At 32.1% G+C, this 72,089-nt stretch overlaps 1 protein-coding gene and 1 long non-coding RNA gene across 3 annotated transcripts in view; both read right to left on the bottom strand.

Moving 5' to 3' along the window:
• The window catches only part of LOC143059588 (uncharacterized), a 1,953-nt gene extending 438 nt beyond the window's left edge, over positions 1-1,515 (bottom strand). Inside the window, exon 1 of the long non-coding RNA XR_012973526.1 lies at positions 1,298-1,515. This is a non-coding gene — a long non-coding RNA (uncharacterized LOC143059588). The remainder of the gene's footprint in view (positions 1-1,297) is intronic.
• A 16,386-nt stretch (positions 1,516-17,901) lies between these two features.
• Positions 17,902-64,202, bottom strand: LOC143059122 (N-acetylneuraminate (7)9-O-acetyltransferase-like). 2 transcript variants are annotated; one of them, XM_076232611.1, is made up of 22 exons: positions 64,070-64,202; positions 60,186-60,282; positions 58,838-59,024; positions 55,994-56,104; positions 53,843-53,894; positions 52,690-52,767; positions 52,009-52,099; positions 47,580-47,697; positions 46,731-46,855; positions 43,239-43,309; positions 38,963-39,074; positions 37,684-37,792; positions 37,211-37,300; positions 36,129-36,248; positions 34,560-34,616; positions 31,821-31,977; positions 30,845-30,924; positions 29,860-29,964; positions 29,468-29,608; positions 28,786-28,863; positions 23,536-23,628; positions 17,902-23,115 (listed from the first exon to the last, which is right to left on the bottom strand). In XM_076232611.1, the coding sequence occupies exons 1-22, from the start codon at positions 64,200-64,202 to the stop codon at positions 22,858-22,860; spliced, it is 2,463 nt and encodes an 820-aa protein (XP_076088726.1). In that variant the 3' UTR covers positions 17,902-22,857. The 2 variants fall into 2 exon arrangements, with proteins under 2 accessions (XP_076088726.1, XP_076088727.1); XM_076232612.1 differs by lacking the exon at positions 34,560-34,616.
• Positions 64,203-72,089: the final 7,887 nt, after the last annotated feature.

Below are 72,089 nucleotides of genomic sequence, written 5' to 3'. Positions count from 1 at the left end.
AATATTTAAAATAAATATAATAAAAATGTATGTATAGTATACACATACACAAACGCCTAAATAGTTCCTCCGAATAAAAAAAAGGTCCTACTGAATCTGTATGACACTTTATCCTGCGGTCAGTTTTCTACTAGGTCCACTGTAAAAAAAAAATCCGAATTCTTGATTTTTGACTGCTGTGTTTTGTTCGTACAAAAGCATATATTGTATTGGATGCAAGTCTAGTTAGTCGCTTCTGTCAATCGATTCCAATTGATGTCAATGTAAATCTTTATAATACAAATTTAAATATATCTGTCGCGGTTTTTGTCTTAGATATAAGAATAAAAGTTAATACTAGTATTCTTGACTTTTTTTATAAATGCATAGTAAAACTTTATACATAAAATTCTGACAAGAAATTGTAACTTACATAAAAGACGTTTTATTCCAGTTGGAATCTGTTATTAATAATATATTTTTATTTTTGTTATAGTTCAAAACAACTCTTTTTAAGGTTGTTTTAGTAATTTGAAAGTAACATCTTAAACTTTAAATTTAAAATTAACATTATCATTATATTAGTATATCCATCTGGCGGTACTACAGTGAAACATGTTTAAATCGAACCTCTTCGGGACTTAAAATTTTGTTCGGTTTTGACCGATGTTCGGTTTTATCAAGTGAACAACGCATACTATTTGATATGACGGTGCTTAAGAACTTGTTTGGTTTATTCAAGTTTTCGGTTTATGCAGGATTTCACTGTATATTTATTGATTGGTTATACTGACATTTATTATTTTCGTTATAGTTAATTAGATAAAAAAAAAAAAAACTACTATTTCTAGTGTCGTTTCAGTAATTTGAATTAAAAGATGTAAAGTAACATTTTAAGTCAACACAATTATGTAATCATTATATAAGTAAATCCGTCATGTGGTACTATATTTATTGATTGGTTATACTGACATATACACTACAGTTTGAGAATATGGTCTTTGTTTGAATATACAATTTACGTTAATTTTTCATTTGTCAATAATATTATGTAACACATAAACAAACAACAACCACTGAATTACAGGCTCCTGACGTTGGACATACACAATGTGGCGGAGTGAAACGTGTTAGCGGGATTCCAACCCTCCCCTTACCTTGGATATTGATATAACAGTATTAACAACATTCTGCTTTTTAAGGTCATATTAATGTGATTTTTAGTCAGATTTATCATCATAATTTTCTTGAAACACCATCAGCTATCAATACATACATATTTTGGTAGCTTAAAATCGTTATTAAGATAAAGTCTAACCAGTACTTGCACGACACATCAACACTAACAAAATGCCTGCTAAAATAGGTGTCATTATGATTGCCTTGACAGTTGATAAGCGTATCTGCAAAAGAGAAAATCGTGAATAAATGACATAAGGAAAACATCGTACACGAATATGTTCAAACATGCATTTACATTATTTAGTAAAAGAAAATAAACAAAGATTCCGAACTAAAAAATGGGATGTCCGTAAAACCTAATCAAATCGAACAACGTAACAAACGTTATTGAAATGTCAACTATTCGAACTTTGGCGTAATAAATGAAGGTACCACCTGAACGGAATCTGACGCATGGCGTTTTGTTTATAATAAATTAATTTGAAATAATATCACGAAATACAAATATCGCTTTTTAGATAGCAATTTAATTTATTGGCCTTCCATTTATGCTTTTGTCGTGTAGTCTTCCATTCATGCTGTTGTCATGTAGTCTTCCATTCATGCTTTTGTCATGTAGTCTTCAATTCATGCTTTTGTCATGTAGTCTCCCATTCATGCTTTTGTCATGTAGTCTCCCATTCATGCTGTTGGCATGTAGTCTTCCATTCATGCTGTTGTCATGTAGTCTTCCATTCATGCTGTTGTCATGAAGTCTTCCATTCATGTTTTTGTCATGTAGTCTCCCATTCATGCTGTTGTCATGTAGTCTTCGTATTCATGCTTTTGTCATGTAGTCTCCCATTCATGCTGTTGTCATGTAGTCTTCCATTCATGCTGTTGTCATGTAGTCTACCATTCATGCTGTTGTCATGTAGTCTTCCATTCATGCTTTTGTCATGTAGTCTTCCATTCATGCTGTTGTCATGTAGTCTTCCATTCATTCTTTTATCATGTAGTGTACCAAAAATTTTTTGCGGTCGTATACAAATTATTGTTACATTGGAGACTACTTTAATAAATCTAGCGTACATTGAAGTGAATTAATGTAACAATAACGCAATGTTACATGTTAGCCGTAGACCCAAATAATATTGTTACATTCGTAATTATTCAGATCCCTACCCAACCATTTATTCCGGTAACTACTAGTAGTCTCCAATGTAACAATAATGTTTTTGTAATTTAGATGTAACCAGTGCAAAAAAGGATATTTACAATATGTGTTGCCAGGTGCGGGTAGCTGACTATGCAGTATGGGCTTTGCTTCTTGTTGAAAGCCATACGTTGACCTATAGTTGTTACTTTCTGTGTCATTTGGTCTCATTGGCAATTATATCACATCCTCTTTTTTTACAATTATGGAGAGTTGTGTCATTGGCAATTATACCACATCTTCTTTTTTACAATTATGGAGAGTTGTCTCATTGGTCATCATACAACATTTTCTTTTCTATATAAGCCTTTATTAAACAGCATAAACTATATAGTATTTTCACATCCATTTCTTTCTGATTGAGAATAATTGATATTCGTCAATTGAAAGTACATGTATATTGACGATCTTGCCCCTGGCTACACAAACACATACTAATGATATACACACAGTCGATGCCTCACGCAGAAGTTCTGTTCATACTTTCGAACACAATTAAAGAAATTCTTATTTCCTTATATCCTGTACAGTAAACTCCCTACCTGCAAAGGAATTTGAATGCATGTTTATGGTCATTACACGTAGATCTTTGATTACTCGAAGTTACTGAAAGCTTGATTGATTGTTGGATTGTTAAACGTCCAGTGGCAAATAGTTCATGCATATTTCGGGACAAATCAAAGTAACAATAAATATAACAGGACGCTAGGTCCTGTAAAACGAATCGAATATTCAATTTATTTTTATTTATTCTAAATTTAAAAGAAGCATGAAGTTAAAACGATTATGAGTCCCCTGCTCTTAGTTCTAAAGACTGTTTTTTAAAGGATAAAATAATATATAATTGAACATTAGAATGTTGTAGTAGAACGTTAATATACCGAACAGAAAGTTTGTATACGATTTAGTGATTTATTGGGATTATATAGTATTGTCCTTCATTACATTACAGTTGTAAAGTAGAGGTAGTGATTTTATTAAAATTAAGAACACCTTTTTCTCATTCAAATTTTCTTTAAAAAATCTCGACCATTTGTCTAAAAACAAGGCCCACATTAAACACTTTGAATTCAAGGAAATTGTGCTTCGTTTTTTTTATTAAGCATGCACTATATTCATCCGAAGATGGTAAGTCATGTGAAAAACTATTAAAATAATGAAATAGCAGTAAATTGACCTAATCTCAAGTTTTATCACTCTAAAAAAGAAATCGTGGACTAATGCACACGATCCTATAACTAGCTCAAACAAAAATGAATATGTTGGATAATAACGAGACGACGGTGTTGAAATGGGTGCGATACATTATTTATGTTCTTCGGTTAAATATTGCAGGCAACACTAAAATTTCTTCGTTCATATATCAAACGAAAATACTTGATATTATCCAATGACATATTACACTATTTCCCTTTACAAAATAGCTAAAACAAAATGTTCATGTACATGAAGAACACTTAGAATACTGAAAGTTTGACCAAATTGTACAAACCTGTGTCTTCCTTGGTCAAGAAGTGAATATGTAACTGAAAGCAAATCACAGTACTTGATAAGAAATTGAAATTGCAACACGCAACTGCTGTCTAATTGCGCACCTTCTATTTTGAATAATTATATACATTACGCATTAAATCAATTATAGTATAGACATATGTTTTCGTCAACACAATCTGTTTCAGTTTGTTCATTTATATAATATTTCTATTTAATTTTTTTTTTTTGGTGATCAACGCTTTTTTGCAAAATTTGATTTCTTTGGGACGTTCTTCTGTTCCGTTGATTATATTATTTATGTATTGTTCGTGTAAGTTAGTATTACACAACTATTGTCAAAAAAAAGAGCGTGCGGTTACAGGTTAGAAGAAAAGGACATTTATTTTTTTACAAATTGTGACGTGGATGGAGAGTATCTCATTTCATATGAGTTTTCTTTTCTAGCTATATTTGAAGAATCAAAATGCATAAGGTAGCTTTGGGCTGCTATATACATGTATTGTTTGCATTTGGAATTGTAGATATTGATCTTTGAGTGTAGGAAAAAGGGACACAGACACAATTGACCAGTCAGTGTTAGGTATCTGAAAGCTGATGTGAGGTCAAGACTAACAATTATACTTGACGTGGTTAATCAGTCGTCATTTTCAGGACACTCATAGAAAACCCTTCAAATACCAAAATTTAATAAAGTTAAATGTTCATTTGTATATTACAACATATTCATAATTCATATATAAAAATAGACATTGTACTTGTTAGAAAATTTTGCAGACAAAGAAAGTTAATGATTATCATAATTATTCACAAATATGTTAGAACATTTAAAAAAGTTATTAATTACATGCATTAATTTCAAGTTGTACAACGTGACAAAATTCAAAAAAATTCAATTGACATTTCAAAGTACTATATATATGTACAATGTACCATTTTCACTATTAAGAATTATTTCAGCAGTTTTTGTTAAATGTTCAAGCTCTATTCAAATCCCGGACCGTTGGTCTGTGTAATCATTTCATGTATTCCTATTTACGAAAGTAGTGTTGTGTGTACTAGAAATTCGTGAATATGACTCTCTTGATTCAAATACAATGACAGATATAAACGAAATTAAACTTTATGTGAAACCTATCCCATAGATCTTTTAAACTTTTCAAAATCCGTGTACAACACCTACGGGTGTTAGTCATGTCTGTGATTTAAAGCAAATCTATACAATTTTTTGTTCTTTACAAACAAAAAGATGTTTCAACTTTTAAATGCAAATAATGAACGAACATTTTTTCTCAAATTATTGATGATTATGACATATAAATGTATATAACTGATTAAGTATAATGCAAACTGTATCTTTTCATCTATATGTTTAATACCTAACACATATACCAGGTATGGCTATAAAACCATATTCGCCTTCTCGTGCGCCGTTTATTCATATCGTAGTTTTCAACGTGATTTGACCATCCAGTATTCATGCAATGATCGTGTTAAAAATCAAAAGTCCTATTATTTTTTAAGTTTATATGAGTTTTATTTTCTACCTATATTTGAAAACAAAATGCATAAGGTAGCATTGAGCTGCTATATACATGTCTTGTAGATATTGTTCTTTGTGTATAAACAAAACAGAAACAGACATGATTGACCAGTCAATGTTATGTATCTTTAATCTGAAGGAAAGTCAACAATAACAATTATATTTGACATGGTTAATAAGTCGTCATTTTCAGGACACTCATCAAAAACCCTTCAAATACCAAAATTTAAAAAAGATAAATGTTCATTTATATACTACAACATATTCATAATTCATATAAACACTAAACATTGTAAATTTTCAACAAATTTTGAAGACAAAGAAAGGTAATAATTATCATAATTATTCACAAATATGTTACAGAACATTTAAAAAAATCTTAGAATTACATGTTATTATTTCTAGTTATACAACTTGACAAAATTCCAATAATGCAACGAAGTTTTAAAGTACTTTATCGGTACCCTGTACTTGTATGATATACAACCTTTACTAATAACATGTCATAAGTATTGTTTTTTGCAAATTTTGTTTAAAGTTTACAAGAATTTTCAAATCCCGGACCGTTGGTATATGTGATTATATCATATATTCATATTTATTTAAGAGTTGATATAGGCAGGATGTATTTGAAATTCTTAAAAAGGACTCTCTTGATGAAAAAACAATGACAGGTATAAACGAAATGAAAAGTAAAGTTTTACCTAGTCCATATATCTTTGAAACCTTTCAAATATTTGTATAACACCTACGGGTGTAAGTCATGGCTGTGGTCTAAAGCAACTCAATACTAGATTTTAACTTGTGAACAAAAAGTTCTATTTTCCTTATACAATAAAAAGTTCATCTTCATTGCAATGAAATAGTGATGTTGAACTAATTTTAGACGAGGACATTGTGATAAACAAGATAGCCAGAAACAGACAAAAATATACGCATCATGTTCTTCACCTTTTTGATAAGTCAACCACAGCTTTACTTATTTGCAAAAGGTATGTCTTAATGAATCATTAAGACAAAATAATCACAAAAAAACAAACGAATACTTGTAAAAAAGTAAGTAAATAAAATAGTTCACAATAATCTAATTTAAGAATTATTTGCTTTTTTCAAATGCTATATATAAAAAAAAGATGTGGTTTGATTGTCAGTGAAACATCTCTCCACAAGAGACCGAAATGACACAGACATAAACAACTATATGTCACCGTAAGGCCTTCAACAATGAGCAAAGCCCATACCGCATAGTCAGCTATAAAAGGTCCCGAAATGACAATGTAAAACAATTCAAACGAGAAAAGTAACGGCCTTATTTATGTACAAAAAAATGAACAAAAAACAAATATGTAACACATAAACAAAACGACAACCACTGAATTATAGGCTCCTGACTTGGGACAGGCATATATATACATAATGTGGCGGGGTTAAACATATAAACGGGATCCCAACCCTCCCCTAACCTGGGACAGTGTTATATCAGTACAACATAAGAACGAACTATAAAAATCAGTTGAAAAAGGCTTAACTCATCAGAAGAACAAAAATACTTGTTTACTATGAAAAACATTGATGTAATTTTTCATAAATAAAGCATGGATAAGTTGACTTTATAACTTTAAAATGAACTAAGCAGGATGCATTATACAGATCGAACGTTTCATGTTGTACGTATACATGTACTTAATGTCGTTGATTGTACAGGCGTTCTCTTTTAATTGGTTGAAGACAAAAACATGACATAATTACTCTACACTGTTTCGTGTACACAAGATGAAGATAAAAAACACAAATTGAAAAAAACATCAAAAGCGTTAAAATAATTTTTGAGCGATTGATAGCTACATATACTGTAAAGCTGTTTGTCTCCGATGGTATCGTTATTTAGCGTACTGTCACTGACATGAATTATATCAGATTGTTCAACAATTGTCTGTCAAGAGACTTTTGAATGTTTGAGATATAACGATTGAAACTTCCACAGGCAACGTTGATTTTAGATGATTTTTTCTACTAATATTCTTGCTGGCTATTTTATTCATAGAGTATCACAAGTATACATACACCATGGCTTTGAAAGAATTAATTAGCGTGCATACTTTAGGTAAAATCAGAAAGCCATTTAGGATGCACCAAATGTATCAAGTGTTCAATTAAACATATTTAACAAGAGTGCACACGCTGAAATGTCTCGCCTTCTTTACTAATTATTGATATTATGTTGATAGTCCTAAGTATAAAGCTTTATTAAAAACTGTCACATAAACTTAGCATTAACCAAGATAACTAAACAAAGACCAAAGAACCATGAAAATGAGGTCAAGGTCAGATGAACCATGCCAGACAGACACGTACAGCTAACAATGCTTCCATACAACAAATATAGTTGACCTATTACTTATAGTTTAAGAAAAATAGACCAAAACACAAAAACTTAACACTAAGCAATGAACCGTGATAATGAGGTCGAGGTCAAATAAAACTTGCGGGACTGACATATAGATCATAAAATATTTCCATACACCAAATATAGTTGACCTATAGCATATAGTATTAGATAAAAAGACCAAAACTCAAAAACTTAACTTTGACCACTCAACCATGAAAATGAGGTCAAGTTCAGATGACATCTGCCCGCTAGACATGTACATCTTACAATCATTCCATACAACAAATATAGTAGATCTATTGCATAAAGTATGAGAAAAACAGACCAAAACACAAACACTTAACTATAACCACTGAACCATGAAAATGAAGTCAAGGTCAGATGACACCTGCCAGTTGGACATGTACACCTTACAGTCCTTCCATACACCGAATATACTAGACCTATTGCTTATAGTATCTGAGATATGGACTTGACCATCAAAACTTAACCTTTTCACTGATCCATGAAATGAGGTCGGAGTCAAGTGAAAACTGTCTGACGGGCATGACGACCTTGCAAGGTACGCACATACCAAATATAATTATACTATTACTTATAATAAGAGAGAATTCAACATTACAAAAAATCTGAAGTTTTTTTCAAGTGGTCACTGAACCATGAAAAATGAGGTCAAGGACATTTGACATGTGACTGACGGAAACTTCGTAACATGAGGCATCTATATACAAAGTATGAAGCATCCAGGTCTTCCACCCTCTAAAATATAAAGCTTTTAAAAAGTTACCTAACGCCGCCGCCGTAGCCGCCGTAGCCGCTGCCGCCGACTGATCAATATCCCTATGTCGAGCTTTCTGCAACAAAAGTTGCAGGCTCGACAAAAATGATATTGCAAATTTAGATAATTTCCTATCTTTTTTAAACCTAACAAACGAAATCATATTCACCGTTACACAGGTTTAGATAAATATATTGGTTTTCTTTTAGCTAAAATGGTACGGAAACTTGAAACTGTACCAGAAATTTTTGGCAAAGATGTTTTTATTAAAATGCACATTCCCGCAGAACAGTTTCAAGAATATGCAGTTGAAGATGGCTCGGAGGGAATGATCTTCACTTACTGACAATAAATGGTTTCTCTATCGATAATGCAAAATATTCTGAAAAATTTAATAAGGAAAATAAAACTTTTGTCTTAATAATACATGATTTTTATGTCATGGACATTAATGTTCCGTATGAGTGTATTTATGGATCGTCAGCCTTTGTGAAAATGCTTAACTTGACGGAAGACAAGTTTGAATGTAAGTCACAAACCAAATTATACAAGTTCATTTAGTTTAAATAACAGTGATCTGTTTCATCTCTGTCAGAAGTTTAAAAGACAAAATGATCAACTCTTTTCCACTTTTATATGGCCAACCACAAACAAACAGTATCTTCATGAAACGTTTGATGAAGATCACTTATTCATGTTATTATTATTGAACAGTTTATACAAACTTTGAAAAGAATAGTCTGATAAAAAGTTTAAAACAATGAAAGCCTGTTGTCGGTTATATATAGCAAACTTTATTACACAATAGCATAGGTATGACGTCCAGCACAACCCAAGGTAAAATAAAAAAATATTCCGAAAGCTTTTATATGAATAAAGATAGTTTTACATTTATATTTGTTTTTATCCATCTTAATTAAATTTTTTTCAATTATTTTTCAGTCTTATTCTTTCGATGTCAATACATTTACTTTCACAATAATAAGAATAACATAAGAATATGTATGCTATTGTACAATAAGCTTGCTACAGGTACACCTATAGAATGTGTTTTATGGACTTTTCGATTAGATTTTCCATTGAGTTTGGTATTTTTGTGATTTTACTTTTTAGCAATATAGTTATCTTTTTGTATATATGGGTTAAAGGACTTTTAACAATAGATGTTTTAGATTGCTTCAATATTTTCAAGTTCTGTCAACGTTTGGTACTCCAAATTCATATGCCAGTTGATTTCGTTATTTGACACATTTTATGGTGATACAAAGATGTGATACTTGTTACTTATTTTTTTATTTTTTTTGTGCAGATCAGTCATCAGGACCATATACTGAGTTATATACAACTATTAACGATACGAACAAATTATCTGTTAATATATTTACTGAAATAGTGTACCCACGAACAAAATGTTCAGCTGCAATAAACGTACGTAATTCTAATAAGCTATTTTCAATAAAATATACAGGAATAGATGTATATATATAACTCGTCTAAACATCAACCCAACAATGTTAGATCTGTAAATTTGCTTTCGCAAATTTTTGGTTCTTCCCTCGCCGGGATTCAAACCCATGCTACTGTGATATCGTGACACCAAATCGCCTGCACTGCAGCCGTCCCGCTAGACCACACGACCACCTGGGCTCTCAAAAAAAGAGCTTACGCTGGCCGTGTGTTACCTTTCCTCGTCAGTTTTAATCTAGCGTCGTACTACAGTACATGATATATAAGGCATGAAGATGTTATTGTTACAGATCAGCTAAATTATCTATAGTAAAGGATCCTACAAATTAATGTAATATACAGTCACAGAAAATATTTATATTTATAAGTACGTCTGAGTCAGTGACAACTCTACAACAGATGTATCCATCGGATCACCATCAATGATGGTGATACATAGCTGTGTACATAATGTATATACAACTCGTCTAAACATCAACTCAACAATGTTAGATCGAAAGCAAATTTTTGGTTCTTCCCTCGCAGGGATTCGAACCCATGCTACTGTGATATCGTGACACCAAATCGCCTGCACTGCAGCCGTTCCGCTAAACCACACGACCACCTGGGCTCTCAAAAAAAGAGCTTTCGCTGGTCGTGTGTTACCTTTCCTCGTCAGTTTTAATCTAGCGGCGTACTACAGTACATGATATATAAGGCATGAAGATGTTATTGTTACAGATCAGCTAAATTATCTATAGTAAAGGATCCTACAAATTAATGTAATATACAGTCACAAAAAATATTTATATTTATAAGTACGTCTGAGTCAGTGACAACTCTACAACAGATGTATCCATCGGATCGCCATCAATGATGGTGATACATGGCTGTGTACATAATGTATATACAACTCGTCTAAACATCAACCAAACAATGTTAGATCTGTAAATTTGCTTTCGCAAATTTTTGGTTCTTCCCTCGCCGGGATTCGAACCCATGCTACTGTGATATCGTGACACCAAATCGCCTGCACTGCAGCCGTCCCGCTAGACCACACGACCACCTGGGCTCTCAAAAAAAGAGCTTTCGCTGGCCGTGTGTTACCTTTCCTCGTCAGTTTTAATCTAGCGGCGTACTACAGTACATGGTATATAAGGCATGAAGATGTTATTGTTACAGATCAGCTAAATTATCTATAGTAAAGGATCCTACAAATTAATGTAATATACACATGATACAGTCACAGAAAATATTTATATTTATAAGTACGTCTGAGTCAGTGACAACTCTACAACAGATGTATCCATCGGATCGCCATCAATGACGGTGATACATGGCTGTGTACATAATGTATATACAACTCGTCTAAACATCAACCCAACAATGTTAGATCTGTAAATTTGCTTTCGCAAATTTTTGGTTCTTCCCTCGCCGGGATTCGAACCCATGCTATTGTGATATCGTGACACCAAATCGCCTGCACTGCAGCCGTCCCGCTAGACCACACGACCACCTGGGCTTCGAAAAAATGAAACTGTCGGTGGCCGGGTGTTACCTTTCCATGTCAGTTTTAATCTAGCGTCTTACTACAGTACATGATATATAAGGCATGAAGATGTTATTCTTACAGATCAGCTACATTATCTATAGTAAAGGATCCTACAAATTAATGCAAGATACAGTCACAGAAAATAATTATATTTATAAGTACGTCTGAGCCAGTGACAACTCTACAACAGATTTATCCATCGGATCACCAGCAGTGATGGTGATACATGGCTGTGTACACCATGTATATACAACTCGTCTATATATATATATTGGCTTTGGTGTAAGAATTCATATTTATAGTTGATTGAACCAAGAAGAGTGTGTTAGTTCCATGATGAAGATGATCGATTTAATGGTACAACTAGTTGTCAAATGGACAGCATGCCGGATTTTCTGTGTCTTGTTTACCTGCAATATTATATACCAACTTTCCAATCCATCAAAATTCCTAAACTGGAAAAAAAAAGTAACTATCGACTGCTGGAATTGACCATCATTATGTTATAAATAACATAAAATTACATTTCAATTTGAAAAGCCTCGGTGAAAGTGCTACACTTAAGTCTGACCGATATGAAAAATGCTTACATTGAATGTTATTTTGGAGGATTTACTTCAAGATTGTTGTCAAGGTAGATTAAAATATCTTATAAAAAAAATACAAGAAAAACAAACGAAAAAAATAAATAAGAAATCGTGAACTTACAAAGATCGACTTTGTCCTGATCAATTTCTTGACTGACATAAAAATGTTACATATTTCATTTTGTTGGAAAGATAAACTTCAAATTCGATCCAACAGAAGATATAACTTTTAACATCTATACTATTAAACGAGAAGACCTCATTTTGTGTGTCGCTTCTCTTCTTTCCACAATAAATAAATCAACACACCTCTGTGTCCTATATGTACAGTGCATAGTCGCATTTGTCATCCATTCATATGATTATTCAGATTGAGTTATTTTGGGAGAAAAACGAGAAAAAATGCTTCCGGATATTGTCCCGTCATTGGACGAAATTTTAAGACAGATGAGACTTCCGGTTTGCGTTTTTCTGTATACTTTGAACATACATATACAAAGAATAAAGTGTATTTTCAGAATTCTATCTGCTATCATTTTCAAGTTTACTATTCACAGCGGTCACAGAGTTTTTTAAATAGAGAGGGTCTGTATACTATATCAATGACCACCATATGGATCGATTAGTAAACTTAGAATTGAAAGTAAATACACTATATTTATATAGTAATGAATGTTCATAATATACAGATAAGCGCTAAAAATATTCATGTGAACTTTTGATACCTTTTCTGAAATTCTCCAGTTTTAAATCTTTTACAAAATTCATTGATTACAAAAAAGAAGAAGATGTGTTATGACTGCCATGTTGAGACAACTCTCCACAAGAGACCAATATGACATTAAACAAGTAACAACTATAGGTCACCGTACGACCTTCAACAATTGAACAAAGCCCATACCGCATACACAGCTTTAAAAGGCCCCGAACTGACAATGTAAAACAATTCAAATCAGAAAACTAGCGGCCTTATTTATGTACAAAAAATGAACGAAAAACAAATGATGTAGCACATAAACAAACGACAACAACTGAATTACAGGCTCCTTACTTAAATGTTCATAACATTCTAAATGTATGTTCATATTGAAATTGCTAGAAATTTAAACCCAAAACTGGGAATTTTGGAAATAAAGGAGGAGGGATTAAAAATAAACATTTTCCTGTCCCCAATAACCTATGACTTATGATACTTTTGCTGAAAGTCTCAAGTCATTCAATATTTTACAAAATTCTTCCAACAACACCTACATACTTTAAACTACGCTCTGAATGCCCGCGATTTCGCGGGTGTGTTCTAGTGTTTAATAAAAGAATAAGGAAAAAGAAAACTCGCCATAGATACCAGGATTAAATTTTGTATTTACGCCAGACGCGCGTTTCGTTTACAAAAGACTCGTCAGTGACGCTTAAATCCAAAAAAGTTAAGAAGTTAAAAAAAAGAATTCAAAAGTTTTGTAAACAGTTAATTTATAAATATGACCATATCAATGATAATTCATGTCAACACAGAAGTGCTGATTACTGGGCTGGTGATACCCTTGGGGAATTAAAACTCCCCCCCAAAAAAATTACACTTCGACTTGAGCGTAAAAATGTAATGACCGATATTAAAATGTTCACCCCATCCGTATTATTGAAAGAAATAACAAACTTTAATATCAAAAAAGATTATAACAATGAATATAAAAAGAAATTGAGAAGAAAAAAAAAGAAAAAAACATAACCTGATTAACAAGGGCTCTGCCCTGACATTACGATTGTTTTAAATTAGATGTATTTTTTTCATTTCTTAAATAAATGACTTTACGTTTGGAATCTATCAAAATCAGGATGATGACGAAATTGTATTTACCTTTCTTTCTCATGAAAATTTGGGTAAAGGATAATCTATTGGAATTTATTAGAATTACACCATCAGTGCTGCAACAAAGATAAAATAAGAACTCTTATTTGATACATACTTTTCTGTCTTGATTTGTAATTATAATAAATTCTTATTGCCTTGTGCACCTGGAAAACATTTTCAGCAAGGTATGCATGCAGACTCAGTTGTCCCTTTGGTATCTTTAGTCCCTTTGGTATCTTTCGTCCCTCTTTTAAGGTCGAGAAATTGACTGCCACTGGAAATAACCTATACATCTTTTTGCGTCCATCGTGCTATATTTTCTAAAGAGTTTGAATTATTTAAGTTAGAAAGGGGCAACCCTTGAATGGTAAATGACACATTCTCCAAATTCTTGGGGTTTTGTTTAGGATTGTGTACGAGTATCTTAAAACGTTGCGGAGGAAAAACTTAATTTAGAGTGTAGAAACGAAAAATGTGAAATGTTCAAAAGTTATAAAGGGCATAACTGTAGAACTGCCCAAAATCGAACTCTGTCTCAGTTTATGTGAGTTTCATAAAATTTGTATGAGACAACCTTAAAGTCATAAGAAACCTCAAATTAAAAAAAAATATGCATATGTTTTTTTATAACTAAATGGATAGTTTTCATTATACAACTTATGTACATATACTTTTTTCTGAAGAAAGTTCTGTAATTTATCCACATTTAGAAGAAGTTTATTTATTTTTAATTGCTTCTTCTAGGAAGCAATTCGCCGACATATTTTCCGTATGCATAGTGACCTGAGCGTAACCCTCCTCGTAAAAATCCGGTGATCGCAATACGCATGAATTTGTCATTAAAATAAACAATTATCGGATTGTACATGTTAAACACGTGCTCAATACCCATGCCTTTTGTTATTTGTTTACTATAAGGTGACAATCGGTAAACTTCGGCTTCAAAACACGGCATTTAATGAGCAGCCATATTTGTTAATCATAACAGACAGAGAGAAAAAAAATGACGATTATACGATATATTTGCGTAAAAAATGATAAAATCGTGCACAGAGGACTAAGTTATGATATATACATGCATTGGTTCAAGAATTGGATAAACATTATTTTTCACCACTCAATGGTTTCTTAGTTAAGAGTGCAGATAGAAAAAAATAGGAGAGAATGAAGACTAACAAACAGTCTAGGATGACACTTCAGAATTCTGAACGGTAAATGTAAAAACACAAAAATACCTTACTCAGAGGAAAATTTAAAATATGTCATTTATCACATCGTCTGTCAATTTTTTGTCTTTGTTGAATATGAACTTGACAATTTGATGCACTGTGTACGAACATGACAACAGTGCTTAGCTTGTTTATTTTCTTTTCTTAACAAAAAAGTGATTTTAACAATATTTTATGCAGAAAGATGACATATATGTAACATAGGATAAACACTTTCCAAACTATCTTCTATCAGAATATGTTATCAAGGTTTAACATTAACTAACTTTAAGTTTTCTCATTAAAATGTGTGCCCTGGTACACAGACTGTATACAAATATAAAGTCCATGTATCAACATTGAAACATAAATTGTACCAAGGGAAAGTACTTTGAAAATGTGTAAACATAAATTCAATTGTATAAGTGTAATACCACCATTGATTTTCCCCTATTAGTGTTTGTTAAATTTGCACTTTTCAAAAAAATATGCAGAATTTATCTTTGTTTCAAATAAAGAAATACTTGGCATGAGTAAAGTTTTGTCCGGTCCAGTACTATAGACAAAAATCACATAACATTTCATTGCATATAAGAAAATAACCATCATTGAAAGTTAACCAATCAAATTTCCCTCTTTATTTAGCTGTGTCAAGGTTTAGTCACCATGTAACCTCAAGATTACAAAATTTTCTATAGAAATCCCAAATAAAAAATAATGGTGTTTTGAAATACCCAAGACATATGTTTAGGACACAGAAATGTTTTTACTGCAATAAAATGTAGGATTAACTAGATATCATTGAGATGGGAGCCATCTCTGTGGGCCCCGCTGTGAATAATGTGCATTAAAAAATTGTATCTTTACCATAGAACATGGGTTTGTCAACTGAAATCAAAGTTTTTGACCTTGACCTTTGACCTAGGAAGTTGTAAATAAATTATGACACACCCTTTGGTGTTGATTTATAAACATGTCAAGTATAAACTTTGAAATGATAACGGTTCTCAAGATATAGAGCGGACACGATCTTTACCATAGGACATGGGGTTGTCAACTGAAACCAAAGTTTTTGACCTTGACCTTTGACCTTGACCTTTGACCTAGGAAGTTGCACATAAATTATGACACACCCTTTGGTGTTGGTTTATATACATGTCAAGTATAAACTTTGAAATGATAACGGTTCTCAAGATATAGAGCGGACACGATCTTTACCATAGGACATGGGGTTGTCAACTGAAACCAAAGTTTTTGACCTTGACCTTTGACCTAGGAAGTTGCACATAAATTATGACACACCCTTTGGTGTTGGTTTATATACATGTCAAGTATAAACTTTGAAATGATAACGGTTCTCAAGATATAGAGCGGACACGATCTTTACCATAGGACATGGGGTTGTCAACTGAAACCAAAGTTTTTGACCTTGAACTTTGCCCTAGGCAGTCGTTTATAAATTATGTCACACCCTCTGGTGTTGGTTCATATACATGTCAAGTATAAACTTTGAAATCATAACGGTTCTCAAGATATAGAGCGGACACGATCTTCACCACAGGACACAGGGTTGTCAACTGAAACCAAAGTTTTTTTACCTTGACCTTTTGACCTAGGAAGTTGTACATACATCATGACACGCCCTCTGGTGGTGGTTAATCAACATGTAAAGTGTAAAGTATGAAATCATAATGGTTCTGTAGATATGGAGCGGACACAAAGTGTTACGGACGGACGGACGGACAGACTGATCACTATGGGGCGACCCGCCTTTGGCGGGGCCCTAATAACCTACAACTGTCAAATTCAAGGGAATATTTTTTTCAACCTATTTTCGTATACAACCGGATGTGACATGCCATGATTTGGTGGTATTACACCTAAAGACAACAAACTAAATGTGACTTTCGTTTATTGTAATACTGGTTATTTCAGTTCAATAGTTTGAGAAAAATATACCGTAAGCAGAAGGTTACGGCTGGCCATAACACCAGGTTCAACCCACCATATTTTCTTAAAGTGTCATGTATCAAGTCAGGAATGTGGCAGTTGTTATCAATTTTGTCTATTTCTATGCATGTTGGTGTTTGTTTTTCTTGCACTTCAGTGTTTCTGTTGTTTCATTTATGTCCTTTTATAGTTGATGTGCAGGACATCTTTATTTTGTTTTGACTCATTTCAACAACTATAGAATAAAATTGAGAATGGAAATGGGGAATGTGCCAAAGAGACAACAACCCGACCATAGAAAAAAACAACAGCAGAAGGTCACCAACAGGTCTTCAATGTAGCGAGAAATTCCCGCACCGGGAGGCGTCCTTCAACTGGCCCCTAAACAAATATATACTAGTTCAGTGAATATATTTTCTAAATCAACAGAGACTTTTCTGTGAGAAAGGGAAGAAAGATACCAGAGGGACAAGTCAAACTCATAGATTAAAAATAAACTCCCAGCACCATGGCTAAAGATAAAAAGACAAATAACAGTACAGAAGACACATCATAGAAAACTAGACTAATCAACATAAACCCCAACAAAAATCGGGGGTGAACTCAGGTGCTTCGGATGGATAAGCAGATCCTGCTCCACATGTAAACTATCATTACATTATTTAAATGTATTTTGAGATGGGAATGTACAAACTGCAAGTATAGGTGATGTATATAGACAATTTATGTAGTGTACAAAAAAAACATTAACAGTAATTTCTGTGTTTATTACCCTGAACAGGTTTTCCAATCATAATCAGTTTCAACAATATAGTTTGCAATACACAATTTTATAAATTGTAAATCATTTAATAACATTTTAAAACAAGAAAACAGGCTATAATATTTAATTCATAAATGCAGATTTAATAATAACCTGTTAATAAACATTCTCATTATATGCACTATTGATTCATTAATTTCCATGGGTACCAATTTTGAGGATTACAGAAAAAAATTCTTTTCATGGAAATTCGAAATTCATGAATTTTTGCCAGATTTTTGGACTTCTCTGATTTTCTCCATGTATTGCCATTATAAAAATTTGCCTGTTTACCCATCTTTTTTTCATGATTTTTTGCGTAAAGATTAAAAGGCCACATTTTTGAAAATCCAAAAAATCCTTGTTATTTTTTCATCTTTTTTGAAACAAAAAGCAGCCAATGACAAAAGTATGAACAATCTAGAGAGAATCATTTGACGCCAAATTTTCAATGGCTTATATCTTGAAATCAAGTGCAAGAACCCTAAAAAAAAAATCTGATTTTTTAGTTCCTTCATTTATATACAATCATTTTAGAACAGTCTTTTGAAAAGCTTCTTATTTTGAAACAGAGTAGCAAAAATCTCCTTAATAACATAAATATATCAGACTATTTATACTATACTATTGATTCTTTATTATAACATAACACACCATTACAAAAATTATATCATAATTAAAATAGGACACTTCATTGCTAGTAGGTTTCTACCCTTCTCCATGTCCCATCATACTAAATTGCATTGACTAGCAGTTCCAACAAACAAAGCTTGGACTTCATGTTCAACATAAAATTGGATGATTTGTAAAAGATTATGATAAGAATGCCCATTTTTTGAAATCATGTATTCCTCTAATAAATCATATTTTACAATGATACTCTGTCAATTTCTACCCTTTAACAACTGAAAATTGAGATATAATTGTGTGCATTTAATATCATGATTTTTGAAGAATGGACAAAAATGTGAGATTATTTTTTGCAATTTTAGGATAATCTGCATACAGATTTATGTACCAAATTCAGAATGCAGCTTTTCATTATTGACATTCTCATCAAGTCTCATTTTTAGCATTTATAAAAACGTCGTCATAATTTCTGAATTCTTTCACATTTTTGCATTTTTCTGCAGACAAAGACACAACTTTGGTTATTTTGCGAAATAGCTTGTTGAAATGCGTAATATGAAGAAACAAAAATTGAATTCTCTTCGTGTGTACTTGCACATGAGGCGACTTCTGAATTGCATAATCTTTGTATTAAATACATAAACAGTTTTTTTCTGCATTCTGTTTCACAACATACTTTCCATTACTTTTTAATTTGTGTAACCTCATACTTTGTAATTTGTGTAGCCTCATACTCTGTATTAAATACATGAACATGAACAATCATATCAATAAAAAGAAAAACAATTAATACAATAAATACACACATATAAAAATAAAAATTGCATGAATATAATGTAGCACACACTATAATTAATCCCTCACGATGTATCACACACTTTAATTAATCCCTCAGAATGTGTATCACACACTATAATTAATCCCTCAGAATGTATCATACACTTTAACGTATCCCTCATAATAAATAACATATTTACATGACCTCCTAGATACTAGTAGGCAAAACAATAATTAAATAAAAAGTTCTAAACCTTAATAAAGCACCCAATTTGTGAGGGTCTAGAATGGGGAAACTTCCTTTCTGTATACATAAATTAAAAGTCCATTTCCCTCTATTGTTTCTGCCTTATCCCTTCCCCACCTGTTAATCCATGACTGTGAATTTATGTATTTTCTTAGGTACCAATTTTCGTGGATATGATAAGGAAAACTTGCATGTCTGTTGATATTCATTTTCATGGTTTTATAGAGGTCTCTGTAAAAAATGTACTATCCCATAAAAAATATGTCATTCATGAACTTTTAATTTCATGTCGGAATGCCAGTCGAAATGGTACGGAATTGCTGATAAAATGTCGTCTATTTGGGGGAAGAAAGTTAAATGAACATTCAGACCACACAACCTATACAGTCTATACACAGCCTGACAACTTATTGTATTATTCTTTCCACGATGCAAGAGGACAAACACATGTTTGCAGAATAATTTTAACAAACATTTTCACAACAAAAACATTTTATTTTAATTTCTTTTTATAGTTTACTTCCATACTTATAATGAACTTTCACTTTCACTTTCAGTTGCTATTAATAACGTTACTTACCATTGTAACATTGTGACGTTTAAATTTTAACAACCCGATTGTGTACTTCAGCATGATTTTATGTATTGTTTTTATCCTGATGGCGGTGCCCTAGGCACCGAAACATGTCGATCAATAAATTTCTGCAGCAGTCCCTAAAGTGTTGTTGTTATAAGACTCTCTACATTTTATGTTTTTTATCATAACGACCCTGCATACCTGGCGAGGTATCCACTTTATGGACTCTACCGTACTACAGACTCACCAGGCGTTGGTTCACTTTCGTTTGTAATTTAATTTCATGGTTAACTTGTACCCACGAAATCCACAAAAATTGGTATTCAACGAATAATTATGAATCAACAGTATGTAATCCCCAACTAGACCCTCATTTGTTCATTATGAAAATATATAATTGGTTTTAAAGATTCACAATTTGATTATGAAAGGTAAAATCTGATAATTTTTTTTTTTTATTTTGGAAAAAAACTCCTACATTTACCTCCCCTACTCTCCCTTCCACAAAAAACAAGAGGCTCTCAAGAGCCTGAATCGCTCACCTTAATTCTTTTGGTTAAATCTCTCATCAATGATTATTTTGGCTTTTCAATTTATTTAAATGTTTTTTGGATCGTCCTATTTTCTTCAAAAGCCAAAAAAAATAATCATTTTCTCCTATGTTCTATTTTAGCCATAGGAGCTATGTTTCTTGACATACAAGGAAATAAAATATAAAATTTATACTACATACTCTGAAACTCATTTAGCGTAAGTTTGGCTGAAATTGATACAGCAGTTTCAAAGGAGAAGATTTTTTAAAGTAGGTCAACATGATGAACAAATTGTGAAAAAAGTCTTTAAAGGGCAATAACTCCTTAAGTGGTCAATTGACAATTTTGGTCAATTTGACTTAATTGAAGATCTTACTTTGCTGAACATTATTGCTGCTTACAGTTCATTTCTATCTATAATTATATTCAAGATAATAAACAAAAACAGCAAAATTTCCTTAAAATTATCAATTCAGGGGCAGCAACCCAACAACAGGTTGTCTGATTCATCTGAAAATTTCAGGGCAGATAGATCTTGACCTGATAAACAATATTACCCAACGTCAGATTTGCTCTAAATGCTTTGGTTTTTGAGTTATAAGCCAAAAACTGCATTTGACCCCTATGTTCTATTTTTAGCAATGGCGACCATGTTTGTTGATAGATCACAACTTCGGATACAATTTACAAACTAGATACCCTAAGGAACATTCAGTTAAAGTTTGGAAGTATTTGGCCCAGTAGTTTCAGAGGAGAAGATTTTTGTAAAAGATTACTAAGATTTACGAAAAATGGTTAAAAATTGACTATAAAGGGCAATAACTCCTAAAGGGGTCAACTGACCATTTCCGTCATGTTGACTTATTTGTAAATCTTACTTTGCTGAACATTTAACTGTTTACAGTTTATCTCTATCTATAATAATGTTCAAGATAATAAACAAAAACAGCAAAATTTCTTTAAAATTACCAATTCAGGGGCAGTAACTCAACAACGGGTTGTCTGATTCATCTGAAAATTTCAGGGCAGATAGATCTTGACCTGATAAACAATATTATCCCATGTCAAATTTGCTCTAAATGCTTTGGTTTTTGAGTTATAAGCCAAAAACTGCATTTGACCCCTATGTTCTATTTTTAGCAATGGCGCCCATGTTTGTTGATAGATCACAACTTCGGATACAATTTACAAACTAGATACCCTAAGGAACATTCAGTTAAAGTTTGGAAGTATTTGGCCTAGTAGTTTCAGAGAAGAAGATTTTTGTAAAAGATTACTAAGATTTACGAAAAATGGTTAAAAATTGACTATAAAGGGCAATAACTCCTAAAGGGGTCAACTGACCATTTCCGTCATGTTGACTTATTTGTAAATCTTACTTTGCTGAACATTATTGCTGTTTACAGTTTATCTCTATCTATAATAATATTCAAGATAATAACCAAAAACAGCAAAATTTCCTTAAAATTACCAATTCAGGGGCAGCAACCCAACAACGGGTTGTCTGATTCATCTGAAAATTTCAGGGCAGATAGATCTTGACCTGATAAACAATATTACCCCTGTCAGATTTGCTCTAAATGCTTTGGTTTTTGAGTTATAAGCCAAAAACTGCATTTGACCCCTATGTTCTATTTTTAGCAATGGCGACCATGTTTGTTGATAGATCAAAACTTCGGATACAATTTATAAATTAGATACCCTAAGGAACATTCAGTTAAAGTTTGAAAGTATTTGGCCCAGTAGTTTCAGAGGAGAAGATTCTTGAAATAGTTTACGACGACGACAGACGACGACAGACGACGGACGACGACGGACGCCAAGTGATGGCATAAGCTCACTTGTCCCTTCGGGACAGGTGAGCTAAAAAGGGATACATTTTCCTTGCCCACTGGCGAAAATGCAAAATCTTATTATTGTGATTGCAAAAACTTTATGAAGGAAAATTGTCATTTGATTTTGCCATTTGGTTAGGGACTTTCCATTTTGAATTTTCCTCGGAGTTCAGTATTTTTGTGATTTTACTTTTCACTCCTGTTAGTTTTTATTAGTGCAAAACTGATTTTTCATTTTTTTGCATCAATAAAAAAACAAAAATAATTTCTGAATCTACAGTAAATAAAGTATAACAAGAAAAAAAAATTAAATAGAAAGCACACCATGAGAAATACATACTGGCAGTAGTATCAAACAAAATATAATAAAATTACGTAACAATGCCTTCCATTCTGACGGAATGGCATGCTTTGTTAATGCCCCTGTTATTTTAGAGATTTCATGACTAATACATATAAATATAAAAGATGTAATTATAACATTTAGAACAGGATAACTTGGTATGAGAACCAAAACTCCATGGGTATCAGCTGCTAACCAAATATGGTACTGAGATATAAAAAGCTGAAATGAAAAAAAAAGTCCAATATTAATTGAAATTAACAGTCTGCTTGAAATAAAAGCAGAACATTTATCTTGGATTACTAAAATTTACTTTTCATTAATGTTTGAAATAAATAGATTTTTTTTGAATTTTTATTTAAATTTAGTTTCAAATTATTTAGCAAATACAGTAAGAGCAGATTTGTATTTTGTTGAATTAGTGGTTCCTTTAAATTCATGAAATTTTAACAAATTTATTCCCTACCAGTATTTTCAAAATGCTCATCAAGTTGAATAGTAAGCTTCTATTCACAAATGATATTCTGGTTTTAATTATTTCTAACAAATTTTAGGACATAATAACAATGTAAACAGCATATCAATTCTTTTTTCTTAAAAAGTATTTTTTTGTGTGTATTTGGTCACATTAAATATACTTACTTCTAGTGATATTTTACCAAACCAGGCAAAAAATGAGCTGTATTTTGTTCTCAGCCATCCAGGAACGTTACGTATTAATATGAAAGATACAATCTGAAATGAAAAAAACATCAGTGAAAGGACAGAACAAAAGACAAATCTTTATAATTTTGTGCAAGTTTTACAATGTTTCACCTTTTTAAGGAGGTAGACCTAGGTTAAGGGAAATAACTCTTAAAATCATCAGTACGTTTGTGTCAACCATTTTCAAAAACATATTCTAAGCTTCTAGGTTACATAGATTATTTTTAATCTGTTTCAGGTAAATGCTTAAAAAACATTGATGAACTTGACTTTTACAAACGCTTAACTGATTTAAAGAGTTATCTCCCTGAACCAAGGTCTACCCCCTTAAGATGCCCATCTGTCATGTCTGTGAATGGGAAAATAATAAAATAAGCCCATACTTTGCAGATATTATAAAACAAGATTGTGTCCTAAGTACAGGGATGACCAATCCGCACTATCATTTTCTATGTTCAGTGGACCATGAAAATGGGGTAAAATCTCTAATTTGGCATTAAAATTAGAAAGATCATATTCACTGGGGTAAAGCTGATGACCGTAACTGCATTCACGGTCATCCCAAGATGTCGGATGAAAAATTAGGTCAGTTTCTGTATTGTCTGTTAAGTGTTTCTATATCATTTTCTTTACAAATCATACATTGAAACGATGTAAATTTATAAAAGAATCACTCGGAAATCACTAATTACTTCTGAGAAATGTGCATGAAACGGGAAATTCGATTTGAAAAAATCGCCAAGATGACCGTAAATCACAATCGAGATGACCGTAACAGAATCAGCGATTCATAACAAGGCTGACCGTAACTGCTATTAAGATGACCGTAATTTGTAAATGATGACCGTAACTTTTAAAGGATGACCCTCAATTCTAAGAAATATCCATAATTATAACTATCTTTTTGTATCAAATGATTGCCAAAAGACATGCAAATGAACAGGAAGTGAAAACATGCCACAAAAGCGCGATAAAATGACACCTTACAAGCATAATAATAAAAAAAATGGGGTGCACAGCCTTCAACTGCTCGACAAAAGATTTTTGTTTGTTTCTGGGATTCCTTTTAATGACATATAATAAATACACATTTTTAAAAATGCCAAAAAATTGCATGTACACCCATTGATATCATATCGTCTTTCATTTTGTCGTGCAAATAAAATAACAGTAATATTTTGAAAATATCATTCGAATATAAAACTAGTGAAGGTGAGCTCCAGCAAAGTAGATCCTTAAAATAGTATTGTACGAAAAGCGTATCACAAGGCGGAATGTTGTCAATTTGTATATATACAGAAATGTTATTCATACAGTCAGGATTCTACTTCTTCAAAATTATCTCCCCATTGCGCCAGTTCATGCTCACAATCGTAGAAATGGAAGCCATTGTAGGGATGACGCTCTGCCAATTTTGCTCTTGAAAACTGATAAATTTATCCACATAGCACCATTACGATCGATCGTTATATGTCAGTTATATTTTAAAAGACAAATGTATCTACTAGCTAATGAGCATTAGTTATTGATCTTGTCTGCATTGATTCAACTTAAAAATATTGTCTGTTCGGATGTCAGATGGAATTTTTGAAAATTCTTAAGCATTTAAAAAAATTCTAATTAAATATTTCGTGGAAGGGCAGACTAAACATTTTCAGTGGTTGAAGATTATAAACCCTAGTTATCACACACAAGAAAATCATATTTTTTCGAAGATATCCATTTTCATCATCCAAATTAAAAGACTGTCGTCAAGTACTTTTAGAAAAAATAGCTATTCGAACACACCTACTCTGTTTTTGTGATTCATTAGATAGGTATCTCACTTGACCCATATATTTCATCTTTTCGTACTGTCATTTTTTTACGTTATAAAGTCAACCTGTAGCTTTGATATATAATATTGATAGAATCTGAAGCGAGATGCTATATAAAATACTCTTGCTTTGTACGTTTTAAAGACAAAATATACACCCCAAACATGCCTTAACATAAAAAGGTGCACTCGATTTTTCTCTTTTCGATACAATCGTTACCTGTTTTGGGGAATTTTTTATTGATTCACATAATGGAAGGGCAGACACGAAAATTTCTGAACTAAAAGATTGATATGTTCTCCGTCCGTGATCGGAGGTTATGCATTTTCTACATCCAAATTTAGATACTATATATAAAAAAGAAGATGTGGTATTATTGCCTATGAGACAACTATCCAGAAAAGACCAAAATGACACAAACATTAACAACTATAGGTAACCATAAGGCCTTCGACAATGAGCAAAGCCCATACCGCATAGTCAGCTATAAAAGGCCCCGATAAGAACCATGTCGTCGACTTGATATCTTATTGTTTTGCATTACTATGTAATAGATACATTGAAAACTTATGCAAATGGTGTTTTTAAAATAAGAAAATTGTCGTTTTATTTGTTTCTATTAACGTTTTAAAATTTTGTTACTATATCAAACATTACAGTTAACATTTATCGCTTTCTCGATAAACACAGAGCTTCGATTCTTTTGTTCTATTTCAAAAGTGTTTCCGCCTGCATATATCAAGACAAATTAAGATTTTAATCTGCTTCCTCTGGAACCATACACATGGGTTCGATTACCAAATTATCGTATGTATTATTAATGTTTTTAATGCTCCATTTATTGGCATTATGTTTTTCTGGTCTGTGCGTACGTTCGTCCGTTCGTCTGTTTGTTTGTCCGTTTGTCCAGCTTCAAGTTAAAAAAAATTGAAACTTAGTACACATTTTCCCTATGGTATGATCTTTTTAATTCTAAAGCCAAATTACAGTTTTATCCCATTTTCATAGTCCACTAAACATAGAAAATGATAGTGTAGATGAGGCATCCGTGTACTAGGGACACATTCATGTTTCTTCAAATTTTCGTCGTATCGCTGTCAATTTGCGTTAAAATTTTAACGTCGATATTAATAAATATTTCATTGTTTACGAGAAATATGCAATTTACTATCATTGTTATAAATCCTAAATATGGCCAATTATATTATAGTTCAATACAAGAGGCTGTCACAACGACAGCAAACCGGATTTATTAATATTTATTTGTGTCCTGGCAATATCACAAGAACCATTACTGATGAATGGTGAAAGTGAAAATCGTCAATATCAAATTTGACCTCAATTTTGTCATCAGTATCAACATCTTAAAATTTGAAAAGCTTAGATTGAATGGTTCATGAGTAAATGTAACAACGTGAATGGAAACGCCATTTCACAATCTTTCAAGAACCATAACTCCTGAACGGTAAAAGTCAAAATCGTCATTATTGAACTTGACCTCCATTTTGTCATCAGTAACAACATATTAAAATTTGGGAAGCTTAGGTAGAACATTTCATGCGTAAATGCACGGACACGACTGGAAACTCCATTTTTCAATCTTTCAAGAACCATAACTCCTGAACGGTAAAAGTCAAAATCGCCATTATTGAACTTGACCTTCATTTATAGTTTTCATTATAAAAGAAATTTATGAAATATATTTATATCCGCTAACCGAGCCCTTATTGAGATCGACAAACTCAACAAAAAAGCTTTGAATACAATACGGATATTTCTTAGAATTGATGGTCATCCTATAAAAGTTACGGTCGTCCTATATAAATTACAGTCAGTCTTTACAAATTACGGTCATCCTTTACAAGTTACGGTCACCTTTTTACCAATTACGGTCATCCTTGTTTTATGTTACGGTCATCTTGAAAATATTTTGATTATGATTTACGGTCATCTTAACGATTTTTTCAAATCGAATTTCCCGTTTCATGCACATTTCTCGGAAGTAATTAGTGATTTTCGAGTGATTCTTTTATAAATTTACATCGTTTCAATGTATGATTTGTAAAGACAATGATGTAGAAACACTTTAACAGACAATACAGAAACTGACCTAATTTTTCATCCGACATCTTGGGATGACCGTGAATGCAGTTACGGTCATCAGCTTTACCCCAGTGATATTATAAGGAACATGTGTACTAAGTTTCAAGTTGATTGGACTTCAACTTCATCAAAAACTACCTCGACCAAAAACTTTAACCTGTAGTGGACAGACGAACAAACAGACAGACGCACAAACCAGAAAACATCATGCCCATAAATGGGGCATAAAAAATCAATACCTTAACTGTAACAAGGATAATCTCAAAAGGACTTAACAAAAATATTCTATTTCATTTTGTATCATTCAATCTGACATCATTAGAGTAAAGGTTGTTTCGTAATGTTGTTAGCATGTTGGTGTAGGACTGCAAACTTTTAAATATCAACTTTCACCTCAAAATAAAATGTTCATGTCCTTAAATAATCAACAACTGTGTGTTGTTATTCAGGTCAGTGTTTTCATTTTCTTTGGTAAAGGTGAGATGACTTTTTTGTTCTGGAGTGGCATAAAGTAAACATCAATCAATCAATCATCCATCAATCATCTATGGATGTAATAGATAACAAGAATGTGTCCCCAGTACACGAACGCCCCACTCGCACTATCATTTTCTATGTTCAGTGGACCGTGAAATTGGGGTAAACCCTCTAATTTGGCATTAAAATTAAAAAGATCACATCATAGGGAACATGTATAATAAGTTTGAAGTCGATTGGACTTCAACTTCATCAAAAACTACCTTCACCAAAAACTTTTACCTGAAGCGGGACAGACGGACGAACGAACGGACGGACGAACGGAAGCACAGACCAGAAAACGTAATGCCCCTCTACTATCGTAGGTGGGGCATAAAAATACAAACTTTTTAAAAAAATTTGTAAGCTTTCCTTTCCATCCATGAATCTTTTTTTTTAAAGATTAATAAATGAACAGGTACTTTAATATTAGAGCTACTAGAAGATGCAGGCTAAATCAGAGTACAATTAGGCAAGTGTTGAATCAAAGAGTTTTTAACTTAGCGGACAGTATGTGTGCTGAGCATGGACGAAAGCGCATAAAACATGGATCAATAAGGGTTTCTGAAATTGGATTATTTTCTTAAAAATTGGCTTTTTCTATGGAAAAAAGATTGTTTTTAAGACAAATTTAGGGAGTACAAAACACTACTTTATATGTCATATCACAAATATTTCAGACTTTATATGGATCAGAGGAATTGAGGCTCCATGAAATCAGTCTCTTCCTTTATTAGTATAAGATACTTACAGGAACAATGGTGAGATAGGAATGGAACTGGTTACACTCGACTTTGTTCTTACACAGGAATGTAAAAATAACATAACTCTGAAAAACAATAAAAATTATTACAATATCATTACATGAAAGTCTGTTCTGAGAAAGGGATGATTTCTAAAACTTTCAAAACTATAGAAATGTATTAAATGTATTTTTTCTATCATTTATTATTTTTATTAATTAACATTTTTTTGTTATTGTAGGTTGCTCAATGTCCAGTTGCAAATATTTCATGCCTGTCCGTCTTCATTTCAGTTTTTTTTTTAAAGTTTTCATATTCCGAAATTTTGTTTTTAAGTCAATTTTTGTTTTTTAATTCATCAATTTCATTTTTCAATAAATTTAAATTCTTCTTACATTTTCAATTTCCTAATCCAAAATAACAACTTCTTTTCCGAATTATGATGAGTCTACAATTGTTCCAAAAAAAGTCCAAATAAGAAGTAAATTATGTTTAAAATTTTCTGTCAACATTTTTGCTAAGTTATCTATTTTGTTTATGCTTTTCTATGATGAGGGACACAGGGAAGATTAGTTATAAAGCTAACTGTGTAACACTCTTATAAGAAAGTTTTGTTATTGTAAGTTGCTCTATGTCCAGTGGCAAATATGTTGTTTTCATTTTCTTTCTTAATTTTTATTTCATACTCACACCAAGACCTAGGAGGCCTAAGAACACTACAAACGATGAAAAGATTCTTGAAAATAAATTCTCATTGTTGCTATCATCTATAAACTTGTATTTTTTAGCTAACTCATAAACAAATCCAAACACCATTCCATAAACAACACTCTGAAATGTAACAAAAAATCATCAAGAAAGCAAATCAAATCTCAATTCCTGGCGTAAAAACAGAGAAAAAACATTCATCTATAAACAATTTTTTTGGCATTTTGGTCCCCATGTATTGTTAGGATGGGATCACACATTATAACCCTTTCATTGAACTAGTCATAAACTTATTATCTGTCTAATGAAAGTTTTTTTTTTATTTACAACAGTTTTAAAACTTTTACACTTCATGTGAACTAGTTGTGACTTACATATCTGTCTAACGACCACCTAAATCTCCACTCTGATATAGAATCATCTTGTAATACAAACAAAGATTTGATTGGCCTCAGTAGAAATACTTTATCAAAAAACACCTGCAAGTAAAAAACAAATGTACATGTGTATATGTATTTATCTTACCTCCTAAACATTTCGAGGAATATGATTGGTTAAAAGCAACCTTGTGGAGACTGTGTATGTTCCATATCAGATTAGTAGGCGGGGCTTATTACAATACACAGTTAGTAGAGGTGTTAGGTCCCTCTAAAAATACAGACGTTGGAATTGATGAACGATTAAAATAAATTCATAAAACACATTTAAAACTTACAAGTTGTTGTTGTTGGCATTTGTTTTTGTATAGACCAATAGAAGTAGGATCTTAATACTAACAATATGAAGACTTGATCACTTTGATTGGCCACTAGTACAAATACCACATGTAAAGATATTCCGTAAGATAAATTCGTTACATAGTGTGCTAAGTGACCTTTTATGATACATATCGGGCCAGTAAATTCAATACTAGGGATTGGAGCTTTGTTCTCACCCCATATAGAATTTTTAGGTCAAAAAATGTTGTTTTTTTTTTAAATATATTTAAAAAATTAATTGTGACTTAAAAAGAACAGATGCTCAGCAGAGCACAGCTTTATACGATCACAGTGGTCGAACCCTGAACAGATGGGGCAAGTATGGACACAACATTCAAGCTTGATACAGCTCTGAATTTGGATTGTGATTGTTATTTTACACAGCAAAGGTTTCTGACACAGAATGAATGTGGTCTTATGAAGCAAGACACTATGCTGTTGAATATAAATCCCCTCCTGACCACGTGATACCAATATATGACAGCAAAAATTTTGCAGTTGTATAAAAACTCCATTTTGATATACAATGTATATGGTTTTATAAAAAGGAAAAATATCTCCTTTAAAGGTAGATAACTCTAATATACCTAGTCAAACGTACCTCTGACATGTAAAACAAAGCTATCAATGTTATTAATATGACAAACTTGGCCACCATGTAGAAATAGTGTACTTTTCCAGCTGAAAATAAAACAAAACAGAAATATTTTTTATCTTATAATACATGTAGTATAATTCTTAAAAATCTAATACAAATAATTCCTTTTCTTTACATGTGTAATCATGAAAATGCAAGATCTTTGTTAGAGCTCTTTTCCTAACGCTTATAATTCAAACGTTTGGTTGGCTTACTTGGTGTCTTTGAATGTTTTCTGAAGCATTAATTGTAATTAAGATTGACGTCTGCAATCAATAGATAGGCAGGGCCACAGCTTATATACATACGTACTTAAAAACCAATAATATTTAGAGTTATAATTTATACAAGCTTAAGCCCCGCCTATTTATTGATTGCAGATGTCAATCTTAATTGTTCGGGTAAATAGTTGTCTCATTGACAGTTATACCACATCTTCTCTTTTTCTTAGAACCTTGGCTCAAAACCTGGTCTGCATTACGGAAGTTGAACAGCAATGTCAGAACACTGTAAGTACGGACACACTATTTGAATTTTAATCAGAATGACAGTAGTTGTAATCTGCACTCAAAAGCTGTAGTTTCTGCACACAAGCATGATTGCAATGATGAATACAACAACTTAAAATGTTCATAAATTTATTGGAAATGGTGTAAAGTCAGAAATTATTTGGATGTTTTTATTATTGCGAAAAATGCGACAGGGTTATAATTGCAATAATATTTTTATATGAATTAAATTGGATTTTTCTCAATATCGCAAAAAAACTAAAATCGTGTTTTAGTCTAAAATGACAAAATTGCAATAATAAATGCATGCAGGAATTTCTGAATTAACAGTAGAAAGAATTGGATTTCCTGATAAGTGTTTTAAATTTCAAAATCAATGCATACTTATCAATGAATCAATAACAAAATATATCAATCCCATAATTCCTCACCTTCAGTTGAAGCTGCAGTTACATGGGGCCATATTGCCATGGTGACATACACAACAAGAAACCAGTAGGAAACCAGTGGCACAAAATAATAAAATTGGTATGGTCTGTTCATAACAAAACACAACACTATAACCAGGAAATTTAAACGGAAAAGCACCTACAATATAAAAATAGAATGACAGCAAGAGTACATACAAATTATTGAGATTCTATGGATTCATAGGAGTACCAATTTTAATGGATTGAGGAAAACCTGGTTTTGCCTTTCACAGCATGCAGAGCCTTCATCAATTTTTCATTCGAGGTTCACCTGTACCCACAAAAATTGGTATCCAACGAATAATAATGAATCCACAGTAGAAGCAAAGCAAATATATACTATACAAAAATTAAAATATACTGCAAATTTGGTTATTTTTGCAAAGGGGCTATCAATTCTTAATTCCTGAAAAAGCAAATATTTCAAAAAAATGTTCCCAAATGTTAATTTTTATTTCTAATACACATCAGAATCACAGACAGGAAAGAAAAGAAAAACAACTCAGAAAAGGTTTAGTTCTTAAATCAGGAAATTTAATCTGCAAAAATAAGCCTTTTACAGCAATTGATTGTTGACCGACTTTTTTCCCTAGTCATATATCTCATGCATATATATATATATATTGAATAAAGTTAAGACTACAATATTTTCTCATATATATGTATCCTAAAAGAAGGTTCAAAGACAGTTTTTTGTAGAAGCCACTATGATTTTTATATTTTATTTTGCTCTGTTGTCTTATATCTTTTTACCTATGATGCACATAATTTTTGATTTGATATCAAAAAGACTTTTATTGAAATATCACAAATAGCTTTGGTATTTGACAGGGTTCCAATATGCACTGTAAATAATATTAAGCAATGTATATACTTTGATATGAGTTGGGTTTGTATCATGAAAGTATATTTTGTCAGGATTTCAGTTAAAACAGGATGAACAAGAATGTGTCCAGTGTACACGGATGCCCCACTCGCACTATCATTTTCCATGTTCGATGGACCGTGAAAATGGGTAAAAAATATAATTAGGCATTAAAATTAGAAAGATCATATCATAGGGAACATTTGTACTAAGTTTCAAGTTGATTGGACTTCAGCTTCTTCAAAAACTACCTTGACCAAAAACTTTAACCTGAAACTCACACTTTCATTGTTCAGTGGACCGTGAAATTGGGGTCAAAAGTTTAATTTGTCTTTAAAATTAGAAAGATCATATCATAAGGAACATATGTACTAAGTTTCAAGTTGATTGGACTTCAGCTTCATCAAAAACTACCTTGACCAAAAACTTTAACCTGAAGCGGGACAGACGGACGAACGAACGGACGGACAGACTTGACAGACGAACGGACGGACGGACGAACGGACGCACAGACCAGAAAACATAATGCCCCTCTACTATCGTAGGTGGGGCATAAAAATAAATCACTTGCGAAAATTACTTGGTTTACAAAAATTAAATGCTGTCTAACAAATTTTTTTTTTTTTTTTTTAACAATTGTGAACTTAGTTGACATCACAGATGAGACATTAAACCAGACAAAATTACTACACTGTAGCTAAAGCAGATTTTAAGATTTCCATCCGTCCATGAAAGACCACCTAAAATGTAAACTCTGCGATAATTTCTACTATATATGGATGGAAACAATAAAATCTAAACTGCAGGCCTAGGCTAATAACAAATAACAACAATCCACAAATCAATTTAAAATATACAAATTAAACAATAGCAGGTTTAATATACAATATGAAATACTTGTGATATTCATATTATGATATATAAAGGGAAATAACTGAAGTTGAAGTCATAAATAAGGGGAAATAACTCTAGCTGACTTTCCATACAGCTACAATAGACTAGTACTTCATACATGCAATAATGAATGAAACTATACATGCTTAAGCAAAAGCAATAATCTAAATGTAAATGAATCTCGTGCAAATTCAAATCATTACAAAAAGCAAGTAACCCAATGTTATGTTCAAATTCTGCACACTTCAGCTGGGGTTGAAGTAAAAAAACTTTGCTCAGTGCTCGGAGCACAAAAATCATGCTTGAAACATGAAATCCAGCATTTAGATTGGTTGTTTCTTGTATCTGAGTACAAAACTCATGCTCGAAAGTTTTATGACCCCAAGGCCTGGTCTTTAACACTTATAATATAATACTTTTTCTATCTTCAGAGAATTTGGTGTAAATGTTTGAATTATCCTTTGGTATTTTTCACCTCTCTTTCACATATAATATTGTTTGGACTTGTAAAATTGTCAATCTAAACTTCGGTATATTCTAACCGAGAAAATTTCAATGCTTCTTTGTTTAAATGTTAAAGTAAACTGCTATAAGGATGCAAAAAAAGTTAACAAGTAAGAAAAACAAGTGCACATGACAATATTTATTTTTCGCCGAAGTGCACAGAACATAAAACATAAACAGACTGAACCATTAAAATGAATGTAAATAGATTGGCTTGTATGTTGTCAAATTATAGTCCAGTGGCAAATATTTCAGACACATGATTGTGAATGGCTAAATTCTTAAAAAAATTTGACATTTTGATCGAATTTATTGAAAAGGCTAAATTTCATTTATGTCTCAATATGAGACAGATTGGAAAACATGCCTTCCACCCCTGTTACATTCATTGAAATGGAATAGTCCTAAAGCTAGCGATCAAGAAGTAACCCACTTACTTCCAGCATAATACGAAATGTGTTCTGTCGAGATTGCCAGTTTAGACAGCCTCCCAACTGAAAATTTATTATTATCTTAGATGAACAAATTTTATATATTAAAAACCTGAAGTCCTCTTTGGCTTTGTCGGTAGGGGACTAATAACTGTTAAATAATAATTTAAAGGTAAATCCCACATCAATAATGATTATTTTTATTCTTTGGGTCCTCCACCATTAACTTTGTGGATATGAAATGTTTAATATGAAAAAAAAACCTGTCTTATTTGAAAACATCAGCTTTAATCTTAAAATTCTATACAAATAAAAGATTAAAAAGTTGTTTATGCTGCAATCACCCAATAGTATGGCACACTTTTTTATTTAAGCATGCTCTCATGCATATTCATTATATTGATTACTGACTTCAAAGCTTTTCAAGTAAAGTTGAAAAGGGATATTGAACGCATGTTTTGTTTGCTTGCACACAACTGTACAAATGAAGTATCAAAATATAAGAGCATAATGAAACTTTTTATTTGACATCATTATTTTTTCATCTTTAAAATCAGTTTAATATTTGCCACTGGACTCTAAAACCTTCATTAAATCATCTTAAAGGATTCTAGCCAATTTAAGTGCCTCCCAATACAAATTTCCAAATAATAGGAATAACCCTCTTTATTGTTCACAACTGTATCTATATAGTGTTAACTTTCACAAATGGATTCAAATGTTAGCCTTAAAGCATGCATTCTATACACCAATTTTGAATTTGTATGCCGTTGAAAACAAAAAATTCTATACAACCTTAAAAGTTGACAAGGGTCATATTTAATATAAATACTGTAAATTCAGAAATTATAGTGAGGTTTTTATTATTGTGAAAATTACGACAGAGTCGTAAACGTAACAATTTAAACTTGCATTTTTAATATTTCATATGGAACAAGCAGGATTTTTCCAAAAATGGTAAAAAATTAAAATCGCATTTAAGTATAAATTAACAAAATCGCAATAATAAATGCGCGAAATAATTTCTGAATTAACAGTACAATAAAATTGATTATTCTGGTTATTTTTTGGTATCAAGCTGAAAACATTTCACTATTAAAAACCAATAGAGATTGTTTTGTAAACATTATCTGGTCAACAGGTACAATATTGATGCCAGTGGTAGCAAATTCCAAAAATAGGTGTATAAACAAATTCTTTTATTGCATTGTTTATCAGTTCATTGGGTATAAAATTTGAAAATCATTAACTTTATAAGTCAACTATAAGTACATACATACAACTGTTGTACAATGGGACATGGCATGGTATCATAGTTTCTAAAAACATGCTGTCATCTAAAAATTATGCCCATCATGCGTCAAAAGCAAAATTCCATCAAACTTGTTTTTTTGTTGTAAGTAATGGTCAGATCTCATCTTCTAACCTCCTCTTGCATATCAAATCCTTTAATTTTGAAAGTGTTTCCCCAGCATTAATAATATATATATAAAGAAAGCAAATATATTTTTAAAAAGTTAGTATATTAAAATTTGCTACCAAAATTTATACCCCTTTTGACCCTTAAAGACCTACCATACTGCATCTGTATAAACTGTATTCTCCTTTTTTCCAAAAGAATGAAAAATGGCCAAAGCCAGTCAGAAATAAGTAAGAGGAAACAAGTACTCGTATCTGCATGTAGATTGGCAAAACCTGAAATAAATCATAACCTGTAGATTCAAGAACTTCTGTGAGTACCAATTTCAGTGGATAAATTCAGAATTTGTTTTTTTGAATATAAGATTTCCTGATTATGCAAAAGTTTGTATACAAGCCTATCAACAATATATGTATATGTTGCTGAACACTAAAATTGGAGTTTCCTTTTACCCACAAATTAAATTGTTTTTTTCAGGTATATTGGTTATAATGAATTGGTAAATGATATGGCAGGGGAAGATTACAGAATCAAATAAGACAAACCTAATACAGTTGCTACAAAAGGATTTAAATTTTTTGACTTCACAACAATCCACGTTATTTGGAATTTCATCTTTTGTGGTTAGTCGTCTAAGCAATCACACCACATCTTATATTTATAACGAAAGCTTGTAATTAGAAATTAAAATGTTTCTTTTGTGATTTTTCATTAGGGCTATTCCAGAAAAAAATGTATGGGAGGGGGGGGGGGGGTTGGAAGGCACATTATATAAATAATACATGGGTGATGGGAATCAGAGCAACTTTTCACACTATAATGCACTATAATACTCAATTACAATTGTCTGGGTGGCGGGTGCTGACAAAAACTGCCTTCCAACCCCCCCATACATTTTTTTCTGGAATAGCCCTTATATAATTTCACTTTTTCCAACCAAATTGTCAAATCAGACATAGTTCATTGTATTTCCTACTTCGTTTACATGTATATGAAAAGTAATTGTAATAAAAAATGCAACTCAAGAAAACAACTGCTTTATCCTTATCATTATTGGTTTCGTTTTACTGAAGTCTTTATACAATCATTATATGAAACTTACCCAACAACACGTATGATGTACATATTGTAAATAAATGTGTTTTGATCACTTGTTAATTAAGACTATAAATATCTTACTTGTATTGTAGTGTAAACGATAAAATGAATCCAATGTTATATAGTTACAAAGGCTTACCTTACTGGCTCCCGTTAAATGGTAAATTAATATAACAAGTTGCATCCAACCTTTCCATTCATCTGTCTGGTCTCTATGTAAAACTACAGTCTAAACATAAACAAATGATAGGAATAAGTTCAATCAATTATGGCCATAAAAATAGTTTTTACGGTTTACATATTTTTTATTTTTGTGCATCACTATCTGCATATGATATGATTCCTTTTTCTAATATTGTCAATTAAAAATGCTATTTTTCATCAACGAATTGTGCCTGGTAAAAAAAACCATATTTAGTGATTAAATCTATAAATTGTAATTTCAATCTGCATATTGCTGGTTTAATTTAATTTTTATTCCCTTGTTAACTATCATCTCTTAAATCTCACTGTTCAATACTCATACTCAAAACTATGCAGTGGAACCTGTATAGAGGGGTTTGTCTCTTATACATTTATGCCATTTATTTCTATGTTAAAAGAACTATATACCTGTTCAGTACTCTCTGTGAAGAAGAATCCCAGGATCATCACATAAGCGAATGGTAGGAAGAAGTTCACATGTGTGTAGTACTTATTCTCCTTCATAAAGAAGTTGGTTCTGTAAATATATATTAAACATTACAATTTATATATCTATATATAAAGAGACACATTAATCTAACAATCAAATTTGTTTTAATTTATCAGGCCTGTTGGAATAAGCTGGCAAATTCCCCAAAAAAATTGGATAGAATCACATTTCTAATGGATGACCCTAATTATCAGTCAAAGAAGGCAATTTGAAATTTTAGAAACAAACATGTGGTAACAAATATTCAATTGAAGAAACGAAAACATTTTAAACTAAGCATGTCTATTATATATCTTTTGAGTGGATGCGTCATGTGGTGGTGGTTAGTGTTAAAAATTCAAACATTTTTTTGTAATTGCTGATATATCTGAGTTATAATTTCTAATCTGAGTTACTTCCCCTTGTTTAGTCATACATACAACATTTTTTGTAATTTCTGATATATCTGAGTTATAATTTCTAATCTGAGTTACTTCCCCTTGTTTAGTCATACATACAACATTTTTTGTATTTTCAGATATATCTGAGTTATAATTTCTAATCTGAGTTACTTCCCCTTGTTTAGTCATACATACAACATTTTTTGTATTTTCAGATATATCCGAGTTATAATTTCTAATCTGAGTTACTTCCCCTTGTTAGTCATACATACAACATTTTTTGTAATTTCTGATATATCTGAGTTATAATTTCTAATCTGAGTTACTTCCCCTTGTTTAGTCATACATACAACATTTTTTGTATTTTCAGATATATCCGAGTTATAATTTCTAATCTGAGTTACTTCCCCTTGTTTAGTCATACATACAACATTTTTTGTATTTTCAGATATATCCGAGTTATAATTTCTAATCTGAGTTACTTCCCCTTGTTTAGTCATACATACAACATTTTTTGTATTTTCAGATATATCCGAGTTATAATTTCTAATCTGAGTTACTTCCCCTTGTTAGTCATACATACAACATTTTTTGTAATTTCTGATATATCTGAGTTATAATTTCTAATCTGAGTTACTTCCCCTTGTTTAGTCATACATACAACATTTTTTGTATTTTCAGATATATCCGAGTTATAATTTCTAATCTGAGTTACTTCCCCTTGTTTAGTCATACATACAACATTTTTTGTATTTTCAGATATATCTGAGTTATAATTTCTAATCTGAGTTACTTCCCCTTGTTTAGTCATACATACCTATCACACAGATACACATATCCCATAATCATTCCAAGTTTGGCTAGTGATACTGTAACTTCATAGAGAGCTTCATATGGTTCTTTTGGTGCTCCGTTTTTGTTGCCATTTTCTGTAAAAAAAAACCCAGATATTTTGTGTCATAAATAAATGCATCATATTCCATGTTTTCCAATTCTTTATCGGTTGTCACTCTTTTCTGAGGTCTAGAAACTAATATATAGTTCTTACTACGACTTGAAAGAACATAATGTAGAAATTTTCTTGCTAATAAAATTGAGAATGAAAATGGGGAATGTGCCAAAAAGACAACAACCCGACCATAGAGCAGACAACAGCAGAAGGTCACTAACAAGGTCTTCAAGCATACACCTGCTTGTAACTCAAGACTGATTGTTGGTTGCTTTATGTCCATTGGCAAATATTTCATGCATGTTCAGGATGACAACAAAATTAAATACTTATAACTCAGGGCTTTTCCAGAATTAATTGTAAGGAGGGACAGGAAGGCACTTTTATTAAAATTTGATGGGTGGTGGTTATTTAAGAAAGATTGCTTAAACATTTAAATGAAATATCTAATTTAAAATGTATGCATGTTGGGGTCAATTAAAAAGTGCCTTCCTCCCCCCCCCCCACCCCTTCATTTATTTTTGGAACAGCCCTCAATTCAATCTATCAGAAAAACAGGCGATAGATATTTCATTATTTGAATTATTTGGATTTTGTCATTTCCTGGACTTGCAAAGTTCAGTAAAGGATGTGAGTTTTATAGCTTTACTCATTGTTGAAAGCTGTACAGTTACCTTAGTTGATAACATCCTTTTCAAATGTTCACTGTTCTCATTGGCAAATATACATCATCTCCCTATTTTTTTATTTCTGAATTTACCATTATCAGGAAACTCAGAATCAAAACAAAGAGTGCACACACTGAAATGTCTCGCCTTCTTTACTAATCATTGATATTATGTTGATACTCCTAAATATAAAGCTTTATTACGACTGTCACATAAACTTAACATGAACCATGAAAATGAGGTCAAGGTCAGTTGAACCATATGCCAGGCAGACATGTACAGCTAACAATATTTCCATACACCAAATATAGTTGACCTATGACATATAGTATAAGATAAAAAGACCAAAACTCAAAAACTTAACTTTGACAACTGAACCATGAAAATGAGGTCAAGGTCAGATGACATCTGCCCGCTAGACATGTACACCTTACAATCATTCCATACAACAAATATAGTAAACCTATTGCATAAAGTATGAGAAAAACAGACCAAAACACAAAAACTAAACTATAACCACTGAACCATGAAAATGAGATCAAGGTCAGATGACATCTGCCCGCTAGACATGTACACCTTACAATCATTCCATACAACAAATATAGTAAACCTATTGCATAAAGTATGAGAAAAACAGACCAAAATACAAAAACTTAACTATAACCACTGAACCATGAAAATGAGGTCAAGGTCAGATGACACCTGCCAGTTGGACATGTACACCTTACAGTCCTTCCATACACCAAATATACTAGACCTATTGCTTATAGTATCTGAGATATGGACTTGACCACCAAAACTTAACCTTGTTCACTGATCCATGAAATGAGGTCGAGGTCAAGTGAAAACTGTCTGACGGGCATGAGGACCTTTCAAGGTACGCACATACTAAATATAGTTATCCTATTACTTACAGTAAGAGAGAATTTAACATTACAAACCAGGTGCTCCGCAGGGCGCAGCTTTATACGACCGCAGAGGTCGAACCCTGAACAGTTGGGGCAAGTATGGACAAAACATTCAAGCGTGATACAGCTCTGAATTTGGATTGTGATCAAATTTTTGACATTACATGGTGTTTTTTTACACAAAACAAATGTCAAGATTTTACAAATTTTACAATTAAAGATTTCTTCTTCAAACTTTTTAAATCTAAAATTAAATAGTTGACACAGCATAGGTTTCTGACACAGAATGAATGTGGTCTAATGAACTTAAAAGTTTGTTTTTGCCTTTTAGCAATTCACTATGCTGTTGAATATTAATCCTCTCAAAAAAATGTTTGAAGAAATTTTCTTTTTATTTATGAAATCTGAAATGAGAAAAATTTACCCCCCCCCCCTTTTTTTCACATCCCCGTTTCCCTTTTTTCCAAAACTGATATCAAGTCAAATTTCTAATGGAGTTTGCAACAATAACTACTCTTTTAAATACATCATAAAATATTAAAATGTAAAATAAAGTGCTTGTTATCACTGAATGGTAAAGATTGGTTGGTAGTAAAAGTGAATATACATTGTTTATTGTATAAAATAATAAAAAAAACTTCATCAGCAACATTTTATATTGGCAAATTTCCAATGAAGTTATTGGCAAATAAAAATAGAAAATGACATCATAGTCATGTCTGGCAAATGTCCAACATACATTATCTAAAAACATTTTAGATAAGATAAGGAAAAACAGCTTCATCAGCAACATTTTATATTGGCAAATTTCCAATGAAGTTATTTACATAAAGTTATTGGCAAATAAAAATAGAAAATGACATCATAGTCATGTCTGGCAAATTTCCAACATATATTATCAACTACTATTCTATACAAAGAAAGATAACTCCAATTGAAAATTAATTGCTATTGCACAATATTGTGCAATTAGATATTTCTTGCTATTGTGCAATACTGTGCAATTGAAAATTTCTTGCTATTGCACAATACTTGATATGGAATCCTGATTTGGACCAACTTGAAAACTGGGCCCATAATCAAAAATCAAAGTACATGTTTAGATAAAGCATATCAAATAAGCCCAAGAATTCAATTTTTGTTAAAATCAAACTTAGTTTAATTTTGGACCCTTTGGACCTTAATGTAGACCAATTTGAAAACTGGACCAAAAATTAAAAATCTACATACACAGTTAGATTTGGCATATCAAAGAACCCATTTATTCAATTTTTGATGAAATCAAACAAAGTTTAATTTTGGACCCCCATTTGGACCAACTTGAAAACTAGGCCAATAATTAAAAATCTAAGTACATTTTTAAATTCAGCATATCAAAGAACCCCAAGGATTCAATTTTTGTTAAAATCAAACTAAGTTTAATTTTGGACCCTTTGGATCTTAATGTAGACCAATTTGAAAACGGGACCAAAATTTAAGAATCTACATACATAGTTAGATTCGGCATATCAAAGAACCCCAATTATTCAATTTTTGATGAAATCACACAAAGTTCAATTTTGGACCCTTTGGGCCCCTTATTCCTAAACTGTAAGGACCAAAACTCCCAAAATCAAACCCAACCTTCCTTTAATGGTCATAAACCTTGTGTTTAAATTTCATAGATTTCTATTTACTTATACTAAAGTTATGGTGCAAAAACCAAAAATAATGCTTATTTGGGCCCCTTTTTGGCCCCTAATTCATAAACTGTTGTGACCTCAACTCCAAAAATCAATCCCAACCTTCCTTTTGTGGTCATAAACCTTGTGTTAAAATTTCATTGATTTCTATTTACTTAAACTAAAGTTATTGTGCGAAAACCAAGAATAATGCTTATTTGGGCCCTTTTTTGGCCCCTAATTCCTAAACTGTTGGAACCAAAACTCCCAAAATCAATCCCAACCTTCCTTTTGTGGTCATAAACCTTATGTCAAAATTTCATAGATTTCTATTTACTTAAACTAAAGTTATAGTGCGAAAACCAAGAAAATGCTTATTTGGGCCCTTTTTGGCCCCTAATTCCTAAATTGTTGGGACTAAAACTCCCAAAATCAATCCCAACCTTCCTTTTGTGGTCATAAACCTTGTGTTAAAATTTCATAGATTTCTATTCACTTTTACTAAAGTTAGAGTGCGAAAACTAAAAGTATTCGGACGACGACGACGACGACGACGACGCCGACGACGCCAACGTGATAGCAATATACGACGAAAAATTTTTCAAATTTTGCGGTCGTATAAAAATCTGAACTTTTTTTTCAAGTGGTCACTGAACCATGAAAATGAGGTCAAGGACAATGGACATGTGACTGACGGAAACTTCGTAACATGAGGCATATATATACAATATATGAAGCATCCATGTCTTCCATCTTCTAAAATATATAGCTTTTAAGAAGTGAGCTAACACCGCCGCCGCCGCCGTAGCCGCCGCCGGATCACTATCCCTATGTCGAGCTTTCTGCAACAAAAGTTGCAGGCTCGACAATAAGGAATCAAAATGGTGTTCACTGATGATAAACTTACCAGTTCTAGGCTTTATTCCATTTCTTGGAAGTCTTCTCTTGTAAACAAATAAAGCAATAGCAGAAACAAAACTGAAAAATAAAATATGAAACACTTATCTAAAAGTACATACTGAAAATAAGAGGTAACAGTTGTTTATTTGTGTTCAACTCTAATAAATCCATTCAGCACACACGTAACAGAATATAACGTCATTGCAACCATCAAATCCTCATGAATTGACAAGGACAGCTCTTCAAAATTTAAGATACTGCTATATTCTAATAAGCATTTTGTTTTGCACTAGTTTTTATTTTTAGCTTTTACAGTATGAACTTTCATGTTTTTGATGTAGGCATTTGTCAGTCTCTCTTTTTTAATGTAGTCAAAGACAAACACTTCCCCAACTATTCCTGACAAAAAAACAGTAAAAATATTTCATATCACAGATATTCTGAAGAGAAAACAATACGCCTCATCATGTATCTATATTAAGGATGTACTTAGGTGAGGTTAGGTCAAAATTAATAAATTAATAAATTAAAATTGATACTATAAGCTGGTAGAGCATCAATTAAGGATAAAAATAAGCTAAAAATATTGATAGGTCATGGACCTCCTTTTTGATATATTTGAGTTTTAAAATATGGTGGGAAAAGGCTGACTCAGACTTTTACCTTATATTTGCATTGGTATTATTTGGGTCTCAAAACAAAAGAAAGAAACTCAAGAATCTTCTAAAATTTTGGTAAAGGACCTTTCATGAGCTATTAAGTCTTATATGAAAAAATAAATGGGTTTTATGGGGCAAAATATTTTATATTGTACAGACTTGGGGTAATTGTAATTGTAATCATTAATCAGCTGTAATTGATTACATTTTTTCAAGTAATCAGTGTAATCATTAATCAGCCAAAAATCTGATTACATGTAATTTAATTCAATCAATTACTTTTCAAAATATCCTGTAATCATGATTACTTTTTGATTACATTCTGATTACAATGAAAAAAATCTAAAATTGTGTTTTGGTCATTAAATGAACCTCTTTGTTATTCATCTATAATACTAAAATTACGAGGTCCAATTTGTCAGCCGTCATCACGTAAAAACGATGAATCAAAGAATTCAACTTTATATATAACTAATGTAGTACAATGGTGTTGATTAAAAATTACACCACTCTAGGCCCGTTTGTTTTCCACGTAATTAATATTGCCAATAATTAAGAAGTTCCGGATCGAGTCCGACACCGATACCAATAGTATATTCAGCTGTTACCTATTACCTTATCTGTACGTTCCGCATCTGACAGGCGCACCACCAAACAGTGTATTTAGAATTTTGCTGTATACTGTTGAGTAAAAAATACTCCATTCCAGGCCCTTTTGTTTTCCAAATTATTAATATTACCAATAATTGATAGGTTCCAGGTCGACGGGTTCAAACAGAAAGATTTTGAAAGCAGAGAAAAATGTGCACCTTATATACATGTTATAATCGGCATGACTTTATCAGATGACAATACCAATACTAAAATAAGGCATACGCATAGTTATATATCAGTCACGGACCCGCGATATCACGGGTGTGTTCTAGTATTTGATAAATTTTAAACATACTAAAATTATTTCGTTACTTTAAGCATGTCTACTTCAACCAGTAAAAAATAAACTGTTACAGTATTTTGAAGTCATCATTAGCCTAAGCAGAAACATATACTACAATTATATATCTTTTATCTTGGTAAAAGATATTTTACATACATGTATATTCATCGTTTTATAATGATCTTCATATTAATATTTGATAATAACTGTTATATATTCAAGTAATACTTTTCTTTAAACCTGAATTATAATCTTTTGTTAATTTTTGTGATTTTTATCAACTTTGAATTGACAGGTAGGAGACTAATTAAGGTTTGTTTTTATTGCAATTACAAATTGAGTATAGCTGTACGGAAATATATATGATAAAAGATAAATCAGACATGAACATTTATCTAATTAGCACAAACTAAATTAAAAGAAGGACAAATATGTTGTTTAAATTTTTTTGTATTGGACTGGACATGTAAAATGCAATGATTTTTAGTAATTACATATTGTTTACAATTTGATTAAACACTTCTATTCAAATTTAACATAGTTTTAACTGGTAACTTTATTTCATCCATACTTAAACTTCCATAAACTGCAACTTGGAATACATATAAATTATGAAAGAGGTCAGAAGACAAACAAAAAACTCTTCATTATGATTTATCTTTATTAAATTTAATTCAAAATAATTCAGAGATCATTGGTGATAAAATGTAATGTATATATATGTAGTGAAATTTGGTGTTTATTTAAATAAATGAAGTTTAATTTGAAGTTATCATTTTATAATTGAACCAATTAAAATACTTTCTCAAAAATGCTATAGTGTTATTGAACGTTTATTCATTCACATCATTCAAAATGTTTTGTTTTTAAATTCATTGTAATCAGATGTAATCATGATTACTTTGCCAATGTAATCATTAATTTAATCAGATACTTTCAGAAATGATGTAATCATTAATTTAATTTAATCGTACAAATGACAAAGTAATTGTAATTTAATCAATTACATTGAAAGTAATCGGACCCATCTCTGATATTGTATTGTATGGAAAAACACCAAGGAGTCCGAACATTTGACACAAATTCCAAAACCTCACCTAAGTACATCCTTAATTGCTATTTTCATAAATTTTGTCGTTGATCTTTATATGTAATAACTTTTAGTCCTAATCTACTGGACTCAGTTTGTTTATCTCAAAATGAAGTGAAATTCTAAACCAATGACACAGTAAGCTAATGTTATTGACATTGCCTCTGAAAATAGCCATAATCTGTTCTACCATGGTCAAGTTTCATCAATGCATTTGATCTTTGGGCTATCATCCTTTATTTGAGATTATAGCAAGACAGGTTTATAGTCTCTGAACAACATCCTGGTCTTTTACTGATCACATGGCTACCTATATCACAGAAATACACAACACTCACCGGACAAGGAAGACACTCACCAGACAAGGAAGACACTCACCAGACAGGGAAGACACTCACCAGACAAGGAAGACACTCACCAGACAAGGAAGACACTCAACAGACAAGAAAGACACTCACCAGACAAGAAAGACACTCACCAGACAAGGAAGACACTCACCAGACAAGGAAGACACTCAACAGACAAGAAAGACACTCACCAGACAAGGAAGACACTCACCAGACAAGGAAGACACTCACCAGACAGGGAAGACACACACCAGACAAGGAAGACACTCACCAGACAAGGAAGACACTCACCAGACCAGACAGGGAAGACACTCACAAGACAAGGAAGACACTCACCAGACAAGGAAGACACTCACCAGACCAGACAGGGAAGACACTCACCAGACAAGGAAGACACTCACCAGACCAGACAGGGAAGACACTCACCAGACAAAGAAGACATTCACAAGACAAGGAAGACACTCACCAGACAAGGAAGAAAGCTGCTGTAATAATTTGTACTGTGGTAGCTGCCTCTGGACTACGACAACATGTCCCATCATTATAGTTCATATGATCGTTACAATACATATTTAACAATATCTGCACATCCTGAAAAACAAAACAAGAACATTTATTGAAGTGTCATGTCAGATTTAAAAACAAAAACATAAAAGACTTTTAATTGAAGACATCTATGTCTTGCAAGAAAATTTTAATAAGCAATCAAAGGACCTTTGACCTTCAATATATGGCAAATTTAAAGGAAAAGAATGTATTTGGGTGTTAGTCTTCTTGAATATGAGATGTATTTTTAGGATAAATTACTTTTGAATGGAAGGCCACTGCCCAACCTGATACGTTCCGCATATGTGCATGATTTTTAATACAAATATGCTGCGAAAATAATTTTATAGTATCATACAAGTCATATTTTTTTCTTTGTGTAAGTCATGCTGCCTGAACCACAAGTGTTTAAATTATTGATTATATAAAAGGGCCATGGATTTGAACCTTTCTGAAACACACATGACCTCACACCTATATTAAGGTGGTACCCAATACTTTAACTAAAATTAATTTGGCTCGTTTAATTTTCATAAAATTTTGACAAATTATTTACTTTGACCCTTTTACAAAAATATCAAAAAATCAAAAAATTTGAACCAAGTGTTTTATCAGAAAAATTACACTGGTTATATAGCAGTTTGACAAACACTAATTTTGATCATTGTGAAGCTTTATATTACCTTCACAAGGTTACGTAATTAAAACGTTTAGCTGATATTACAGAGTTATCTCCCTGTAGTGTTAGGTACCACCTTAAATAACTTACCAGTTGTAGTGCTGGTTTAGATATATGTAGCCCATCGTCAGGTATATTTTTTGCTGGTTGTCTGATTCCTTGGGCCACAAGTCTAGAGGAACTCCATACCTTAGCCTGGCTCTCATCTCTATTGGTAAAAAAAGACAAAAATATCCATTAAAATCCTTCAGTACAATATAACTTTTTTAGCAATTTTTCAAACTTGTTTGCATGTTAATTGCTAAGGCTAAATATTTATTTTGACCCTTTGACCAAAGCATTAATTTTTTTTTTTAAACTTGAACCTCACACTTTATTCGAACCCATTGCATATGGACCATAATTTGCTATTGGGCTCGTTTCCTATAACTATAGAAAAGTGATAAAAATGTGTATTACTGTAAGAAAAGTTGTAACTACATCTAAAGATGCCTTTATTTTTATCAACATACAAGTGTATGCTACTCTTCCCTAGAAAAAAAATTGAAATTAACAAATTTCAAAGATTATACGACCGTATTTTTGTGTCGTTTCTCGCGTTACTTTTCGCTTCCAAAGTGCATAACGCTGACTGATTTATAGATAATCGTCACCGGCAAATTCGTAACTTTTGCTTTCAAATAATAAAGAACTTCGACCAATAAGAATAGTCAGAAGAGAACTATAAGTATTTCTGTAGCAGGTGTAAGAACACTAGCGTTACTTTGGTTTCCGATTTCGTAACGCATATTTTAGATGATGTAATCTGCTTTGTTGTAATAGAATTCTTTATAACAATATGCAAATATGAACTCTCGCGAGATGTTCAAACAGGTAAATCAGAGATTACATTCTAGTTTTGTTCTTCGTAATAATTAAGTTAGAAAATGACATTATCGTTATGCGTTACATTTCACACGAAACAGAAGTCCAGTTATTTCCTTTTTTTTTATTAAAATTGTTTTTGTCGTTAAGTTCTAATCATTTCCGGTCATACGTGAAACATGTGACTAACATGTGATCACGCCCTTACAGCCGGATATATGAAATACTAGGTCTAAACATTGTTTTTGTTTCCAACGGGATGTTAGCAAACATAATCTGTAGACTTGTTTCGTCATGTTTAAAAAAGGAAAATACAATTTTCAAAGAGATTGCGCCGGGGGTCTATTATTTTTCCTATGTGCATAATGTTACATACGATCTTGTGTGAAAATAAATGCCCAATGACTTGACAAAATCGATTTCAGATTTGAAAGACGTTATAACACACTTTGTTTCCAGATAATGATGTAAAGGGTCCTTGGAAAATTCAATCGACATTACGTCTCTTATCATTGTGCCGATGCTCCTTGGATTGATTTTGCTTCCGCAGTAAATATTACTGGATATTTTAGGTGAATAAAGATAATTTAATAAAAAATACATGTTAATGTACCGTTACACTTGGAATGTACAAAGTTGGTATCTTTGTCACAATTTTTAATTATTTTTTTTTATTCATGTTCTGCAAACACCAGGGGTTTCATTATTTTTTTAGACTGGAGGTACCTTTGAGATTATAGGGGGAACCAAACCCAAACGACGAGGGGTCTGGGGCCGCTTAAGGCCCCCAGTAGGTCCAGGGCTAGCCCTGGTAGGGGGGCCAGGGGGGCAAAGCCCCCCGGAAGCTCCTGGATTTTAGGGATTTCAGCCTTAATTTTTTACTTTAAAAAATAGGGTAAAGTCTGTAATATTTGCTTCAATTTTGGGTAAGTTAACATTGAATTGTTTTTCTTCTTGAGTATTTATCTGAAAATACATTGCTTATAATTATTTTGTAATCAGTTATAAAATATGTATGACCTATAATGCAGGGGTTTCATGTGAAATGTTGTTTAAATGTTTTGTTTGTTTTTATACTATTATTAAATGTTTTGCATTTGTTCAATATTGTAAAAGAAATTTCATAAGTTACAAACATTGTAGTATATATTATTAAATTAACATGCTCTCATGCAAAACAGGAAACAAACGTTTTTGATATACGCTAAGTGTTGTGATGATTGTTCTGGTCAGATAAAAACATGTATTAACTTTCACTTAACTTATATAAAGGGGTGATTGTGTTAGTAAAAATGTTGAGGTTTTTTTTTCACTTCTTCAGAGCTGTCTTTTTTTTTTAATTTTAAAAGTCTTAAATCTCGTCAGATATTATATTTTGTAAACGTAACAGTTATGTTACTTCAGGTTGTTTCACGAAGTCTTACACTAAAAATTTCCTGCAGAAAATCACAACATAGAACACATATCGAGAAAACGGAGATCAGTGACAACGTCCAACGGGAAACGAACTGATTTGATACAATTAACGATTTTCTGAATTCCATAGAATGTTCACCTTTATTAAACCTTTTATTCATAAAATAATCTGTGATACAAGCTGCTTTCCTTTTATTAGACATAAGTATTGCTGTTGTTGTTTAAATTCATCAACAATTTGCCGCTTGAAAATATACTGCTAAATCGTCCCATTTTAAAGCGCTCTTACGATACAGATACAGACACGTGGTTTATAATTATCACTTCTCCTACTTTGGAGGTGTGCCTAAATTGGCAGAAAGATCTATACTTTAACGCGGACCTCAACGAAGACACCTATAAACATACACATGAACGACGTACACGGAGATTATCACTTGAGGAAAGAAATAAATTAGATTTGAACGATCTTCAAAAGAATTTTACACATTATTTTTTTTTGTATTTTTATTTTTTCTGTCGGTACCAGACGCTTCCGTAAAAGTACCGGGTACCGGGTCTTAATGAATGCACTGATTAACACTTTTCAGAAACGCAATAAACTTGTCAAAGGAGAAGTAAACTTTTAACATGCATGACTTGAAAGGAAGTACTTTATTGATTTTAGCCCACTAAAGTAGGTTAAAATGTGGAAACCATGTAGATGGTGTACAGGTCACAAATATCACATGGTGCCTATTTCAAAGATTTTAATTCCAAGTTAAAAGTTTTTTTCTTTACTGGACTTAAAGAATTTTACATTGCCAATGATTTGGAATAAATTGTATATAACTGGAATTTCAAAACCAAATATAAATACATTTTTTTGGCTAAAACATCAAGATACAACGATCATGGTATCCTGAATCAATGAAGAAAATATGGAAATTTCTGAATAAATTGTACTAATTGTTTTCAAAACAAGCACATATTTAGGAGTTTTATAATACTGTTTCATTTAAGATGGATTTTAAGAAAAAGTATACTGTTCAGATTATTTTAAGTAGATTTTGCAATAAAAGAAAACTAAAAAAATGCTTTCAGTTTCTTATGGTTTCCTGTCGCGTTTAAAAAAACTTTAATTTATCATTGAAAATAGATTTTAAATATTAACATGAAGCAAGTAACACTCGTAATGGTGTTCATTTATGTCTTTTGAAATATATTGTGCAAAATAAAGAAAATAAAGATTGGTTTCCTGTTTGGTTTCCTGTCACGTAAACAGTGAATCAAAATGTATTAATTTTTTCTTGAAAACTCAATTGTTCCATTAATACTATTCTAACACCAACACAACCCACAGAATAAAAGTTAAAGTTTTAGAACTTATAAAAAAGGATACAAAAAGAAACCAAAGGCCGAATACCAAATTATGGTCCATATATAGAAGTTTGACAAACACTAATTCTGATTATTTAGAAGCTTAATTTTTCCTTAATCATTGTCAATAGAACGAGATAAAAATGTTCAGCTGATTTTTACAGAGTTATCTCCCTGTAGTGTTATGTACTATCTTATACAGAGTTATCTCCCTGTAGTGTTATGTACTATCTTATACAGAGTTATCTCCCTGTAGTGTTATGTACTATCTTATACAGAGTTATCTCCCTGTAGTGTTATGTACCATCTTAAGATGGCAAATTTTTGGTTGTGTAAAATCTCAACGAGGGTCAACAGAATAAGTTTTAAAAAATCAAATATTTTTATCGTTTAATACAGCGAATGGTTCAGGAGTCTTTTTTCATATAATATCTTTGTTTTATTATTTGATAACACATCTGAACATTGCTGAACCCAATACTTTGACCTGTTGATGTTCATTTGAGATTATTATAAGATTACTGTCATATCGATGTAAGGCATACATCACTTCATGTAAAGGGATGCCTTTAGGCAATAACTCCCAGTACTAACTATAACTTTCTTGTGCTGTAAATCATGTAAATTTAATCAACACATACACAACAAATTGAAGGCAAACCGTTTTACACTGATAAATATAAGACCTATAAATTCAGTCTGTGCCAAACTGTTTTATGGTTTGTCTGACGGAAAAAGAAATTAGACCATTTCTACTATATTTTCAACCTTTAAAAATCTTCATCTTTCCGTCTGACTGACTGAATTTTTAACAAAATATCTTGTTGATCAGATAGAGATTGGGAAACACTGTTAAGTCAATACATTTAGTAATACTTACAATAAATCTATAGCCACTTTGTTATACTGGTCTATTTGTCTGTTAGTTATCATGGATCTGTTTAGACCTAGTCTGTTCTCATCAACAGGGTCTGATAACAGTAGGAAAAGAAAAACATTAATAAATTCAAAGCCGAAATAATTTCTGATACATTTATATTTGATAATATCAAATTTTAAGATTTAAATTAAATGGTCCTTCAAATGTTGTTACTGTTTCATCATTTTCTCCCATCAAGGTACCTTATAATTTGTTTTTTCAGCCAATACTTACATTATTGGACTTCTCATATGTACAAAATCCTAGAAATTTGTTGATGTGTATTCCTTTTTTTACTTTTTTGATATCGAGTGTCACTGATGAGTCCTTTGTAGACAGACATGCGTCTGATGTAAATACAAAATTTGAAACTTGGTATCTATGATGAGTTTATTTATCCACAAATAAGTATATACTCAAAAGCAATAAAGTATATTTCATGATTCAATCCCCGACTACCTTACATGGACAACCCTCCTTCAACTAGTTTTATATCACATTTGCATAACTTAAAAAATGTTTAAAATATTGTACCCATTCTTTATAAAATAATCATAAATATCAAAATAAATAGCCTTCTCTCCATCAGGCTCTATAAACTTTTTCTGTTCATAGCTATACATTTTTAAGTACATGTACTACCTTGCAACATCCATATGATATCTGTATTCTTGTCAGCTTTCAAGTTCTTAAATAATGGTTGTATCATAGTTAGATTTACTGAAAACAGAAAAAAAAAACTATATATATATACTGTATTTAGACCCTTCTACAACGGAATTTGTTTTACATGCACACGTATAAAAATTGCGGATTTTATCCAACGCAATCATAGGTTTGAACATAGTTTTCAATTTAGACTCGTTTATATATATATAATGCACTAATATTTCATCTTTGCATTAAAAAATAATAATAATATAACAATGCAAACTGCAGATTGTGTTCTAATATTTTTCTTAAAATGACGTTAAAGGTAGCATTTTTTTGTATTTTAGGGCATTTTTAAAAAAATTAAATGATAGAGTTTTGGTAGACTCATTTTATTGCAATTTTTTTTTTTTAATTTTTAAACTACACAAGGCACAAGGCAAAAGATTTAATGCCCTGTTCCGACCAGTCATGAATTTATATTGATACATTTTGCACAGGTGTATAGATGTCAAACTTTAGCACAGAGTTTTACTGCTGGACAAAATATTGGGGGAATGTGTCCATGAGAGACAGATGATCCTCACTTGAATATATAACGTTATAAAGGGACATAACTCAGGAACAAAATTTGAAATTGATCAAAGTAAGGTGGTAATAAGCAATGTGTATAAGTTTCATGACATTTGGTTGAGGCACAGAAACAAAAAATTCAGCATTTTTCCATTTATAAAGGGACATAACTCTAGAAAGGTAAAAGTGATGCTACCCAAAATCAAACTTGATTATTGTTTCAAGGGTAATTAAGGAGTCCTCACATACACATTCATCCCACAGATTGGAATCCTCTGAACAAACTAATTTTCACAATTTTTTAAGATGAAAAACAATGCTCATATATATATATATATATATATATATATATATATATATATCCCAAATATATCGAACATGAATTAATATCTTTATACATTTGTAGCAATAAATGAAGAAAGTTAATATCAGTAAAAACAATATACGACGAAAAATTAAAATTTTTGCGGTCGTATAAAAAATGTGTCGAACATGCCAACCCTTAATGAGACTAAACACGAAAAAAAATGGTACTCAGCATCAAAATCAACAATATAACAGTAATGGTTACCTTGGAAATTGTTTAATGCATCCTCACTTGCATTATTCAACTTGATGCTCCACTGAAAAAGACAAAACTATTTCATTTCTAAGATTCTGATTTTCACAGATTAAGGTGGTAGACCTTGGTTATGGAAGATAACTATTTAAATCAGTTATGTGTTTGTTAATGTCAAGTTTCATCAATGTTTTTTAAGCATTTACCTGAAACAGATTGGAAATAGTTATGTTACCTAGAAGCTTAGAATATATTTATGAAAATGGTTGACACAAACATACTGATGATTTTAAGAGTTATTTCCCTTAACCTAGGTCTACCTCCTTAAGTGGAAGTCTTTGTAAGAATTTGGTAATTTAGATGAATTTCAAAACATGTCCAAATAAAACCTGTCAACCTAACCATCAAAGTTTGACTTTTGGTTAGAATGATGGCAAATTACATAATTAGCTCCCCTTTTCTGTTAAGTACTAGTACAGCAAATTATATTAAGAAATACCAGAACATGAAAAGAAAACAAATGTGATACATTTTGAACTTGAATAAATGGTTCTTGTTTGTCATGTTCTCATCATTGTCTGCTTCTTTGGAATTGGGTTAATAAATCCAGATTGTAATTGTTTCAAGAACAACAGATTTTTTATGGCTTTTATGTAATTTGATCAAATTAAATAAGAAGGCATTGAAAACCAATCAATTTATCAATCAAATATGAAAGGAACATCCAAGCAATCACTGCCAGTGTCATGGACATGTGACTAAAAAAAAACATTTTAAGCATTAAGTTCATATCATAGCCAGGGCTTCCAAAAAATATTTGAGCCAGCCGGACATTTTAAATCTGATCCCGATTTTAATTCCTTAAGACTTGGTCACAAAAGGCAATTATGGTAATCAGATGGCCATTCCAATGATTGACATCAGAGTAAAAAAAAAACGATTTTAAACTTTACTTTGATATGAATTTGATGTTCGGATGTAAACTGTTAAATTGGCAGTGCATCATTCAAAGTGTGCATATCAGCGTGCTCATATATCTGCCCAAGACTCTTTATTTGTGCAAAATGACATTGTCAAAACCTTTACTTTGGTTTTTAAAATCACATTTTTCTCAAACCAGATGTTGACTTGACAATGGTAAAACATGGACCATAAACGGATACGTAAAATCCGTGTACGTTTACAAATCCTTGACTGAGCGAAGAAGCTCTTTCCACGTTATTTCTTCAACAAAATACTTAAAATGAACGTTAGATACAGGTATCAATGATAATTTTAGCATTTTTGAAGAAATTAGAATGCATAATTAAATTTCCCACCTGTGCACATGTGCACACGTGTTCTAGTTCAGACAATGTAGTTCTGACGATTATTCATTTAAAACCTTTTAAAATTTTTCATCAAATCATGGGATAAACTACTTTCTTATAATTTTAATCTTTTGGACTAAATCAATTAGATACAAACCGCTGAAATGAAAGAAAATAATTGTGAATAGACCGATCAATTTATACAATGTCCGGTACTGAAAATTGTTCACCTGTTACCTGAACAGGTAGATTTCAGCTGTCCAACAACTAATTAGCCTTGATTAAAATTAGGAAGTATTGAAGTAGGGATTGTTTTGATAGTAATTAATCATCATGACCGGAAATGTGTGGATGTTAAAGCCAAAAGGTTAGGTCAAAAAGATTGAGAATTATGTTAAAATGACCGAAAAAGCCTTGAAAACTAAAAATATATGACCGTTTCATGCTTTGCCCAGCCGGACTTTTACCGGACATAAAACAAATGTCCGGAATATATGACATCTTGGAAGCCCTGATCATAGCTCACAAATCTTATTAGTTATACATGTACTCCTTAAAGAAAATAATTATTTTGCCTCTGAGATGACCAGTTGAAATACAACATGATTTGTCAGATGCATATTTGCACTTTTCTTTATTGTTTTGCATCAGAAAATGTCTTTTCTGCAGAAAATGCTGGTCATTAATTTGTCATACCAATTTGGACGTTTCAGTTTTGACATTCTCAAGGATAAAACCCATGACCTCCAACACTTGAGTCAGACATGCAACATGATACAACTCTGGTGGTTGTGTGAATTAAGACTTGTGTTCAGAGAAACCAAGATGATATTTTTTTAATCATTAGACTTACCGTAGCACTACCAGTAATAATCTGATTAGGTCTGTTCAATGGCTCATTCATCAACCACGATTTGTAAACATAAAACATGGATATATTGACCATAGGATGCCACAGAAAATCCTGTAATAGCAAACTTACAATCTAACAAATATTTAACTGGATATAGCAGAAGACATAGACACAGTCTGACTTTAATAGTGCTTACTGTGGATTCATTTATTTTCGTGGATATAAATTTTCGTGGATTGCTGAAAACTTTCATATTCGTGGTATTTGATTTCGTGGTTTTGCAAATCTCTGTATACAAAGCCTACAGAAAATATTGTATTCGTTGAACATTTGAATTCGTGGTTCACCTGTACCCATGAAACCCACGAAAATTAGTATCCAACGAATAATAATAAATCCACAGTATATAAAGATGTGATTTTTCTATGTTGTTCTTTTGATATGTTACACCTCTGTAATTCATTAATTGGAGGGTTGATTGCTCTCTAACATATTTAACCCAGCCAATTGTGTGGGGGGGTCCCTATTCAGGGGCCATAATTCAGTAGTTGGAGGGTTGATTGCGCTCTAACATATTTAACCCAGCCAATTGTGTGGGGGGGTCCCTATTCAGGGGCCATAATTCAGTAATTGGAGGGTTGATTGCTCTCTAACATATTTAACCCAGCCAATTGTGTGGGGGGGGTCCCTATTCAGGGGCCATAATTCAGTAATTGGAGGGTTGATTGCTCTCTTACATATTTAACCCAGCCATCTGTGTGGGGGGGGTCCCTATTCAGGGGTCATAATTCAGTAATTGGAGGGTTGATTGCGCTCTAACATATTTAACCCAGCCAATTGTGTGTGGGGGGGGGGGGGGGGGGGGGGGGGGGGTGTCCCTATTCAGGGGCCATAATTCAGTAATTGGAGGGTTGATTGCTCTCTAACATATTTAACCCAGCCATCTGATTGGGGGGTCCCTATTCAGGGGCCATAATTCAGTAATTGGAGGGTATTGATTGCTCTTTAACATATTTAACCCAGCCATCTGATTTGGGGGGGGGGGGGGGTGGTCCTTATTCAGGGGCATAATTCAGTAGTTGCCAGTAGTCAATGTTGGTCACTGTTAATTATATACTGAATTTAAAATCTTTCTTTCAAATTTGGCCATTTTGTAATTTTCTGTGGTTTTTATCTGAAACAATACAATATGGGTTTGCTTAAAATTACATTACTTGTTCTTGGGTGGATAGTTTCATTGGCAATCATTAAATATAATTTTCATGTTAAAAAAACCCACAATAAACTGGAAGTGGAGAAGATTTAGATATAGAGACTGATGAAGAGGAACTTTCTTTCCTGTATCAGTAAAAGAACCTAAGGAAACCTAAGTAAGTAATTTTAAATGTAGGCAGTAATAGAGATATGATCTGCGACAGTAATCCGCCTTATACAAATGAATATCAATACATCTGTTAACTTTTTGTGAGGTTAAAAAAATGGCTATGCACAATCAGTATATGTAACTATTAATATAATATAATTTAATTTTGGATGTAACGCGTCCTCTGATTGGCTGACGTTATTTTGTTATCACCCCATAGACATAATTTAGTCATGTGACCGTGACGTCATCAACATTTTTTCATGGTTTTCTACGGTTTAAAATGGAATTTAGAATTAAATTATAAGAAATGACAGTAATATTTTTTCTGTCTATTCGATAAAAATGTGGTGCACACTGTTAAATAACCCGCTACGCGCGTTATTCAGTGTGCACCAAATTTTTTATGTTATTTCTTCATAGACAGAAAAAATGTTACAGTCATTCCTTAAATAACTGTGTTGATATGAGAAATATAGATTCCACAACTGCTACAAGTCTATTACAATATTTCTCCACTCGAGACAGTAAAATTTTAATATTTAAAGCGCAAGGCTTGCCAAGCTTTTTAGATAATTAAAATTTAACTGTTGAGAGTGGAGAAATACTGTATACACAAGTTACAGTGGTAGAATCTGTTTCTCTTATGATTTTTATCATTCCTTTTCAAAGATTGAGGAAAGCTGTGTACTTTTGATGTGACGTTATCAGACTTTGTCGCCTTTTTTCATGACGCACAATAAGAAAATTTAGAAGAAAACAAGAAAAGTTAACGTCACAATTAAATTTCAACCAATCATTCGCCAAGAACAGATTTTTCACTAGTGAGGAGAGGAGAAATATTTTTCTCACACCGGTCAGGAAATGTGAAAATAGAACAAAAATTAGAGAAACCTATATATCAGACCAAGATTCATCTTTGAATCGTTTTTGTTCCAAAATTAAACAAAGTCTTACACATATATTTATAAACTTAAGTACACTTGCATAAGGTCCATTTCTATCCAACGCAGCTCATATAATAATATCTACTTGTAAAAATACCCAGCCACATCTATTCTTTGTTTTTCTTATATGTATTTATATTTGTATTCTTCTGATGAGTTAAGCCTTTTTAAACTGATTTTTATAGTTCATTCTTATGTTTTACTGTTAGACTATTGTCCCAGGTTAGGGGAGGGTTGAGATCCTGCTAACATGTTTAACTAAGCCACATTCTGTATGCATGTGCCCTTACAATTGTGATTTTGAGGCCTTTTATAGCTGACTGTTGTATAAGCTTTGCTCATTGTTGAAAACCGTATTGTGACCTACAGCTGTTAATTTCTGTGTCATTTGATCTCTTGTGTAGAGAACTTTGTCTAATAAGCAATCATACCATATCTTTTTTTTTATATTGTAATCAATATTGACCACTTCAAATCAAGAAAATTTGAAAATACTGGCTACTAGGTGGATTATACCCTTCAGGAACTACTTACGGCAGACACTTTGATTTCATCATCCTTGAAGTGTAAATTAGTATGGGCTTTAAAGCTTTTGACTGGTTCATTACTGAGTAGATCTACAAACTCATAGTAAAGCTGTCTTATCCTTGAGTCTCCCAGGAAGGCTATATGGTTTCTCTTCCCCCAGTAGGATATATAATGCATACACATGCGAGCATCACTAAAATGAAATGAAATTTTATTCTATACACGAAGCATTGCACAGAACGCTATTAATAAAATGGTATATATCAGGGTTCTCGCTAAGGATTTTTGAAGGCGAGTGCAGGGACTCATCTTTTTTGGCCATGATGAGTACAACAGCAAGAAGAAAATGTTTTATTGCAATATAATATAATATTTTAGTCTCCATTTCCTAACAGAGCAATGAAATGACATTAAATTCAGATCACTTTTAAATTTTTGCCATTAAATGATGATATTTGTGTTAAACTTTGTTCAGCTTATACAAAATATTTCAATCTTGATGAATCTGTGGACTCACCAGTTTTGAAAATGGTGAGTCCAGACAGATTTTGATGAGTCCATGACTCACATGACTCATGGACTCACCTTAGTGAGAACCCTGGTATATATACGTATAGGAAGACTGTAAAATTGTTTTAATTTTGCAGATATGTTTAATGATATTTTAGCCCCTTTTTCTTACTATCACAACTTCTTTAATCTATTTTAACCATTTTCGAACAATAAATTATATATATATACATAAGCAAGTTTGATATATACAAACAACTTTATGTTCACTTTATTTCCAGAGTTCGCGAATCTTTTTTTCCCTGGTGGTCCTTGAAGAAAATCTGTAGGTCCTCACTATTAATTCTATTGAAAAATACTAAAATTGTGTCAGTCCTATGCAAAAATTTTGGTGGTAAAATCCTGAGGACCACCACTTTTCGCGAACTCAGTTTTTCATGATTTTTCAACTGGTGTTAATCAAAGTAATAAAAGTGCTCTCCTAAACTAATTAGCCATTTCAGAATCTAAAGCATCATGGTTAATTTATTTGTTCATACCCCAAAATGAAAATAACGTCACGTTATTGGTTTAATTTCCATTGTTAATGACATTTTCAACCAATCAGGACGTTTTGGTGTGCACTTTTGAAAATATTACCCAGGATGTATTATATTCTGAAACGGCGAATTGGCTTACAGTACAAATAATCAGAAGGTACAAAATTTCAATGAAAAAAATGCTTTACAAACTTTTTGAAATTGAGATACAATTTTTATAATTAAGATACACAATAAAATGAAATACATGTATGTGAAATAATGTAGCTATCTAAAATAAATATCCAATTGTATTCAACACCAACCTTTTTGTATATTTATGCATCATACACCCATAGGGTTGCCATGTGTTGTAACCAGGGAAGCGTCCATCACTTAGTAACCATTTACAAGTATCATTACCTTCAAAATAAAAAGCAAAATTTGAACAATGTACAAAATTTATATGGATTGATATACATGTATATGATATACATGTATACTGCCTACATTTTGTTACTCAATAAATTAGAAATTGCATGCACACTCATTCAATAGATATAAGAAGATGTGGTATAAGTGCCAATGAGACAACTCTCCATCCAAGCCTTGGCTAAAATTGAATGCATTTAAAACACAGGTATTACCCATCAATTTCTTTGGGAAATACTTTTATCAAGTCAGGAATATGGTGTACGTAGTTGTTGTTACTCTGGTTGATAGCACTTGATGTTGTCCATGTTGTCAGTTTTTAAGTACTTCCTCCTTTTTGAATTTGTCTAGGAGTTCTTTTTTTTAAAACTTCTTTCCCTCATTTAATGTCACAAGTCTAGGAAGTGTTTGGTTATCTAGTTGTATAACCATGATAACATGTTTAATCTTTTGATCTCAGTTGATATTTTTTTTTATCCTTTTTCATTAGTTGTTTCCTTTTTTTTTAATTTATGGTTTTGGTTTGACTCTCTAGACTATAATTATCTTTTTTTTCTTTTCATCGTAAAAAGATGTACATAAAATGGATAACATGTTGCACCAAAAGTATTGGACTGATCAAAAGACCACACTGCTCCTAAAAAATTGTCCTATAAACAAAGAAAAAAACAACATATGTATATATTCATGTATGTACATGTATATACAACTCGTCTAAACATCAACCCAAGAATGTTAGATCTGTAAATTTGCTTTCGCAATTTATTGTTCTTCCCTCGCCCTGATTCGAACTCATGCTACTGAGATATCGTGACACCAAATCCCCTGCACTGTATCCGGCATGCTAGACCACTCAACCGGCTTTACAATAATAAAGCTTTCAGTGGCCAGGTGTTACCTTTCATGTATATATGTTACAGGCATTTTCTAAATTTAGGCATTTTGTAAAAATTTTAGGCATTCTCTAAAATGCCTGCAAAATTTTACAAAATGCCTGGAAAAATTGAAAGGCATTTTACAAAATGCCTGAAAATAAAAAAATAAAAACAATTGAAAGCTTTGAACATCAGAACAGTTTGATTTATCATGTTTATGATAATCATTACTGAATTAAAAAATAAGAATAAATAATCAAGAATAAATTTTAATGAATTATTCCAAAAAAATGGACTATTATTATCATTCAATTGCAAGTGGCAGTTGAAATGTCTGTCCTTTATCTGGGTCAATCCCCTACAGAAATAACCCATATGAATTATAACCAAATTGTTCACGTCTAAAAATGCATGACATATTTGCAACTGAAAGCAAACAATAAACAATCGGTCATTTAAAAAAAATCTTTTTCTCTGCTTCACATGTTTCATTAATTTACTTTTTTGAATCCAGAATTTCTAAAACTTCTATTGAAAATGTTCTTCTGTTGACAGAACAATTTGTCCTTTTGCCATTTTCACAAAATAATCACAAATTTACTACTGGTATCTGAAATACAGAGTGAGTATGTACTTTATGTAGTTTAACTAAAAAATACACATCATATGACATAATATGACATACAAAACCCTTCCCAGCTGTTTTTTGGAAAATAAATTTATTCTACCGAACCATTAGATATTTCCTTTGCAAGATATTGTATAGTTTATGTCCGTTTTTATCAATAACATACTTCCACAAATTGCCTGAAACTGAACAGGCAATTTGTTGAATTTTGCTTCAAAATTTCAGTCATTTTACAAAATGACTAGGTATTTTTAGTCATTTTGTATAATGCCTGTCAAGGTTAGGCATTTTATAAATTGCCTGAAAATTCAGTCATTTTACAAAATGCCTAAATTTAGAAAATGCCTGTAACACATATATATATGAAGATGTGGAATGATCATTGAAACACTAAATTAATACCCTGCACCTGTACATGTAGATGATGTAGCGCCTCCAGCTACTAACAGACTAGTAGGTTTGAGACTTGTCAAAAATAACATATGTTTATACAAAATGTATATGGAAAACAGGGTCAAAAGTCTTTGCCATAACTGCAAGCTACATTTAGCAACAGCACAATATGTACCTTGTAATGTCAGTTGAAAACATTCACAAAACAGTCATTAAAGTAAAAATTTAGAACCCTCACATTATGTCTAATAGATGTTTCAGCTAAGATACATATTTATCTCCATGTTACATTCATTCAGAAAAGAATAAGGGAACAAAATGCAAGAATGTGTCCATAGACATAGTACATATGGTTGCCCCACTCAGTGGACTGTGAAAAAAAAGATAGTCCTGTTTCCCCCACCCCACAAGTACCTATGATTTTTACATAAGATTAAATTAAATGGTTACATATATGACAACAACAACAATGTTGATAAAAAAATGGATAAATTGGAATCCATACAAAAGAGAGGGGCTAGATTTATCACTAAACATTCTAAAGACTACAAATCAAAAGATGAAGAATGTACATGTACATGTATGACAAAAATGCTATTAGAACTTCAGCTTCCATCATTACAATCAAGACGTCAACTGCAGATTTTCTTTTTCAAAGAGGTTGAGGGGAAGATACCAGTGCTCCCTCCAGTTGACCTTTATAAACTCCATAGCCATGATAGACCAAAACAACAAATCAGAGCAACAAATTAAATTAATATTTAATAACTTTATCACTAGGAAGATTATAGAAGTCCACTAACTACAAACAAGCAGTCATAGTTCCAAATAGTAAGACAGACCAGTTCAAGTACTGCAGTAGAATGGAACATTATAGTCGCCGTCAGCTGAAATTCGTAGCGGTTATCGGTAAAAATAATCTAAACTATCAATCGCGTTCACTCGAGATATAGTTTTTCACATTCCATTCATAAATCGTAAAAAGAAAAACCACTAGTACTGACCTACCTTTTAAGTGATCGCACTGTAATAATGCTGACCTTCACTTTTTCATAGACGATTTTGAATGGTGGAATCAGCCATTGTTTTTACCGGAAGTGTTTCCGTGGAGTTCAATTTCATAAAATTTGCATAAAACGAGGGAAACCTTATCACATCAATGAAAGGAACATTTCAGGAAACTGCGTACAGTGAAGAATGTCATATGTAAACAAATGATCCTCATAGAAACGAAGATGGCGGAATTACAATGGAAAATATTCTGGAAAATGTGAAGGTCAGGATTATTACAGTGTGATCACTTAAAAGGTAGGCCAGTAGTGGTTTTTCTTTTTGCGATTTATGAATGGAATGTGAAAAACTATATCTCGAGTGAACGCGATTGATAGTTAAGATTATTTTTACCGATAACCGCTACGAATATCAGCTGACGGCGACTATAGACATAAAGCTTTATTTAAAGTTGATATACGCAATACAAGCATGGAACCACTTGGAGAATTCAGTAGTGTGTGTGACTAAAACGGAGAAGTTTAAAATCATTACTCCTCAGCAAGCGTGACATATTTGTGCACAGACCAACGAGTTATACAAATTTATAGCAGAAAGGGTTCTGTGACGTACCTATCCACACAGAAGTAGTAAATAATGTCACAGAAAAAAAAACTGGATCTGAAGTCTTTCAACAGTCTCATGATCCGAGTTTCGGGGGCAGACTACCACAAGTATTTTATTGGTCTTAGGAATATGCCACATTGCAGCGAAAGCTTTTTAAAACATGCGCGGACCGCTGTGTACAGGTCCAAAATATTTGGAAAATTAGTCTACAGTAGTAAGTTTGAAAACACACAGTTCTAAATCCTAAGTATAAGCGTAAACTTACTGTATTTTAGGTGAATTACTCCATGGTACATCAAAAACCCTGTGACCATAAAGAGGGCAATAATTTTTGCATTTTCGATGTTCAAATAGTAAGTTATTTCATGTGTTGTCGTAGGTCGTTGCTGCTCAGCCATTTGTCGACAAGAATATTTTTATATCAAATTAAAGTTTGAAACATTCGTACGTTTAACGTAGATTTCAAACGCAATAATGACCGAAGTACATTTTGCATAAATCAAAGTGCAAAAGCACTTGCGGCGTCACTGATTGTGACAAGGGAGATAATTATATTTTCAATTCAATTCAATTCAATATTTTATTGGAAAGAGCACAATAGAGGCGTGATCCAAATACAGACAATTATAATATTAAAACAACATATAAATGAAATAAAGATGCATGTAACAACAAGTCATAAGACAATTCTATGTATGTCATTACATTATAAACTGATATTGATACCATAAACTTATACATCAGTACTTAAAACACACAATATAAGATATATATGTATATGCACGAACTACTGTAAAATGTTATTACCTGATGAAACGGTATGGTGGTCTCTCAAATCAAGAGCTTCTTCAATATACATACAAATAGATTTTAATTCTTTTTCAGACATAGGATTTAACATTTTGGTAAAATTTTCATCCAAATTATTTGAATTAATATCATTAATTTTATATTTAGATCTAATTTTGTGATATTGCGGACATTCAATCAAGAAATGTATCTCATTTTCAATTTTTCCTGTGCAAAATTTACAAAATCTCTTATTAGAGGGTATTTTTGGTCTTGCATACCTACCAGTTTCTATTGCTAATGAGTGTGCACTTAATAGTAGTTTGCCAATCTCCACACATGTTATCTCATAAATAAAGCGCGACTTGTCCAACAGGCTAGGAAGGTCATGTTTATGTATTGTGTAAAGCGAGAAATCTTTGTTTACCAATTGATATTTTATACAATTATTTGATGCAATGGTTGCATCTATATTGTTATATGGTGTCGAAGTGTGGGGTTACCAAAATAATGATATTATTGAATCTTTGCATACAGAATTTTGCAAGTATATTTTGAAGATTAAAAAATGTACTCCAACTTTATTGTTTATGGAGAGCTTGGTAAAGTACCTATGTCTATTTGTATTAAAACCAGAATGGTTGGTTTTTGCAAGGTATTTTAAATGGTGAAAAAGAGAAAATATCTAGCACGTTTTATGTTATATAGACTTAACGAAGGTGATGTGTATCACTCTAAATGGTTATCATGTATCAAAGAAATTTTCCTTGAATGTGGTTATAATCATTATTGGAATAACCAAACTGTAAAAAGAAATGTTATTATGTCAAGACAAGTTAAACAGTTTCTTCATGAAAAATTTGTTGAAAATTGGGAAGCACAAATTTTTCAACTCACCTAAGTGTATCAGTTATAGAATTTATAAGACTGAATTTGGTTTTGAGAAATATCTCTCTGTTCTCCCAACTGATTTGATGTATCATATTATTAAATTTAGATGTGAAAGTCACAAGTTGCCAATTGAGGCTGGTAGATTTTTTTCTATTGATAGATCTGAAAGAATTTGTGATCTATGTGATAAGGAACAACTAGGTGATGTAATTGTAACTTTTTTAGTGCTGAAAGACAGAAATGTGTACCTCTTCATATCTATAGCAACAGTAACATTATTAGCCTGTATGAGTTAATGAATAGTCATGATAAATATACACTTATAGGCCTGGCAAAATTTTGCAAAATTGTTATGTCTGTATTCAAATAATCATATTTGTAATGTTCAACTTCCAGCTGCAATTACATCAACTTCATATGTATATATGTTTGTTCATGCATTAATTATATTTGTTGTTAAATTTATTATACTATTATGCCTCATGTGAGGCCTTTAAAGAAATAAAAAGTTTAAAAAAAAAGATTAAAAAAAGATTACTGTGGAGTGAAATCTCTTTTTCATAGCGAATTTCTTTTTGTTTTAATAAGAGTTTCTCATTAGAGATCATCTAGGAGTCGCCTATGTCCACCTGCTTTGGATTTAGCTTCCCCTGAACTTTTATTTTCTATCTTTGAGATGCATTTTGAATAGAACTCTAGTTAGTAATTAGGTTAGTCAAAGAATCCACACGAGCGCTCCAACGAGTTTTGCATAACGGCTGAATTAATTTTTTCTTAGACTTTACTAATAGTTCAGCACTTTTATCTTCAATTTCATCCTCCTCATCTTCTTCTACGATGGCTTCTAATATTGTCTCATCAAAATGTTCTCCTAACTCTTCCTTTAATATAATCTTACGACTTGCTGAGGCAGATAAAAAAAATGTGAGTTGAACAACGCTGTCAAATAAATTTCTAATGGGGTTTACCGATTTGCAGCTTTGGGTAATAACTAAATTGAAGTTGTGGGATCGACAATGGACGTATGATGCCCTTGGACAAACTTCTTTGACGCGCGCCTGAACGCCTTGGACATGACCGCTCATAACACTAGCTCCGTCATAGCCCTGGCCTCTTAATTTTGCTATGTCAAGATGGCACGATTGCATAAAAGATATGATTTTTTCAAACATTAATGTTCTAGCATCGGAAGCCGCAAGTTCTACAAATCCTATAAATTCTTCTCGGATTTCATCTGATTCGTGATCTAAAAATCGTATACAAAGAGACACTTGCTCCTTGACGCTCACGTCAGTTGTACCATCAGCTCAAATTGCAAAGTATCCTGCTTTGGCACAGTCGGCCACTATTCTTTCCCTGATGTCTGCATCACAACAGGCTATGAGATCATTCTGGATGTCGGGGACAAATAAGAAGGTCCAGGTGATTGAAGATGTGTTTTTAAGACGACATCGGGTTTAGCTTTCCAATCAACAAAAAACCTAAAGTTTCCATCTTCTTGTTTAAGTTTTTTGTCCCAATTACCCCTTAGCGCTATATTTCTCTGGCCTAGCACGATGATAACATCAATAATCGAAAGAAGCACTTTTCTGTTATAACTAACTTTATCTTCATACGCTTTACTGATGCTACTATAAATATTGGCCTTTTCACCTTGACTTACGGACAATAGATTCTCAGACTTTTCCATGGCTTCTGTATGCATTTTACTTATTTCATGTATTTTAAAAGTCCCCCTTTTTTCGCCAATCGCATTTTTCCAGTCACTAAAGCCTTTTGTTTTAAAGAGCCCATCACCCTGGCCGAATGAAACACGATAAGAACAATACGACGCATCTTCCGAAACTGAATACCTCAGCCAACTGTATCGCTTTTCCCATTCTTTAGAGTATTTACGTGCCTTAGTAGTTGGATAAGCTGATATTGCTTTACTAAAATCTCTAGAACTCAAAATCTGGATAATTTCGTTTTCAGATAACGATTTTTTGGTGTAATTTGAAAAATCATCAGGATCAATATTTGAAGAACTTGGTATTTCAGAAGCTAAACTATGTACAGGTACTTCAATATTAGATATTTTGCTTTGAGGCACGTTTTGTCGAATTTCCGAGTCTTCACATTCGGTAGATTCATTTGGATTTGTTGCACACCTTTCTTCGTCAATATCAAGATCTGAAAATTAAAAACATGAATCGGGGTTACGATTTGCTTGGTTTTCAACACTTTGGCACTAACAAGAGTGCCTCAAATTTTAGTACAAGGAACGAATTAGGAAGACTGCCTATTGAATGTCATATAAAAACCCAAACTATTATGTATTTAGCAAGGCTTTTCACCTCAAATTTGAATCCCTTATTACATGAATCTTTTCAATTAACTAAAACTTTGGATTCTAGTGGCTCCTATTCATGGTTCACTTTTGCAAAAGATATTCTTTCTGAATCTAACATTGATATAGATAGACTAAAAACCTGTAATAATTTAAAACAATTAAAAAATATTAAAAGCTATATTAAACCCCAAATAAACTCATATTACAACAACCTGTTGATGGATAAGTTGAAATCTATTGATGATAAAAGTAAATTAAATTTTTATAAAGGACTTGAGCCAAATCTATTGATCAAACCTTACCTCTTTAACCCAAACTTTGAATTTAGAAAATTAATTACAAAACTTAGAATCAGTGACCATTCATTATTAATTGAAAAAGGAAGGCATTTTAAAATTCCTCGCGAAGAGAGACTTTGCAAAAAATGCAAAGTACTAGATGATGACAAACATTTCTTAATAAATTGTTCTCATAATTCAAATATTAGATTAACATATTTTAATTGCATTAACAGAGAAAGTAATTCATTTGATAATCTCACTGACAATATATATACTTAACCCATCAACACCAACACAAGTGAATAAACTAGGATCCTTTATAAAAAAGTCAATCACGGCCGACACTCGGCTAACCGAGAGTTTGGTCGGTTAATCTATATTGAGTATGCGGCTATATCGGCGGTTGGTCTGTTAATCGGGTTGGCTAAAGTCTGTTAATCAGGTGTTATCGAGAAAATCATTGCAAGGTCAGTATGTTTCATTGTATAACTTTTTAATTATATTTACATCATAAAAACTATTCATGTCTGACAAAACGATTTGGAGTACTGAATCCAGTGGTGTAATTATTTTTTTTCTAGCTTCAATAAACGATCTATAAAATGAAAAGGCGAGTTACTCATCAGTAAATTTATACACATTTTACACACACAAAATGTACACAAAAATGACAAGTTGGTTGAGTTTACTTGCATGCAATATTTTGAACATCGAAAAAAGACAGGCATTCTGTTTGTTTACCATATTAACATCAATATGTAAAATATCTACACGAAAAACTGTATTTTGGTGACATAAATCAATTTTTAATAAAAATGTGGTCTGTTAATGGGTCGGATGTATAAAACTCGGTCTGTTAATTGGTCTGTTAAGAGTTATGAATGACATTACAAGCATAATTTAATTGCTATATGGGGTGTTATCTGAATAAAGGGATAGACTCAAGATTAGTGGCTAGAATATATGGAAACAACACATGAAAAATGAAACATAAGTTTAGACAATGGAATCTGAAAATTGATAGAAATGGTTTCAAAAAGTGTAATATCAAAGTAATATTAATTTCAAAAGACAATACATACCGGAAATAAACTCCTCATAGATACCAGGATTGAAATTTTATATTTACGCCTTATATTTACGCCAGACACGCGTTTCGTCTACGAAAAACTCATCAGTGACGAAAAAAATGTTTAAAAGGCCAAATAAAATACGAAGTTGAAAATCATTGAGGAAACACAACTAATACCGGCGTCACCCATCAGCGTATAGCACTGGCGTGTTCAAAATCATTTACGCTGCCAATACGCTAGTAATTTTGGATGCATTTAACCTGTCAATCATATTTGTAACGTGTGCAAAACGAGCTTTAAGCGTGTATTGGGCGTACTACAAACGTATGTTGGCGTATGTTGTATGTTTTTTTATGCTGCATACAAATTTCCTGTGATTGTAGCGTTCATCAAGCGTATTTACTTTTCTTCATTGGCTAGAGGAATAGGGGGAGGGTTGATATCTCATAAACATGTTTATCCCCGCCGCAATTTTGCGCCTGTCCCAAGTCAGGAGCCTCTGGCCTTTGTTAGTCTTGTGTGATCTAGTATACATATCTTTTAAGGGGCCAGCTGAAGGACGCCTACGGGTGCGGGAGTTTCTCTCTACATTGAAGACCCATTGGTGGCCTTGGCCTGCTCTATGGTCGGGTTGTTGTCGCTTTGAAACGTTCCCCATTTCCTTTCTCAATTTTACCTTTGTATTTCGACGTACTAAAAACTTATGCAACGCGCTTTGAACTATTGCTAAGCGTTCCTATGACATGCAACTAACGTATACCGACTTTGTCAATTTTCTCTGTACGTTTGGTGCACGCCGGTCTATACGCCAATGTGTGACGCCGGCATAAGGTAATCTATTCCTGAGGTAGAAAAGCCTTAATATTTCAAAGAAAACGCATGGAATTTAACCAGCTGCATTGCAACACATGACAGATTCATAGATGTTACAAACTTTGAACAGACAAAAAAAAAATAAAATAAGGCTGATTGATAACTTGGCGTAAATAATAAATTCGTGCGAATTCGAGCGGCCAATCAGTCCATATAACGCTATATTGAAGTGACACACCCTTCAATGAAATGCAAAGAAATAAAATTAAAATAGAAGTTCTCTTTCTATAAGGATACTGTTGCACCGTATTGTAATTTTTTCGTCACAAGTACATCTCATTTTTTTCAATGTGAAAATATAAACTAAAGGTACTAAGACTATTGTCGTGGCTAAATAACTCTTAACTGACACGATTTAAATTGTCCAACCCATTAACAGACTGTATTCCCCTAATATTCATTAAAATGTGGTATTACTCAACTTATATAACAATTATGAAATATTTATCAATGACAATTATTTTTTTAGAACCAAAGTACTATTTTGTGTCCTTTAAATCATATATAAAAATGTTTTTTAGCCTTTTATCCAAAATATTGCTATGCATACAAGCATAAAAACCACATACTTGCGAGACGCCTTTTTGTTTTACTTAAAACTGCGCAGGCTATGCATTTTTTTTACTGGTGGAAAATGTTCTATGATAGATATCATTTTGTCAGACACTTTTCTTTTTTTGATGTGGTTCTCATAATATGGCAAAAATCTGTATATTTAACAGAGTTTAACATTAAATTGTGAGTTTTACTCTTAACAGACGTATAACCAACCCGATTAACAGACCAACCTCCGATATAGCCGCATACTCAATATAGATTAACCGACCAAACTCTCGGTTAGCCGAGTGTCGGCCGTGTCAATGGAACTGAGGACAGGGGACCCTTTAATATTTACCTGAATTTGTGTATATATATTGAGTTACTTAGTTATTGTCTTTATTTGTTTTTGTTGTTGTTATATGTCACAAACTGTATAGTTTATATGGCAATAAAACTTTGAATTGAAGAAAAAAAAGATTATACAATTTTTGACACTTTTTGATAATTATTGATTCGGATACTGAAACTGACACTGATAAATTCCGGACACGATTAGAATTTTCGGGATATTCAGAATCAATTAATTTACCGGGCTATATACGATGATTGCAATCAAATAGCGTACCCGTCGTCTTTTATGATTAGTTTTGGTCATCGCTCATTATTTGGATATATAAATGATTTTTTTTTAAACATCAATACCATACTTGGTCATTTTTTTTAGTGAGGCATTTGCCTCACTTGCCTCAATGGTTGCTACGGCCTTGAATTTTTGTTTACAAAAGTGGTAGGCCTTTTACAGATTAGTTCGCTATTTAAGCATTCGTTTAAATGACATTTAAACAGTTCATTTAATAAAGAGTAATTAAACAATTCAATAGTTGTACAACATTCTCTAATGGTACAAAAAATTATGTACATTATTTCATGTGTCAATATATGGGTCATCATGGTGACTTTGTTTACAAACTTTGACATGCAATACAATGTGCACTTACATTCAGAGTTTGAAAAATAAAATTTACAATAATGAGGGGGGATAGGACCTTTATCGGGACTCCGGGATCGGGTGTTTTTAAGCTCGGGATTTCGGGATTGACCCTTTCGGGATCCGGGAATTCTTTTTTTTTGGATTTCGGGACGTCGGGATTTACTTTATTTAAATTCGGGACCTCGGGATTTCGTTTTTTTAAATCCGGGATTTCGGGATCAGGACCCCTCCTATCCCCCCTCAATAATAACAGTTTAAAAAGATATATATGTACAAAGACGAGAAGTTGTGTAAAATAAATATACAGGTATATACAATAACATAAGTTAGCTGTTTAATTGAAAATAAATTCTGTAGTATATTACAATAATGAATAATAGTTGTTTTCCAATTTATTGTAATAATGCGCTGACAGTAAATGACAAAAAGACAGTAAATTCTGTACATGTCATGAATATTATGAACAAAATCAGACTGAATTTGTATTGCTTTTAAGCTTAAGTTTGTTTGAAATA

This window comes from Mytilus galloprovincialis, chromosome 14 (assembly GCF_965363235.1).
Source record: "Mytilus galloprovincialis chromosome 14, xbMytGall1.hap1.1, whole genome shotgun sequence".
NCBI classification, from domain to species: Eukaryota; Metazoa; Mollusca; class Bivalvia; order Mytilida; family Mytilidae; genus Mytilus; species Mytilus galloprovincialis.
The sequence above is the reverse complement of the archived record's forward strand: the minus strand, read 5'-3'. Positions and strand labels throughout refer to the sequence as shown.

What these genes read in the sequence shown, in the direction of transcription:
- LOC143059122 (XM_076232611.1), bottom strand. Translation starts at nt 64,202, where the DNA reads ATGGCTGAGCAGCAACGACCTACGACAACACATGAAATAACTTACTAT. An exon ending in ATGCATAAATATACAAAAAG is followed by an intron (nt 59,025 to 60,185) that starts GTTGGTGTTGAA and finishes ATTTCATTTTAG; the next exon opens with TGATGCTCGCATGTGTATGC. An exon ending in GCAGCTTTCTTCCTTGTCTG is followed by an intron (nt 43,310 to 46,730) that starts GTGAGTGTCTTC and finishes TTTATTTTTCAG; the next exon opens with TTTTGTTTCTGCTATTGCTT.